The sequence below is a fragment of the Podarcis cretensis genome, assembly GCF_951804945.1.
Source record: "Podarcis cretensis genome assembly, chromosome: 10".
In the NCBI taxonomy this organism is placed as follows: Eukaryota; Metazoa; Chordata; class Lepidosauria; order Squamata; family Lacertidae; genus Podarcis; species Podarcis cretensis.
Genome location: NC_137179.1, coordinates 46,410,230 through 46,482,318, shown reverse-complemented (window position 1 = coordinate 46,482,318; position 72,089 = coordinate 46,410,230). Strand labels below are relative to the sequence as shown.

General features: G+C 43.6%; 1 long non-coding RNA gene across 1 annotated transcript; it reads left to right on the top strand.

Annotated features, from left to right (window-relative positions):
• The first annotated feature begins 15,304 nt into the window (after positions 1-15,304).
• LOC307226040 lies at positions 15,305-56,663 on the top strand. Its single transcript, XR_013843283.1, has 4 exons — positions 15,305-15,339; positions 43,311-43,388; positions 48,361-48,489; positions 55,562-56,663. It is a non-coding gene; the product is annotated as an uncharacterized lncRNA (long non-coding RNA).
• The last annotated feature ends 15,426 nt before the right edge of the window (positions 56,664-72,089 follow it).

The window sequence follows — 72,089 nt, the reverse complement described above, 5'->3', positions numbered from 1 at the left end:
TCAATATCCTGATATCTCCTGGACTAAAATTATGAAATTGCTTTAAAAAATAAATAAATGGGAAGAATGAGATACTTTTAGGAAATTTAATAAGCAACCATGGTGCTTTGGCACAGTCATTAATTAAAACAGGTGACTGTTTTGTTTCAGTTTGGTTTGTAGAGAGATGTTAAACCAGTTTTGGACTTGACAAGCAACCAGCTGAAGAAATCAGGAAGTCTCCACTAGAGGAAGGAAATGGATGTGGGAGAAGGACCACTTGAGCTTGTCACTCAACTGTGCTCAAATAAACCATGGTTTGTGGGAACAGCCCCACTGCATATGAACTGGACCGTTGAGCTTGGTTTTGACATTGGTATTTGCCTCTCTAGATGACAAAGTGAGTGTCTATTTTTTAAAATCTTTAAGGCTATATTTGCAGGAGGCAACAACATATTTTCAAATTCAACATCAGGGAGAAGCTTACAGATCTGCTTGATCACATAAAATGCTGGATGTGCATACAGTACTTCTTTGAGTGTGGTCTGAAGGCACACAAGGCTGAAGCTGAGCAAATCTGGGTCTAGTCAACGCCTCGGTGGGTGGCTGCTTGGTCACTGTGTGACCATCGCCTTGCGTTCCATGACAGAAGATGGGTGGGATATAAAGACACAGGGATAAAATTGTTGGATGTTTCAAAGCAAGTAAGTTACCAAAAAGATGTGTGTCAAATCCTGTCAGCAGCTGTGCTGCTGGTGAAACTCAGTAATAATCTGTGAGCAATAGAAACTATAGGAAATACAAGTAGCAAATCCCCAGGGTGATGAATACATACATTTGAATCCGTTGTATTTGATGGATCAGAAACAAAAGAACTCTGAGAGGTAACACTGATTTTTCACGGCTGCATTGACACAGCATCAATGCGTATTCTAAAATATACAAGTTGAGTAAATGATACTTTTGCCTTTAAAGAAAGAAACTTCTAACTGGGCAAAGGAAATGAAGAAGGTCTAGGTTGAAAAACTACTTTAAAATAATCTTTTAAGAATGGACATGACAATGGGCTGGTCAATATGTGAAACCCTTCCCACCTCCTTTATAATGCGTCCTGTCGTTCTTGCTTTTAAAGACACCTTCTACAAGTGATGACCAATGTGATGGTGTCATGACATGGGATAAGTTATGGGGGTTACAAGTTTGTTTTTGTTTGTTTTGTTGGTGGGGGAAGCAGTATTCAACACAAGGGACCCCTTTTTGGCCATGGCCTCATGTCAATTGAAAATGTGTAGATTCACCCTGATAAGACTTGGGTTTTTTTTTTTTAACAGTGGGATTTTTCCCCTTATGCAAAACATGGTTAACCATATCTTGAAAAGTTTATTTTCCTCACTTATTGGAGGTGGAAGCACATGGAAGAAATTAACTATATCCGCCACTATCTGATCCTTTAATTAAAATTTCAAAAAAACCAGCTCTACTTCTAATGCCTCATCTTCATGTATGATATATACAAACAATGTCTTTCAGTTTCCCGCACAGGAAGCAAGACAGGCAGCACATTTCTGTTCCTATAAAGAAATGTATATTGCTGGAATGAAAGAGATCTGAAGTAAGCACTTTGGTCTGGAGGCCAGATAAAGCACTTATCGCATAGGGGCCAGAGCTTCCAAAAATAATCTCCCTGGCTGTCTACTGAAAATATTTCACCGAGAATGTAGTTCAGCGGAAAGCTGATAAATCCTTTTAACACATGCAGTTCATTTTGCTTTGCACATTATGCAAGGTTCAGATCATCCATACAATACAGGTTTTTTGATAGAGTCAAGATAAAATATTAATTTAGATTTCCATGTGCAACAGTCATGACTGTCAATGATTTGATCATTTTTATATCAGCATCTTCCATATAACTACTGCTTGGCTTCTCTTATACATTCCACTATCTATGAATTTGAAAATTGACCTAGTGCCACATAAGAATACAGATATTTGTACTTTCTCAGCTACAGTCCCTCTGTAGCACTAGTGCCTAAGCTGTGGCTTCTCAGATGTTATTGGACTACAACTATCCACAATGACAACCAGGGGCCAGGGAAGATGGGAGTTGTAGTCTAGCACCATCAGAAGTGCCACAAGTTTCCCACCCCATCTGAAAGCTGAACTCTGCACTGGGATTCTATGCTCTTTCCCCCCCTAAAAAAATGTTTAAGGGTACTCTCATTTTGACTCAAGAAAATCACCATTTTATAGTTCAAATCGGCAAAAATAAACACAGTAAATGGACAAAAGTACAAAGATTCACAAAATATTTAGGGGTATGCATACCCCTGCATCCCCCCAGAAAAAAAACATTGCTCCTAAGACTCAAACTGAAATGGGATTACTTTAGCTTAATGAAAGTAAGGGATTTCAAAAGACTACAATGGTTCTTGTCTTTAAACAGATCTCTCACATCTTTCTGACCGTATAGATAATGAGAACCAACTTCAGTTTGAAGCCTTTCTCACTTGCTCAAGTTGTAATGAATGGTTTAATTTACAAAGGTTCTCAAATTGATCCCATTAAATGTGTGTGCCGTTTGAGAGATCAATGCTAAATAGCTAGCCTTCCCTTTGTAATAATTTCACTAAACCAAAAAGTCCCTTGTTAAATGAACCCTTCGCCCTCACGGGGGATGTAAATGCAGTGCTGTTTTAACTGTCAAGGAAAATTGGAATAATAGGAAAATTATCTGGGAAACAGCAAGTTCAGCCATGATGTGCCTCTGTGCAACTCTCTTGCAAGGCACCTGCCATTTCTGAAATAGCTCATTAATATGGGTCAGCTTCTCTCTTTCTTATGCATGTTTATTTCAAATGATGTACTGTATTTTAGATACCCAAAACAATTAATAATGATTATAATTATAATCATATTTTTTATATTTAGTTACTGGTTTAAATGGACATGGGTGGCGCTGTGGGCTAAACCACAGAGCCTAGGACTTGCCGCGACGGGGTGAGCTCCCGTTGCTCGGTCCCTGCTCCTGCCAACCTAGCAGTTCAAAAGCATGTCAAAGTGCAAGTAGATAAATAGTTACCGCTCTGGCGGGAAGGTAAACTGTGTTTCCGTGAACTGCTCTGGTTCGCCAGAGTCATGCTGGCCACATGACCCGGAAGCTTCACGCCGGCTCCCTCGGCCAATAAAGCGAGAGGAGCACCGCAACCGCAGAGTCGGTCACGGCTGGACCTAATGGTCAGGTGTCCCTTTACCTTTACCTTTACTGGTTTAAATAGCTGATTATAGATTCTGGACATGGCTGGCATCTTTCTGGTAATCCAGCAATATGCAATTTTGCAGCCTAGCCATCAATGCCAAGTTTACTGAGAGTTGTCTCTGCGAATTGGTAGGATCTAGCTCCTTATGTATTATTTATTTATTTATCATGTATTAATTCATACAATTTCTACACCGCTTGATTAAAAACACCTCAAAGCAATTTCCAAAACAGAATAATAAAGAGAGAGAAAATGTGAGAAGGGGGAACACACTAAAGAATACACATATATGTACTTTCTCAGCTACAGTGCCTCTGTAGAGAGGAAGAAAACAACATGAACTGAGGATGCAAGTCAAACATGTTCTCAGAATGACAATTTAAGCACTGGCTTAAGGCTTATATCAGAATTCTGAAAGCTATGAATAGGCCAGTTTTATACATATTTCCCCTTCGCAAAATGTTTGAATACAGATCTCTCTAAGGCAATGTATTTGGTACCAAGACTGAATCATTATTTTAGTTTTAAGAAAACAGCCCATACACAACAATGATTCCAGAGTTGGCAGAGAGGGTACTTTCCTCAACAGAGTTCTGTTGCTTGGTGCAGAAACAGCAGTGACATGGGAAAGTCGGGCTCCATATAGCCTGTAGGAATTATTTTTGTTCAGCAAGAGCAGGCACAGCTGCAAATCTGAAAGCCTGCAGAGAAAGTGTTCTTAATGATTCAGCTGCTCCACCAACGTTAAAAATATCAAAGTCACACATTTCAAGAGATGCCCACATCCAAAATGGGTTCTAGATTAGTCTAAAGAAGGGTTGTCTAGTTTCATGATGTATGCAATCACTAAATGCAGGACTATGTGATAGCTCATGAAAATGGGGGTGATGAGGAATATGGATGGCTAGACTCAAGGACTGAGCTGAAGTCATGAATAATTGGAAATTATTGATGTCCCCTCTCTCCACCACTCCCTGCTCTAAGAATAGATGTGGGTAGACAGCATAATTAATCTTATCTGACTTTTCAGTTTCTCATCTGGCTTTTTGACTCAGGTTTGACCTCTATTAAGTGAGTTTGGGCATTTCAATGTAGATATTAAGGTGGCAGAAACATACCCTCCAACATTCCTCAGATGAAAACAGGGACATTATCAGCTGCACAGACACCTCTGCCCCAGGCATCCCCTCTCCCAGCTGCACTGGGACTCCCCTTCACCCAAATGCACAAAATGGGGAGACTAATCCGATTTTAAAAGTTGCCTGTGATTCAGCTCAGGGGAGAGAGTGATGCCCTTTTCCTGCCCACATAAGAAAAAAGGCAGGAAGTGGCTTTGGAGGGTGGCATTTTTGCTCTAAAGGACCCCTCCCCAAATCTCCTTCCTCTAGGAATCTAGTCTTTCATTTTAGTCATAGAATGAGCCAAGCTGCAGGATTTGATCTCTGCATCTCCCTCAGAGCAGGAGCCAAAGTGGAAATGACTGCTATGCACAGGCAGTGATGACTCAGTGCCATTTCAGGTTCTCAAATGAAGCTGGCAATGAAAGGTGAGGCAGCAATGCAAATGTCAGAGCTGCCTCTAGGTCCCAGCTCACAGAGGACCAACGCTAGGCTGTCGTAATGTACAAAAGTCTTTAGTGAAGTTCAATTTCCATTTCAAAGCCGCAGCGCGCAGCCCTACATCTTAAACCCTAGATCGGCGAAGTCCCGTCTGAGTCTCCTCCCCTCTGACACCAGTTTAAGATCCTAGCCCTGCTCCACCTTTTCCGCTGCTCTCTCCTCTTCTGGGTCCTCCTGCCCGCTGGAGCATTGCCCTTTCTGGACTCTTCCGACGCTGAGTCGCTTAGCTCCTCCCCCTGCCTCCTGCGGGCTTTAGGACCCGGTTCCCAATCCTCATTCTCTGCTGTCCCGCGCTCCTGTACATTTGAACTTGCCTCTCGCGCCAACCCAGTGACCTTTCTCCTAACCGTTACACTACTTCGGTCACTGCTTCCCTCTTCCGGGATACTGGCCGGATCTGACCTCCCCTCCGTTGTCCGACTTTCTGATGGAGGCGTGGTCAGCCCTGCCTCATCTTCTCTCCCTGGTGGGGAATGCACTGGCCCCGATCCTTGGGACTCTTCCCCCCCACTCTGCTCTGGTGGGGAAGCTGGTCCTGATTTCCAACTACTGCTCTGGGAGTCCCTGCTGCCCCCTTGCTCCTGGGGCGTTCCCCTTAGTGATGTTGAATTTGCAGTGTCCCAAGCACAGCGGAATGATGAGGAGTACGTGCCACATACTCTATATTATTTTATTTACACTTCAAAGCTGGTAGATTACAGAAAAACATCTTGCCTCTGCCGGAGCAGAGAAAGCATCCTCTCTCCTCTAAAGCACGAAGAGAACACTGCGAGAACAGTGAAAAACAGGAAACCAGTGTACGTCACATCCAGTCTCCTTTCCCGTGAGAAACTCCAACAGCAACTCTGACTGGAATGTAAACATTGTCTTGTGACAAGCATTTCGCTGCACAGTGAAGAGAGCAGAAACCAACATCCTCCCCCTTTCTGTGAACATCACTGGGCAGCGTGTTCGTACAATATCAGTACAAACCCAACTTCTGCACATAGGTACAGTGTTGATCCCTTGATACAATCTTGGACAATACATCAGCAGGAATTTCATTACCTGGCATATAGGACACCGTTACGAGTCCCTTCTGAATACGTTCCCTAGCATGTTGCACCTTCAATTGCAAGTGCTTCGTGCTTTGCTTACAACCTTCAGAATTCAGCAAAGCCAAACATGCTTTGTTGTCCTGGTAAACCTGGATTGGACATTTGACAGGAATTTTCATGTCTTTGCACAATTGTAACAACCATTCACAATCTTTGAGTGAATAAGACAGTGCATTCAGTTCAGCTTCACAAGTACTTAAGCTAACTGTTGTTTGCTTCTTGCATGACCAATCAAATAGACCCTGATTGTACATATAGCAAACTCCAGACGTGCTTTTCCTGTCTGTAGTGTCACTTCCAAAACTTGCATCTGCAAATATCTCAAGACCACCAGACTTCTGATTGTTAAATCTCAGTCTGTAATGCATAGTGCCTTTCAAATACCGCGCTATGCGTTTCAGAGCTTTCCAATCCTTAACAGTAGGATTGTTGACTTGTCTGCTTAGCAAATTACAGCTAACAGCAATGTCTGGTCTTGAACATCTGGCAATGAAGTTTAGCTTGCCTAGCACACTTCTGTACTGTGTAGTGTCAGAAAATGCTTCTTCAGTGTCATCTACCTGATAACCTGTTGTCATCGGTGTGTCTACAGGGTTAGCATCCATCAGGTTGAGTTTGCTTAACACATCAGCAATTTTCCGTGATTGGTGTACTAGAATGTTACCATCTTGATCTCTCTCTATTTCAAGAGATAGGTAGTTGTTTACCTCACCAAGATCTTTCATGTCAAAGTGTTCTTTCAGTTGAGCTAGGGCGTTATTGTACATTGTGACATCATCCCAAAAGAATAAAAGATCATCAACATAAAACAAGCAATACAATTTCTTTTGCCCCTCCTCTTTGATAAATACACATGGATCAGCTTTCCCTTGCTGAAAACCTAGAGAAAACAATACCTCAGTGAGTTTTGTGTGCCAACACCGTGCACTTTGTTTGAGACCATAAAGGGACTTTTTCAGAGCACAAACAAATCCCTGTTTTACCTGTACGCCATCAGGTGGAAGCATATAAAGAGATTCACCTAGAGATCCGTACAGAAAAGCTGTATTCACATCGTGGTGACTAATGTGTAAATTCTCCTCTGCAGCTAGTTTGAGCATAAGCCTAATGCTCTCATACCTCACTGTGGGTGAGTAGGTCTCGTGATAGTCTTCACCTGGTACCTGTGCAAAACCTCTGGCTACCAATCTGGCTTTGTGTCTGACTATCTTGCCATTTTGATCAGTCTTCGCTTTGAAGACCCATTTGCTTCCAAGCAGTTTCATTCCTGGAACTACTGGAACAAGGTCCCATGTTTTGTTCCTTTCTAAGGAATCAAGCTCAGCCTTCATGGCATTTAACCATGGCTCAGCTTCCTTTGAATCCAAATCCTGGATTTCTTGGAAACTTGAAGGTTCAAATACCTTCTTGGAGCTTTTAACAGCTGTCACTGCTATCTTAGCAAACTCATCAGCAAATCTCTTTGGAGGTCTGCCTTTTGTTGCTCTCTGTGACCTGCGAATTAGCCGTAGGTCTTCAACACTCTCCTCTTCCTTCTTAGGAGAAAAGTGACCTATTGTGAACAATGGTTCCTCCAATTCTTGATCAGAGCTTTCAGAGGGTCGCATAGAGGCTTTCGCACTCTTGAAATCCTCTGAATCACCTGATTCAGTTTCAGACTCAGAATCAGAACCTTCATCAGTGGGTGTGGGTTGCTGTGGTTGCTTTTGACTATCCTCAGTCTCATCACTGTCATCAGGATAACATTGGAAAATTCCCACATTCTCCCCCCACTTGGCATTGTACTCAACACTTCTTGTGAGCTTAATTGTCTTAGAGTCAGTCATCATTATTCTGTAAGACCCTTTCTGATAACCTAGAAAGATACCATGCAAACCACGCTTGTCTAACTTGGAGTTTTGTGGTGAGTGAACCCACATGTCAGAACCAAAAATTTTCATGTGTTTGATGTATGGCTTTTTGCCAAACATCTTCTCATAGGGGGTACAACCAATTGCTGAAGATAACCTGCGATTATAACTGTAAACAAAACACGAGAGAGATTCGGCCCAATAACTCTCTGGAAGATTGGCATCATGTAGCAAGGTTTTTAACCCTTGAAGCAATGTTTGATTTGCCCTCTCGCAAAGTCCATTCTGCCATGGCGAGCGAGGACTAGACAAATCGTGTTGAATTCCTTTCTCAGACAGAAAAGCTTCAAACTGCTGAGAAGTGAATTCCCCCCCGCGATCAGTGAAAAGAATTTTTATCTTCTTGCCATGCACATTTTCCAACCAAGCACAGAATTCCTTGAACCTTGGAAAAGCCTCTGATTTCTGCTTGAGATTGTACACGTAAATATACCTGGAAAATGCATCAATGAGAACCATGAAGTACCTGTTTCCACCCAAAGAGGGCGCTAGTGGTCCAACCAAATCAGCATGAACAATTTGGTATGGTTCTGTAGCTTGCCTACTAGACACCTTACCTTTCGCAGCCATTTTCACCTTGTTTGCTGCGCATGCCTTGCACTTCATGTGGTACCTGCAGGGTTTAATAGTCATACCTTCAACCAAGGCAGGCATTTTAGATACTGCCTCAAAATTCAAATGACCAAATTTTCGATGAAAATCATGAATACATTCTGCATGCAAACTTTTGTTAGAACCTGCAATGCAACAAGTTTCATCCTGCACATCATCATCAAAATACAAAACATACAAACGATCAACATATTCAGCATGCAATAGATAATCATTTTTCTTTGTGATGATGCACTTTTTGTTCTTAAAGGAAACGTCAATTTTCTGCTCATTCAGCTGTCCAATGCTGAGCAGATTATGTTTGGCATCTGGTACGTAAAGCACATCTTTTATCGATAAGTCCAAACTGTGAAGAACAACAGTTCCGTAGCCTTTACTGGGGATTGTGTGGTCATCCGCCTGGTGAATTGCACCTTCCTGCGGTGTAAAAGACACGAACAGTCGCTTATCATTGCACATGTGGTGCGTTGCAGCCGAATCAACAACGAAAAAAGATCTAGACGTCTTCTGGACCTTTGCAACCTCTGGAGTGAAGCGTGAGACCATTGCCTTGTGCTGCGTTGTCCTGGACACCGGACCTTTGCCTTTGCTCTGGCCTTTTCCACGCGATGAGCTTCCGCTGCGCTGCTCTGTCTTGGCCCTGGGATATTTGCATTCCCTCTTCATATGGCCTAGACGTCCACACGAGTAGCATTTCACTGCCTTCAAAGCTTTGGCGCCATCTGGTGGTTCCACTGCACTCTGGGATGACGTCTGTGAAGACTCCCCCTTACCCATGCAGCTATCACCCTGGCGGTCTGCTTCATTCTGAATCATGGCAGTATCACAGGCTACTCTGAGCTGAGCATGTGGCTGATTGGCATCAGATTCCCCACGTGCATCAGCCAGCCTTCTGCAGCTAGCCATCATGACTCTGGCATTAGCCTTCTGCGTCATCTCTGCTGCTTTAAATCAAGCTGCTTTATACAAGCTGTGTCTGTGCTGCTTCAAGCCTCATTCCAAAGGCAAGTTCAAAAGTGCTTTCTCTCTGCTGCCTTAAATCAAGCTGCGTCACTGTTTTCTGCAGCTGCTTTATTCCAAAAGCACTTTTAAAAGTTACTTTCGGTTTCCCCCAGCATAGGAGCTTGTTCCTTTGAGCCTTTGCCTGTGCCCGGCAAAATGGCCATAAAAGTTCAGAGTCCAGCCATAAAGCCATTAATTAGGAGCTGGCAGGCTGCCCGGAGCATGAGCAACATACCTCTCATCAATCATCCTGACGCGCAGAGATATCGTCCGATCCGTCCCTCTGCATTCCTTTGCATTCTTTGCCGGCACTCCAAAGTCCATCCGTCACTTTGACTGCGTTGTTCTGGGCCGATAACCAGGAATGTTGAATTTGCAGTGTCCCAAGCACAGCGGAATGATGAGGAGTACGTGCCACATACTCTATATTATTTTATTTACACTTCAAAGCTGGTAGATTACATCTTGCCTCTGCCGGAGCAGAGAAAGCATCCTCTCTCCTCTAAAGCATGAAGAGAACACTGCGAGAACAGTGAAAAACAGGAAACCAGTGTACGTCACATCCAGTCTCCTTTCCCGTGAGAAACTCCAACAGCAACTCTGACTGGAATGTAAACATTGTCTTGTGACAAGCATTTTGCTGCACAGGGAAGAGAGCAGAAACCAACAGGGAACCCCCTACCCCTGGCCACTGGCGCCCCCTTTTGTGAATCTTCCGATTCGCTGGAGAGGCTCATGGAATCCCTCGGTCCACTGTCCTCTTCTCCTACACTCCCCTCGGATTCTTCCCCTTCGCTCTCCATCTCCTCTCTTCCCTGTGCCTCTGCTCCTGAGCCCCTGACAGCAAAGAAGAAGAATGTGCTGGTCCCGTGGGTCAACCGAGAGGTGAGGTCCGAGTCCAGGGTCAAAGCTGCAATATGAAGGCAGTCCAGAAAAGGTGAAGCTGGGTGCAGGGCAGGGAGTCAGGTGAGGTCAGGAGCGCAGGCCGGAGCACAGGACAGGGTTCAGGCAGGAACTGGCAACCTACAAAGTTGCTCCTGCAACTTGGGACTGGGGGGGTGGGTGGCTTTTATCTGCCCCGAGGCATAGGGTGGCCCCGGTCCACAGGTGACTCACCTCTCCTGGCCTGGAGGTAAGCACTCCTCCTGCGAGAACTTAGTTCCCTCCGCCTCCCTGCCCTGAGCCTCTGCAGCTCCAGAAATATCTGCCCGTGACAGATGGATCTATGTGGCTGTGAGGGTTACTTACTCTAAACCACCACCCTTTGCCACACATGCACCTGTGCACGTGCACACACATGTCATAGTACTTTTGAGATGAGTTTGCATGAGGGTGAAAGCTTGGGGTGCATGAACATTACAATATGCCGACCATTATTATATATATTTTTAGAAGACACGTGGGACCTGCAACAAAAAGCTCTGATGGTGAAAGAGGCAAAGCAATATGAAAAACAATGTGGAGAGTTTGCCTAGGCAAGCATTAATGGGACATCGGCAGAAGCGAATTTTAGAGGGAAGGATTTTGAGCTTCCTTGAGAAATAACGCAGCATAAGCTGACCTGACACTGAACTTGTGAAGAACTAATGAGATTGTCTTGCACCTGTTACCTGCACATTCCAATTTTCCCTTTTCTGAAATATGTTCACATTCTCCCCCATCCTATTAGACTAGTCCTGACCATTAAGACAGATGACTTATATTTCATTGTCAAGATAGGTGCAAAGTATGTTGAGAAGGCACTGAAACGCTGTACTAACATGTAGCTGAACACATAACAGACTGTGCATGAATGAATGATTGATTGGCACACATGGTTCTGAATTTGAGGTAGCTGCTCATAAAAAGAATTGTAAGTAGGGCAATCTCTGCCCATTTTCCTATATGGAAGGCGAACCAGCCACTATGTTTTCTTCATATGTTATCAACTGCATATGTTGCACTCTGGATGCTTCCAGATACATATTTCTTGTGGAATTGATGCTATACAGGCTTTCTTTCTTTCTTTCTTTCTTTCTTTCTTTCTTTCTTTCTTTCTTTCTTTCTTAGGATCTAACTGATGCTGTCAGCATCCAAATGCTAGTCTGTATTTCCCCCGTTTAACCAGAAGCTACCCATTTCACGCAAAATCTCCTAAGTCATAAACCAAACAAACCTGATGCCAACTTTCTGCTTGTCCTATCTGAACGACCCTTTTTGTATTATTCAGCCTCTGGCTGGTAGGTCCTTCAGTATAGTGCATCTATACTGTGCAGGATATTGAATGAGGAATGGGCTGCTTGTGCTATTTTCATGCTAAAATTAGCTAATGGAGACGTATCCTGAGAAAGCACAAGGAAATGTGTTTGGGATGCTAGATTAATGCTGCAATTCTAACCCCACCACCACCAGCCGGCAGGGCTTTGTTGAGTGGTGGCGTTTGGGATGGTAAGGTGATCAAGCCTGGTTCCTGCACCACCTCCAGGCTGGCACAGCAGTCAGGTCCAGATCAGCCCCAAGAGTGACCAGCAATGGTTGTCAGACCAGCTCAGGAGCCAGCAGATTCTGGGTTGGCTTAGTCCACCTACTCCTCACCCTCAGAATGCCCTGTTTTGGATTTTCCACTCAGCTCCGCTGGTCGGGATACTGCTAGCAGGACTCCTGCCTGCCCATACATTTTTGTGTTTTTATTTTGTAAACCACCTTGTGACCCTCAAATGACAGGTGGTATAGAAATTTAACACATAATAATACTAATTTTCTAAAGTCATTCCATTTATTGCTCTGTCTGAAGGCAGAGCTACAATTTCATCTTTAACAGGCTCTGTTAAGGATTCTGTTCATCATTCTTGGAAGAGATAAAGAATGTTCCATCTAGCAATAGTCTTTCCAAGTTCTTTATAAATCACAGGGAAAATAAGAATTGCTCAGTGCAGCTACTCCTTTCTGATCTGGAAGAAAAGTAGCCATCATGTGCCCATGTGTCATATAAACAATTCCTAAGGCTGCAAACCTCTTTTGGTAAAAAATGGACAAAGGACATAAAGTCAAATTGGAAAAAAGCATGAATAAGCTCTTGACTTAAGGAACAATATAAAGCCTGAACTTTAGTAAGTGAAGGAACGTGACTATAAGCCTTCATTATCTTGTATTGTTTATTGATTGTACACAAGGATGGCTGTTGCTGACTAGAGGTCAGATGAGGGCACAGACTGTATGCACTCAAATGAGGTCTGAGACTACTGAGTGGAACTGCCAGCAGCAGGGCTAGTCTGTGGTTTTCACATGTTATTTAAAGCAAAAATTTGCATTCACAGACCTGCTGTCAGCTGAGTAAAGGATCCACAAGAACATATTGCAAACCAAGCATCCAATCAGCTTAAGAGTAAAATGCATTGTCTTGGGCAAACCCAGTATTTTCATCCGTGCACCCAAAGTGCACATAGAAAAATGAGTGACTTCAATGATTTAGTGCATGTACAGTGACTGGCCTTTTGTAGTTTCCAGCTGGTCACCCTGGTTGCCTGGACAGTGCTTGCTCTTCAATTCATCACTTAGTACCAAAATCTGAGTACTGTTTTGGAAAGATAGGAACCGATTTCAGACAGAAACTGATTTCAGATAGAAAATACCAATGCTGGAAAATACAGCAACTGATTCATTATGACCTATTTGAGGCTTGCCTAAACTTCTAAGGAAGTTCAAGTAGGTGAATCGATAGTGACATGACTATTGCTAAGCATGAAGCTTCATGACTGAACAAAGATCTTAATTGGAGTCTCCCTTAATTAAATCCTGCACCCAAGTCACAGCACCAAGGCTGTTTTTCAGCCGGAACTCAGTTCTGGCACCTCTCAGGTGGGTGCCATCACCATTATAAAAGTACAAGGGAGGCGTTCATGGTGAGTTCCAGCACCTATTTTTCTAGAAAAAATAGCACTGCACAGCACTGTATGGTTTCTGAGCAAGGGCCACTTCACACATTACATTAGGTGTATATCGTTGTTACAGTCTAAAATGGATTGCTGTAGATGATAGGCAGAGACTGCATTTCCATGTCAAGGTATCTACCACAACCATTAGTATAGGAGCATAGCAAAAAGAACTGTGCACTTCGTGATGGCAGGACGTCACAACACAAGGAACCGTCTCCTAATTTTATGACTTATCATGGGGCTGGAGGGTTTGGTAGTTATCTTAGGTAGCTGATTTCCAGCCTAAGTCCAGGGGAGAAGTTTGATTCAATTTGCATGTGAAGGTGAACTTTTCAAAATAATAATACAGCCACCCTTCAAAATTCACACCTGACTAAACTTCACAGTGCAGGTTTCCAGCCAAATTACGTGCACAAAGATACATATACTACAGTAAAGTATGCATCAAACGCATATATTAGTGAAAAAAACAAAACAAAACATTAACGTGCATTATATTATATAGTGCAAAATGTATGCAAGCATGTATATGAGGAGAAATGTGATGAATTCTTATGAGGACTTATAACAGATACGGAAATACAGACAACTGAATACAGGGAACTGGTGCTTAAGCTTTTATTCTGTTTTGTACTGTTTTGTACACAAGATCAATTCTCCTGCAAAGAAAAAGCACCTTGGGGGTGGAGGTGGGGGGTTTACCAGAAAAAAATATGTTTGGGGGAAGTATTAAATACAGGCCTGGGCTGATTGTGGCTTCCTGCTGGTTGTACATGTATGTCTGTTGCAGTGTAATGTATGAAATAGCTCTTATTTTAGCCTTGTTTCCTTCCTGAGATTTGCCAACACTTATAGTTGTGTGTGTGTGTGTAATTTTTTTCCCCAGCATTGTGTTTACTAGTGAGAGCCATCGCCTCAAGCAAAAAATGAACAGATTTGACAGCAGCTGTGTGGAGAACACAGCTCGCAGTTCCATGATGGGGGAGGATCTGTAGCTAGATAAACAGTCCTAGAAATCCAGTCACCCACAGTGGAAGCAAATATGAAATGTCAGCAGGAAAATATGAACAATGAGCAGTTTTTAGATGCTGGTGGTTGAAGCTGTTGTGCCTTGCACCATTATGAGTGAGACACATGAAAACTGAACCATGAATCTTCTGTTGAGCGTTGGCTTTTGGGAATATCTGTCGAGAAGCCTGGGGACTGTTTGTCCTATTCAGATAATTTGATTCCAGGAGGGGTGAAAGGTAGGCAATGAGTTCTCCGGCTTTCAGATTTGCTAATGCCAGTAGGCAGGAACTACCTTATTTTTAAGACTGCAGAACTGAAGCTGACATGTTCATCTCAAAGGAAGACATCAGCAGTCCAATGATTTAATATTTAACCTTACCTCTGGCAGGTTGGCTCTGCTGTAGATTCCCCTGCCTTAGCTAGTTAACAAGATGTACCTTCAGGGTGTAATGGAAAAACACAGGAAACCACCTCTTGTGAAATGAAAAGAGGCGTGTGTGTGTGTTTGTATGCTTCCAGGTAAAGCAACACCCCCAGGGGCGAAACTAGGCTTTATTTCACCCAGGTCAAATATCCAGTTTGGCACCACACCGCTTCCAATTTGTGTAGACACACACAGGCTGGGAGCCTCAATGCGCCCCTCTGGAGGCTTTATCTGGGGCAAAAAAACCCAAATAGCCCCCTTCCCCCCACAGCTATGGCACTGAGCATCCCCATCATGATTTTAATGCCACTCTTTATGCTGTTCAGGGCAGTTTGCTTACCTAGGCTTGATTGTGCACCTTGGAAAGCATTTGGGATAAGGAGGGTTACATGAGGTTAACTTTATGTTGACTCAGGAGATTATCACACAATTCGCAGTAGGGTCAGAAAATTCAAAGGACTTGAGAATCAGTCCCCTGTTAGTGCTGATTGGTGCCTGGGTTTTACAGAGAGTAAGTAATTAAGTCTTTAATTTAGATTCATAGCCTTCTGCATCCAAGAGGTTTAGATAATAATTTGAAGCATAAAGTCTCAGCCAGACAGACGTTACTCTGACCTGTGGCCTACAGAAAGACAGGCAATCATCATGACTCCAGCATAAGCCGCCCAGAATGGTGGGGCAATCCAGCCAGATGGGTAGGGTACAAATAATAATAATAATAATAATAATAATAATAATAATATTTTCAGCTGCCATGTTCATGTGAATTTTTCACATGGTTTTTGTTGAATATATATATTGTGTTGTAAACCACTTTGGTTTTTCTTATGACTTTATTTATATTTATATCTACCTGATTTCCATGAAAAGGTGAACTGTGCAGCTGTTGTTGAACTCCATTCCCCATCAGCCTCTGCCAGCATGGTCAGGGATGATACAAGATGGAGTCCAACAATATCTGGAGAGCTACAGGCAACACAAGGAAAAATGATGGACCATAGAGTTTACATTTATCTTGGAAACAACACAAGCAGTCATTCAGCAACTGAGATCAGGTTCTAAATAGATGCAGTATTTCATGGCCTTAGTGTCATTTGTTAAAATCAAGCTGTGGAAAAGATGAGTCTAATTTGAATGGATACAATGCCTTGGGGACAATAGGTTTCTTTCTCTTATGGGTTCTCTTCTAGGTCCATTGCAAGCTGTTTAACAGTGCAATGGAGCATAATGATGCTAATTTGATGGCATAATTTTGTAATGTTCTGACACAGTGCCAGGTGTGCCTGCCACACACGACCACCCAGATGCTTTTTAAAAAAGAAAGAAAAAGAAAGGAATGTATATTTCATTTTCATAAACAAAGGTATTTTCATAAATACCACATTCAGCTGCTTCTCATAGTTCTGAATCCCTGCTGTACAATCCAGCATTTTGGACACCTTCACTTATCTTGACAATTTACTGCTCCCAAAGAGAGAGAAAAAGATTACTGCCCCTCTCAGTATTTTTATTCTTTTATCCTTGACTCTGACTACCAAATAATTGGCTCTTGCTTTCACTTAAGCTTCATTTTGTTGTAGCTTAGATGATGCCTCACGGCTGAAATCGTCTTTCTAATCTTCCTGTCATTTTCTGGACCAGTCATCAACAAATTGCCCGCTTTCATTTGCAGAGAGCATCTTCAGAAACTCCCTATCTACATTGTTCACCACCACCACCACCTTTTGCTAGATCTGGCAGCAGAGTGATGTATAAAAAGATGTCACTGGGGAGGCACTCAGCTTTGAAATGCTGAAGCTAAGGCTGATTAGCTTGGCTCTTCAGGGTTGCTAGTCCTTTCTAATCATTTTAACAGCTGTCTTGCAGAATTGGTAGGTGCTTTAATGTCCCTGGATGTCATATTTAAGACAAACACCCATCTTCAAAGCTCCCAATCTGACAATAACACCCCCAAGGGTTAGCACTCAACAATGTGACATTATGGAGCTTTGTGCACCATAGCATACGGCGTGTTATGGCAAACAGCCTGCGTTCAATTTGCCGGATGTTTTTATTTGTTGTGTTTCGACTTTTGATTTTCCCGCTCTGATTTTCCCACTCTTCATAACCTCAGTGCTATGCAATGATGAAAATTAAAATACAACTACAATTCAGTAAATTAAGAATCTCCATGCAAATATACATAGGATCATGGAGTTTCTAGGACAAGCACTAGTGCCAAGAAGATAGATAGATGATAGATAGATAGATAGATAGATAGATAGATAGATAGATAGATATAGATATAGATAGATGATATAGATAGATGATAGATAGATGATGATGATTGATAGATAGATAGATAGATAGATAGATGATATAGATAGATGATAGATAGATAGATGATAGATAGATAGATAGATAGATAGATGATATAGATAGATGATAGATGATAGATAGATAGATAGATAGATGATAGATAGATAGATAGATATAGATAGATATAGATAGATAGATAGATAGATAGATAGATAGATAGATGCCACAATATCTCTAACATTAGTTGAGACCAACTTAAGTCCTATTGCTTTCAATGGGCAATAATCATGGGTAACTTTAGCTGGACTGGCTACAGATATACAATACAGGCATACATCCCACATCAATCACCTCTTGTAGGAATATATGTTGTTGTTGTTGTTTAGTCGTTTAGTCGTGTCCAACTCTTCATGACCTCATGGACCAGAGCACGCCAGGCACTCATATGCCTGTTGTCTTTGTCCATGGAGTTTTCTTGGCAGGGATACTGGAGTGGCTTGCCAGTTCCTGCTCCAGGTGGATCATGTTTGGTCAAAACTCTCCACTATGACCTGTGCATCTTGGGTGGCCCTGCACAGCATAGCTCATAGCTTCTCTGAGTTATTCAAGCCCCTTTGCCATGGCAAGGTGATCCATGAAGGGGGTAGGAACATATATTCTGATGCAAATAATGAGCTTCCCGGCTCGCAGAATGTTCACCATTCTTCAGCAGAGGTCAAAAGTAGTGTTGTGCCCTTTGTTGGCACCCAGGGCTCATGCACACCAGGTGGGACCAGGGGATGGGAGCAGCAGGTGAACAAAACCCACCGCACCAGCCCAACCATTGTGGATAGGTCCCACCCCCTTCACTCCCCCACTCACCACTTTTGTTATTAGAGACTTCATGAGAGGGAAAAGGCAAGAAACTTTCTTAGGGGTATTCAAGTGACCTGGATCTTGTTTTAATAAAAACAGGAAGTGATGGCATATTGAAGGGGGATAAGGGTGGGGGGGCAATAGATCTAAGAAATGCGTTCACGGATCTGAACTTCCTGCAACATGCTGAAACGCTGTATTGAAAGGAAGGCCCTTGGGAATTCAGGACTTTGCATGATGTGAGAAACTCTGATGGCTTTAGAGTTTTCATTGTGATCCTAGTATTTTGGGGGCAGTTGGAGGTATGGAACAGGGGTCTCCTAACAACTCTCAGCTCCCTTTACACACTATAGTTTCCAGGATTCTTTGGTGAAAGTTGTGACTGTTTAAAGTAGCATGATGATGCTTTAAATTTATAATGCAGACAAGGCTTCAGATGTAAATGTGCGCGAGCACGCATTTATGAATTATAAATAGTTTTCTTTTTAAGACCTGTGTGAGATTCTCGTGTGTGAGATTCTGAAAACCATTACTACTCCAGTTGCACAGTACTGAGGTAAATGGGGAAATGGTCTGATGTGGTATATGGCAGCTTTCCTTATGTTCTGTGTATAGACAATATTGCCTGATGCTTTTATTAAATCCCAGAGTAAAATGTATGGAGACACTGTAAACTCATCAAGCTGTCTTATAACAAGGGTCATTCTTCCCCTTGGTCCCACATTCAGTACATAAGTTAATGAATAGCTGTTGCCAAGCCAAAACAAACATTGTCCTTCCCAGATACTGACTTAGGAACCACTGTTTGTATTTCTTAACATTCCTGGCTAAGTTGCTTCTGTGGCATTGATGCAAGTAGTCCTGTAATACTTCTGAGAGAAACCTCATTTGAAAATATTCATATTTTTAAATACATTGTTCAAAACATTCCCAAAGGATTTATTATTTGTTTGTTTATTCACACGTGCGCACACACAGCTCAATTACAAGCTTCCCTAAGCGGTGTACAAGTAACTCCAAACAATGAAAATAAAAATCAGTTAAAGCATATCTTAAAATGAAAGTCTTCTAGCAGATTTTGTTGTTGTTTCAATTATATGGCTAATTTGTTGGGTTGTATAAGCACAGAACACACAGGAGCATTATATGTACTGGAAAGAAAATAAGCACAGATACCAAAAATGGAGACTAGACTGATAAATAGAGTAATACACACTGAGAGCCAGTTATGCAGAACAGCTAAAGAATGGAGGCTGTAATCTTGCTCATTAAAATCAATCATATTGGCTTCAACGGAAGGGGGATTACACCCTGTGTCCATCAAGGAGTGGAAACTAGTAATTTTCATCTAATTCAACTGAGGCTCCACCATTAATAAACCTGTATCAGCCTTCTCCCCCTTTGTTTCATGTCCAATTCCAAGCATATATAATACTTTCCCACCCTAAGAAAGACCAAAGGGATAAAACAGTTGTTACTTTAGGTTTCATCTTCCTTTCTTATTCAAGGGGGATAAATTTTGTGCATTTAAAAATTAAAACAAAGGTAAATGTTTCTTTTGGCCAGGAAACAGCTATCTGTTAACTTACGCATTGACTAAGCCATTTATGAGCAAGTTGCTTGAAGGGAAACAGATTAAACCCTGAATTTCTCTGTCTGTTTGAAGTAAGCTGCCTTTGTCAGCAGTCTAAAAAATATTAATTATAGCCCCAGCTTGGCCAGTTGTTAGCAGTTATGTTCAAGATGGTGCACAACAGTTATGCCTATCCTGTTCATTGATACATTTTCAACCTTCTAAGATGGCTTTTCCAAAGGATGAACAATTTGTTCAAAAGACCATGAACTGCATGTGGATTTTTTAAAAAATTAAAAAAGTGCTGCTCCAAATAGATGAATAATCAGGAGCTTGTTTTCACTCAGATGTCCTCTGGTAAACTGTAGGCACAATTTTTGGATTTGTAAATAATTATTTGACCAACAGATGGCATACCTAGAGGGAGGCACTGAGACGCAATCTGTGTGAGTAAGCTGTCTTACAGTGATAATTAGCAAGGTAAATTACTAAGTGTTACCACTTATGGCCACAGTAATTTGTTCCTATCAAACTACTTATGGTAGGTCTAGTTGCTGCCCAAACTAACCTCAACTCTCTCTCCTGCAACCATATATATTGGGCCCATGCCCTTATATATTGGGCCCTTGCTGACGCCATTATGTGTCAACCTCTTGCTTTCACAACACACATGACCACTGAGGGAACAATCAAGAATGAAGACAGAAAAATACAGAGGCTGAAATTCAGTTAAAAATAAAAACTTGAGAGGGGACAAAGCATAGCGATAATAATAAATAAATAGCCTAGTGCAATAGTAATGATACATAGTGTGTACATTTCAGATGTTGTGTAAAGTGCAAGGTAGAAAGATTTGTGGTTGCAGCCTTAATATGCATCTGTGAATCAGTTGGAGGAGCACGATGTTCATGAATATCTATGATATCTATGACAGCCTGAATATCTATGACAGGGGGTGGGCAACCTTTCTTTTCTGTACAGGGACTTTCCCTCAAGGGGAAACTTGTGGAGACCATGATATTGGTAGTGAGTGGGGTTAGATCCAATGGTGTGTGGGACCACCAACTTCTCTCTCTCTCTCTCTCTCTCTCTCTCTCTCTCTCTCTCTCTCTCATCCTCCTTTTCATCTCTCTTTCTGCCATTCCTCTGCTTCCCCCCCCTCTCTCTCTGCTGCCTCATCACTCTCCCCAGTTTCTCCCCTTCTTCACCCACATTTAATTATGCTGAGGTCTAGGGCATCTCATCCCTGCCCACCCCTTAGTCTATGTGAAAATAAGGACCTTCTTCAAAAGCTATCCACCTGTGAAATTGGAAAATATTTTAAACAGTACATAACCATGCCTAATACTCAACAAAACTAAGTACAATATTATGTTTCACGCCCATGTTTTAAAACTGAAATGTGAAACAGCATAAACATCTAAACTTTGTTCATATTACTCATACCCCTCAACTGTCCCACTTTAAATAGGACACCCCAGGGAATTACAGAAGTCATCCAAGCCTCTGACTGGATCTGGGGATGTCCTCCTGTTTTGGCTCCCACGAGAGTGCAGCCCTGAAAGATGCACATCCCAATTTTCCTCTGTGGCTTGTTGGAAGATATGATTACTTAGATGTTGCTAAACTACAGCATTGGCCATGCTTGGTGAAGCTAATAGGCAGTGTAGTTCAGCAAGATATGGCAGGCCAAAGCTTCAATTCAGAGGTAAAGGAAATATCTGTGAGCTGCTAGGGTGAAAGAAATACCCCTCAGGTTATTTATAAAATGGGTTTTCACTTTCCAGGAATAGTTTGGAGCCATATAGAATTAGATGTTATGGAACAGCTTTCACTAAGGATTAGAGTTTATCGAGTGAAATTTGTTTCTGTGTAGGAAGTGACTCAAATCAGGAATCTATATGTTCAAGCAGAGCCCATGCACATCCCATTCTGTATGAAATGAAATGCTTCCTTCTTTCCTTGTTCAAAAGCAAATGGAAATACTACTTTAATGGGTTGTAATGGCTTCCCGCCGTGCTCCTTTCATAGACTTCAAAAGCGGGGGAGACAGCAGAAGCAGAGAAAAGATGTCAGTAGGGGAGAGGTGTGTGGGATCATTGCTGTAAAAGTCAAACAGATACAAGCAAATTCCCCTCAAAAGCAATTTTCCTTACAGATTTCTCTTGCTGTCTCAGAAAGATGTGAAGGGTTGGGCGGGGAGGGGGGCATTTGATCATTGCTCCTGACCCGTGCGAAGTCACATGGCACCTTGACATCGTCCCACAATGGTTCCCTGGGTGTTGACATTACAGAAGGGAAGTCGCAGCTGGAACCAGCATGGGGTGATACCACCCAAGGTGCAATGCTGAGTCGCTTTGCTTTCTTCCCAGCAATGTTAAGCCTACTTTTTGCAAAGCTTCCTGTGTGTCTTGTTTTGTATTGAATCACCAACAGAACATGTCACCCAGATGTTCCATCAAGAGACTCCAGGCTGGCACCTCAGAACTGGTAAAGGGCTCACCCTCATGCGCTTGTCCAGCCCTTATTCCATTTCACCTGGGCCATAAGTTAGAAATTCAGTGCTTGTCAATGCCCTCCCTCCTGTTTATGCTTGCATAATGTACATGTTGCAGGGTGAGACAACCCAGAGACAACCTGGTAATGATGATGATGATGATGATGATGATGATGATGGTGATTTTATATGCCGCTCATCTGATTGGGTTTCCCCAGCCACTCTGAGCAGCTTGCAACAAATTAAAACACGATACACCATCAAACATTAAAAGCTTCGCTGAACAGGGCTGCCTTCAGGTGTCTTCTAAAAGCCAGATAGTTGTTTATTTCTTTGATATCTGGTGGGAGGGTGTTCCACAGGACAGGCACCACTACTGAGAAGGCCTCCTGCCTGGATCCCTGTAATCTCACTTCTCGCAGTGAGGGAACCGCCAGAAGGCCCTCAGAGCTGGACCTCAGTTTCCAGGCTGAATGAATGGAATCATAGGAGCCAACTCCTAGGGGCCGTGGAGCTTTGGCTCCCACAATAAAATATTTAAAAAAGGGAAACGTTGGCAGCTATGGCCCAGATTTTTCCAGACGTATCTGGAATATTGCAGTCAGCAGCAGTGTCCGGGCGGAAATTGGGGAGATGTCCGGGGGGGGGATCTTTTCTGTCCGGATTTTCGCTGTTTGAAATATGGCAACCCTAATTGCAGATCACCATACGGCATCAGATCTGCAGCTGACCTGTGGACTTGACTCAGCTGTAATTGCAGCCATCTGGGACTTCCACAGTCCAACCAGTTCATACGTTTGTGAGAAAATGCAGCTTCCTGCAGGAAGATGAGCTGGTGGCCCAACAAAATCAGGTTAATGCAGCCACAGAGGCTGAGAGCCGTTTGTTACAGCTGCTGCTGTGCTTCCCGTGGAGTGGTTAATCTGGAAGCTGGGGGGGGAGGGGTGATACAGAGCAGCAAACCCACTTCGCCTGCTAGGGTAATCACCCGGCACCTGATTGGCTGCCGCTCTCTACCATATTAGGAGTGTGCGAAGCATAGATTAGGAGCCCAGTCCAGGCAGCAGCAACTCTCCTGCCAATCTGATCTATATTTAGCAACAACACACAGGGAATAGCAGTTATAATGTGGGCAGGGCTGGCCAGGAAGCAAGAAATGCATGAAAATATCCCAGACGTGAGATAATGCAAGCCAGAAAGGCAATAAATTTGTATCGTTTACGGCAAATTCTTCCCAAGGGTTTTCATTTTCATTACATATAACACAGAATATCTTTCAGCTTCGATAACAAGCAAGAAAGAATGAAAGATGTTTTTGAAATGGAGAGTACTGATTATAAGCACTTTGGCAAAGTTTTCCATGTGGATTTCTCAAGGATATAGAAGCTTATGATGCTTTCCCATCTAATCACTTTAGACTCTGGAAAGGAAATACCCTTTCCATTATTATTATTATTATTAGTATTATCATTATTAATTTTTTGGAGTGGTTTTTTCTGTCAACAAAGCTTCCTGCCCTTTTCAGGCATTGTATCTAGGGCAGAGGCAGGGGGTCGTGGAAGACAGACTCACTCATCACCCCACTCGGACCTTCCTGCATGGACTGGGAAGGTCTGAAGGGGGCCATTGAAAACATGTTCAGTTGAACAGGTTTGCAATCACCCCCAAGACCAGCAATCCTGCACAATCAGGATACCTGATTGTAAGTACATCCAGCCACATGGAACCAACCCCGTTTGTGGCCTTCCTGGTCAATGCAGAAAAGCTGAGGTAGACGAGGCAAGGCTACCTCACACAGTCTCGCACTCACTCCATGGACACAAAGTTCACACAACATTTAAAGCACATAACACAGACCCCGTCCAAATCCTGGGAGCTGTAGTTTATTAAGAGTGTCGGGAACTGTAGTTCTGTGAGGTGTCATCCTAGTTGCAGTTGGGTCAAGCTATGGGGCGGAGCCAATTCATATTCCCTTTCCTTCAATCAGTTTCCCTTGCAGCGATGCCAGGATTTAAGCTTTCCAGTCAGGCTTCTAGCATTGTGCGTGGGTGTATTTGTGTGAGGGCCCTTCCGAGCTGCCCTAGCCACCTGCCTGAATCTAAGAGAAAAAGGGAGGTGGGGTGCATTTATTTGACCTGCACCAGAACCAGGAGAAACCACCAAACCAGCTAGGAAGACAGCTTGCCATAGCTTTTAGCACCTCCATGGGCAGTGAATGTGGCTGTTGTCAAACTGGCATTTGTTCAGGGCTGCCCCAAGTCACGTGGCAACTTACTGTAACAACTTCATGGTGAGTCCCAGCACCTATTTTTCTTGGGGGAAAGCACTGTTTACACATAACTGTTAATGCATTTCTCTTCACATACAAGCACTAGAAAGCAGTATTGCCAAAATGAAACAGCAATAAATTTTAGATGACACAGTCTTATATTCAAGCATTCTACATTTTCTTATATTGATGCCAAAAGGTCAAAGAATATGCAAAGATGTCTGTACACAACCCAGAGGTACACACATGCTGCACAGGGATTCTTGTGGAGCTTGTGTGTGTGTGTTTCACCCAGTTTTTTTTCCAGCTAGTCTGTTTTGTAGGTTAAAAGATTGTTCCAAGGTCAGCTACAAATAGCATCTGGGATTCCCTTGTCTTCTACTCATTCACAACCACAAACCACATAAGCTGCTGTGAAAATGATTCCCTCTGATCTTTTACATCCAGGTGGATAGACTTGAGATGAGACATTTTTTCTAAAGCATTGTTGTTGTTCAAAGCATCCCATTGGGACAAGGCCAGAGAATATTCCAGGCGTGGTGTGAGAGGTGTAGAGACTGGTTTCTCCCTTGAAATGAATGCATACTATCTGCATCCACATGAACTCTTTTTGTGAGATGTCGCAAGTGTAACCAAGGAAAAGGATTGGCGATGGCATATTATAGCAAGTTCCCTGAAAAGCATTTGGAATCTTCAGCTGCTGCAAAATGCAGGATTTCTACCTGGAACCAAATATTTAGAGCATGTAACTCCAGAGTTATATGGTCTGCACTGGATTGCTGTGCATTTTCTGAGCACAGTTCAAGGTGCTTGTTCTCATCTATACAGCCTTAAACAGATTAGGACTTGGATTAGGGATGCAGGTGGTGCTGTGGGTTAAACCACAGAGCCTAGGACTTGCCGATCAGAAGGTCGGTGGTTCGAATCCCCGCAACGGGGTGAGCTCCTGTTGTTCGGTCCCTGCTCCTGCCAACCTAGCTTTTTGAAAGCACGGTGGGAAGGTAAACGGAGTTTCCGTGTGCTGCTCTGGTTCGCCAGAAGTGGCTTAGTCATGCTGGCCACATGACCCGGAAGCTGTCTGCGGACAAATGCCAGCTCCCTCGGCCTATAGAGCGGGATGAACACACAACCCCAGAGTCGGTCACGACTGGACCTAATGGTCATCTTTATTATTACATCTTTATTATTAACCCATCCAACAGAAATCAGTGCAACATTGCTTGGCATTTGAACCTTCACAGGAGCAATGCAGCAGGTCGCTTGGCACTGCTGAACCCTCACCATGCTGAGCTCCTCACTGCCTTGCCCCTCTCCCTCTTTGAAACTAGCAGCAACATGTGGAATTGGGAAGCCAGGGCAGAAATGCAGCCCCAACGCTAAAAGCCCCAACCGCACTGCTCCACGCTGCTGCTCCCAAGTAGAAATGGTGAATCTGCCCATTCAGGTCTTTGAGCTACAGTATATAAATAGTCAGCTCCCGATTTGTCTATGCAGTTGTCACATAAGGGCACACATGTATGTATTTCAAGACAGATGCAGTCAAAATATAGCTGACATTATTAGGTTCCCCAAAGGTTTCAAAATTTGGGGCAACAAAGGGTGGTTGTAACCATGTCTCCTCTTATGCAAAAGTCTTCTGCACCACGATACACTGTAGATTAACGTGGCTATTTTTAGTCAGTTGAAATAAATTGACACAGATTTGGAAACTGAAAGTATGTTTCTCCAGCACATTTAGATACTATTGATTTCAATGGGAAAGAGTGGAGACCCTGCTGTGAACATGGAACCCAGCCCAACCACAGAATTCAAGTGCAGAAGCTTGCATGACTTTCTCATGCTGGGTCAGAGCTATTGTCATTTAGGCTGTCGTCGTGCTGTGCTATATCTGCATGCAGGAAAGAATTAGAGGCATCTCTTAAAGTCTCAAGGACCGCTTAGGAATTTATAACCAACTTGCCTGTTCAGCAGCTCATCCATCTCTACCACTGAACGGGTTGACTAAATTCAGTAAGAAAGAGGGGGTTGGGTGCTTCATAGCCAGGACAAAACAGGTTGGTGGAGGTGAGTAGTTAAAGAAAGGAGTGACCAAGGTAACAGCAAGGCTGAGCTAAAACCTCATAGGGAGCCTAGGAACAGGAGAGGCTGTGGTTCTGGGGGTTGCTTGGGCACCTTCCTACCCAGATGGTGGCAAGTGTCATTGGAAAGGCATAACAGTGGCTGATGGTGGTAGGTGAGGTTAAGAGCAACCCAAGCCTCTCTGGGACCTACTCTACTTTCTTTAGAGCAGGGTTGGAGAACTTCAACCCAGGGGCCAGATGCAACCCTCCTGGCCTTTATGTAGTCCTCGGATCCCTTCCTGGCCACACCTCCTCACCAGCTCTACCTTGCAGTCTCCTTGAGTGTTTTTGCCTGGCTGGAATGTGTCCTTGAACTCTGTTAATGCATCTTGCTTGCCTGGATGGAAAACAGAGAGGGATGTGCGAGTGTGCATAGACACTAGCTCACCGTACATAGGGGAAAGTTACACTGATTGCTCAGCTCACTGTTGCCTCTGACCCCATCCATCGCTGACATGTGGCACCTTGAAGGTTGCCCGGAAGTTAATGTAGTCCTTGGTCTAAAAAAAGAGAGATTCCCTACCCTTGCTTTAGATGTCTAACCCATAGGCAGGCTATAATTGTGGCCTTGGGCGTCTAGTTGCCTTTTAATTCATGTATCATCTGCCTCTTGAGATGTTCTCTTGACATCTGATGATTCTGTTATGTTGTTGGTTTTTTTGTTTCCTGGATTTTGCAGGGGAAATTCTTTGTGCTAACAGTTATTCATATTTGGTTAATGGACAATCATGTTGGAGTTAATAATCTCCTAAAAGCTGCTGTGTTTCATGCAGCTTGGAAGGAGGCAATTACCTAAATAAAAACATTTTTTCCATCAGGCAATCAGTGTTACAACAAGTATCATACACATGCTCTCCCTTCGCTGTCTGTCACACTCTTCATTGGTTCAATTATAGCACATTTCCCTGTGTTCCCTTAGCAACACCAAACGAGAGGATGCCTGAAAGCATTTTGGTCTGGTTCATGGGATGTGGCCTATTAGACTATTTTTATGGGCTCTGAATACCACTCAGAATAGAGATTCAAAGCTTGGGGCTTGTACAGAAAATGCTCTCTCTTTTGGAGTGCTGGAAGCAACTTCTCCCTCTAGCATTAATGTTCTCACTGGCTTTGATTCTGCAGTGGTAGCATTTTCAACTGCACCAATTTGTTTATTTGTGTATTTAAAACCCACACTTTTATTTAAAAAGAAATTCAATGTGAAGTACAACACAGGAAAATAAAATCAGCATAAAAGCAACATTAAAAACATCAATAAATATTGGTTAAAAAGTCCTGTCTAAGCAGTATAATTTTCAGAAGACAGCAGACCCTCCAAGTGTCCCTATTTTCCAGGGACAGTCCCGGTTTTACAGAAGCCGTCCCAGTTTCTGATTTGATCCTGGAATGTCCTGCTTCTCCTTAGGATGTCCCTATTTTCATCTGAGAAATGTTGGCGGCTTTGGAGTTATGTGACTCCTGAACCAAGGAGATACAATCTTTAGAACACACCTGAAGGCAGCCCTGTATAGGAAGCCACCCAGAGTTGCTGGGGCAACCCAGTGAGATGGGTGGAGTATAAATAATAAAAGTATTATTATTATTATTATTATTATTATTATTATTATTATATAGGATGTCCCTATTTTCATCAGAGAAATGTTGGAAGGTATGAGTCATCTGATTGAAGTGAGAGATGGTTCTTACTGAACATCTACTGTTGGAGAGTTCCTCAGGGCTGGGCCTGCCACATTAATGACCTGTCCCTGGTGCTGGCCAGCTGAACTCAGGAAAGCACAGAACTACCATAAAGTGCCCCATCAGAGGACCTGCATATAATGAATAGGGCATCTGGTTCTCTGGCTTTCACCTCCCTTGTGAGGGGGTGGCTGCATGCAATCCTAGAAGGCTCTGTGGCCAACAAAGGCCTCATGCTGTCTGGGCAATGGGAAGGTAGGGCCTCACTGGATGTTTAAAGATGGCTGTCCTTTGGTGAATCATCTAAGGACTTACACTCCTGTCCAACACGTGATCAGCGTGAGTTGAGCTAGCCACCTTGGGGGGGAGGCAGGTCGGTATTGTTTCATAAACACATTCATGGTCTGGAGGCACATGTGGATATTTCCATTTGCTTTTGTGTTTTCTCCCAACTTTACACGGCTCTGAGGAGGCACTGTGTTAGAGATGGGGAGCCCTTTGGTCAAGTCTTCAGGAAGATTTTTGAGCCCAAGGACCCCATTTCCTCAGAGACAACATTCTGGGAACCGCAAGCTAGAGACAAAATTGGGGGACCAACAGATAAGACTCTTGCCTTTGTACTGTAAGCTACATTCCAGGCACACAAAAGCTAGAGGTTTACACACACACACACACACACACACACACACACACACCCCTCCATCCAGGCAAGGAAGAGACATTATCACAGTTCAAGAAGATATTCCAGCCAGGCAAAATAACCCTCAATTAGCATGTGGGGCAGGGCCAGCAAGAGGCGTGGTCTGGGGAGAGAGGGGTGTGGCCTGTAGGGTCCAACAACATCTGGAGGGTCCCCAATGACTCAGAGGGGGGCAGGGCTGGCTCAAGACCCTTTGCTGCCTGAGGCGAAGCAGCAAATAGAGGCGCTCGCCACAAGTCAAGGTGGATGGTACCCAAGGCCAGCCAAGTTATTTTGGCACCAGAGGCAGAAAATCTCACAAGTTTCTCCCCCTGCCAATAGTGAAAATACAACAATGACAATTTAAATAACTATATGCTGCCCTTTCATGACAAGGAAAAAACCCCCTGCCTGAGGCAACTGCCTCACTCTGCCTAACAGTAGGTCCGGCACTGGGAAACTTGTTGTTTTTCTGCGGGCCAGCCTTTTTGTTTCCTTCTTAGTTTTCCCATTTAAATCTCCCTTAGAGATAGATACACGGACAGATAGACAGATCAAGGTTATATTGAGTGCTGAGGTCTGGGCAGCAGTGTTTAAATTTGATCCAGGTCAAAGGTGCTGCCAAATATAGATCAATTCTGACAGTCTATTGACTACGAACAAGAGTGGCCAGCTGTTGTCAGCACTGAAGCCATCCGGAATATGTCTGTTGCTTGATGCAGCTTGCGTTTCCCCACCGCTCTGCACAAGTAAGTGACAGCTGTAGACAAATCTGTGGATGGGCTGAATGCGCCTTTCTCCATTTCCAAAAACAGAACTGGCCTTCACTTGTACCATCTGAGAGCCACATTGATTTAGATGCAGAATGCTACGGCCAAAAAACTTTTTTTGGTCCCAGACAGTGCATAATGAGATACAAGATTAGACTTGATACCCTATACATTTTAATTGCCTCTTTGCACTGCAGCACATGTTGCAAATATATTTAGGTTGCAACCCTACACCTACTTACCTGGCAGAAAGCGCCATTGACTTTGGTGGGACTTACTTTTGAGTTGACAGGCATAGAATTGTATGCTAAGTTGCTTCTTCCCCATCCTGGCCAACTGATGGGTAAAAGCTGGCTTTTATAATGGGGGTAAGGAAGAAGCAACACTTACCTTTTGGGATATGAGGTAAGTTGTCCCTTATTAGGATATTACTTGGTAGCGCTAATGTTAATACATATCAGTTTTAATATACCACTCTCGCAGCCGCTGTAGTTCACATTTTAATGAACAATTAAACACACTGTTTTCCTCCAAAATGTTCTCTTTGGCTCTATTGAAACTCACATCCCTGAAAAACAGAAAGAGTCCTACGGTTTCTTATGATCAACAAACTGGAATTTCTGTTCATTGAATAGGTTCCTGCCACCTAATCTGATCCTAGTTCATTTTTTGTTTTTCCTTCTCCAATTGTTTTCAAATAACAAATATTGCGGTTGAAATAATGTTGAGTGTAACAGAGTAATCCATATTTATAGAATTCATGTGCCTTTGTTTACAAACAGAAAATGAATTTGGGAGTTCCCAGTGGATTTCAGGGACCTCTTGTACTTGACATTTTGTGTCAAGGGTTATTTAGTGATATCAGTTATTTAGTTATTGTTGATTTAGTTTGCTGCATGGCTTCTGATTCATTCTGAACTTGCAAGAGTGTTGAAGACCCAAGACTTGTTGAAGAATGTGAAGCAGGATCCGTTTCTCTGCATTGCTGATGAACGGAGCGGGGAGGGGAGCCTGTGATGTAAATACAGAGTAACCTAATTATTATGTGGCCATTGCCCTGAAACATATAATTATTGGAACAGCAGCAAAAAGGAAGTAGAAGGGGAAACTCTAAGACTGGGATGAGGACATTGCTGGGCTTTGTCCTACAGTTTCTATAATTCCTTACCACTGGGCCATGCTAGCTTGGACTGATGGAAGTTATGGCCCAACACCTTCAGGGGACTCAGCTACATAGGTACAGAAAATGCTTTATATGCATTGTAACACTGTAACACTAGATGGCGCTGCGGAGTCCCATTTTTTGCCAACTGGATTTCCCTTTATGAAGTTTACAATGCATTTAACTGAATCGTTTTTTTTGATGTGTCTAGATCCAGCCAGGGTCTTTTAACGGCACTTTAAAGACTTATTGTACTATAAGCTTCCATAAGGTACAGTCCAAAGTAGGCTTGAAGTGGACTCTAGTTCACAAAAGCTTGTGCAACAACAACTCTGCATAGGAGGCGCACGAGGGAGGGTGGTGGCACCATCCAAGCTTTAAGGCATGTTGTGGGAGCTTCTTTTTGGCAGAGCTTCCCCAACCTCACCTCGCCCAACCTCCACGCTAGCAAACACAGTCCTACCACCAAGAGGAAGCCACTTCTGTTCCACCCTCTCTCACCTGCCACTGCTGGTTAGCCGGCCCAGTGACTTAGGTGTCATTGATTTCTGTGGGAACTGTGTTCAACAATTAAGCCTAGATCCAACATTTTAAGGTGCCACAAGACTCTGTTGTTTTTCTACAAATGTTTCACTCAACTTTCATGCTCATGATGCTTTGCGCCACCACTCACTTTAATCACCTATGGCACTAAAAGTTCTTTGTCAGAATTAATGGATGGAAAGGAGGATTTTGGATTTTGGCAAACACAGGGTGGAACCCTTCTGTATATTACTGAAATGCCCCTTGCTAATAAAGGTAAAAGGTAAAGGACCCCTGGACAGTTAAGTCCAGTCAAAGGCGACTATGGGGTTGCTGCGCTCATCTCGCTTTCAGGTCAAGGGAGCTGGCGTTTGTCCACAGACAGCTTTCCAGGTCATGTGGCCAGCATGACTGAACTGCTTCTGCCACAACGGGCCACCATGATGGAAGCCAGAGCGCACGGAAACGCTGCTTACCTTCATGGTACCTATTTATCTACTTGCACTGGTATGCTTTCAAACTGCTAGGTTGGCAGGAGCTGGGACAGAACAACGGGCTCTCACCCCGTCGCAGGGATTCAAACCGCCGACCTTCTGATTGGCAAGCCGAAGAGGCTCAGTGGTTTAGACCACAGCACTATCCGCATCCCTTGTAATAAAGATGCTTGGTACCCTCCATGTAGTAACCCATATGTGGTTTTCCCCTAAACCCTCTCAGCATGTTGAAGTGGCCACACACTTTACAAGTATTTCTATCCTCCACCGCAGATCTCCTTTGCTATTCCTGTGAGCTGCAATTAATAAGTCGGAAACCAGAGCTCTTTCAAACTGTCCGTAGCCCTTCTCCTTCCTTGGATAGGCTATATTAGAGCAGTACAGTACCAGGAAACAGGGAGTGGTTCAAGGCCTGAATTCTATTTTTAAAGCTTAAACTTCTTCCAGATACTATAAAAGAACCAAGGGCACCATTAGATGTGTCTCAAGAAGCTCTTCTTGAAATTATTACATATATTTCAGTCTGGGGTCAGGACCTTGAGTAGCTGGTATTCTCACGAAAAGGTCAGTCCCCAGAATGGATTAGTCCCTGAATGCAATATTGCTACAAATGTCTAGCAATATTAATGAGAAGCTGGAATGCTATTGTCTACCTTTGCTTATTCTGCAAAGGGTGCTTTCCAGAAGTAGCGGGGGAGGTAGAGTAGGCAAGGAATAGTTGTGGTTTGTTACTGATTTTGATTCTGCAACTCAAGTGCTTTGTTGGATTGTCTTACTGATTGTAGGCAGTAGCAAGCAGATGATTTGAGCATATTATTGTTTTAAAGAATAATTCATTTTTCCCTACATGGCTCCCTCTATAGTCAGTGCTGGATTTATGTATAGCCTAAGAAGGCTGAAGCCTAGGGCCTCTAAATCTAGGGGGACTCGCCAGCCCTCCCGCTCCCCAGTGGGCAGTCTCCCCTCTCCCAAAATTGCAAACCCAAGTCTTCATGTGAGGGTAGGGCAACTCAGGCTTCTAAATATAGGGGGCCTCACCAGCCTGCCCTCTCCCCAGCACTGCAGTCTCCCCTCTCCCAAAATTGTAAACCCAAGACTTCATGCAAGGGCAAATCAGGCCCAGCAGCTATGAGACTCAGGGCTAGCCAGTGGGGCCCAATTTGAAGCAAGCTTGGGCTTCACTCAATTTTGTTTATAACACTCTTCCATTTTCTTCTAGTTGTGAGGGTGGGGGATGGGGAGGGGCCTCACAAGTGGAGTAGCCTAGGGCCTTTCTTCATCTAAATCCGGCCCTGGCAGCATGTCCCTGTCCTTGTTTATATTGTTAACATCCATCTGTCTTGAGAGACAATGGAGTGTGCCTCCAGGGGTGAAGTCAAGCCACTGCACTTGGCAGTGCTGAAGTGATCTCCCCAGAGTGCAAGCCTGGGCAGTGTGTATGGAGGTCCTGGGATGCCCAGGCGACAGGACCCCACCCTTGGCCTCGCTAATGCGGTCCAAAGGAAAGCAGAGCAATCCAGCTTGGCTGCAGGAGTTGCCAGAAGGAGGCAAACAAGGCACCATGGTTGTCTTAGGGGACCCACTCCAGATTTGTGTAAGGTTTATGCCTTAGCCTTTTCTTCTTCCAAAGATATCCCACTGTACATATATGCCTGTAAATATATGCCTGTAAATATATGGCATTTTGCAGCACATTCAATATGGGTACACACTAAAGTAAGAACAAAGTATGAAGCAGTCAAGAGTTCTGCGTAACTCAGAACTGAAATGAGCTTGCAAGCTGTCATACTAACAGCTGCTGGTGCAATAAAAAAAATATCCCCTTACCAATTCTATGCTCTTTATTTTCGGGGGCCAACAGTGGTATCAAACAACTGTTTGCTAAACCTCCTATCAAGTCACAGCTGTTTGATCTATTGGAAGCTCGTAATGAAAGATCCTATTACCTGAATTGATTATATGCTGTCATACTCTAATATAGACTTGGTTGTTTGTATGTAAACTCAGATTCAATTTAGCAGACTAAATTCAAGGCAAAGTCTATGAAAGCTGAACAGAAGTTAGTCCGGTAAAAGATATCACCTTACCATCTCTGGCTGTGATTTTGAAAACACCCTGCTAGAATAAATTGCATTGCATTCAACAGCTTTCAGTCCTTCTCTCCCCCCCCTCCTTTCTCTTCGCACCCACAAAAACACACAGACTAACAACAACACAACATTATGCATGGTCATGTGAAACTACAAGCATCTATTTTTAAGGCAATATTTCAAAGTCAACCCAAAAGGATATGGAATTTTATGCACTCAGAATGAGGTTCCACTGTATCCAATAGAACTTATGGTACTCCAAAGCAAGTTTGCATGGATAGGATTGCATCGTCAATTCACAGAACTCTGGGCTGGAGCCAATACAGCTGGCCCTGGCCTGCTGCTCAGTGGGGGCGAGGGAAGACCCCCGCCCTCCAGCTGAGGGAGCCCCGATATCCCTGTGTGATTGTGACAGGCATATCAGGGCTTTCTGAGGCACAGTGCTAAAACAGACCATAAAACTTGTGATATTACCATGCAAAAAAAATAGTTGGGAGGGAGAGGGATGGCGCGGTGGACCCCCTGGGTGCGTTCTGCAGACCCCCAGGGGTCCCCGGACCCCTAATTGGGAACCACCAATCTAAACAAATAACCTTCTACATCTTATGTGCTTACATAAGATAAAGATGAGATAAAGATTACTGCTGCTTCCTCTCGTGATCCTTTACAAGCATGGGGTTTGGGGTGCACTACACACCACGAGTCTTCAAAGGAAGGGGCAGCCTCACTTGTATTCCTCTTCCTTGTACTGAGCAGGAAGAACCAGGCAAAGCTTATTTACACAGAATCGCCCCTTCCTAACAAGGCATTCTGTACTGAGCTATATCAATATTTCAAATGCTGTTATATACCACCTAATCAAAAGCATTAAAGTGCTGCTGATCTGTTAAGAACTATTCAAGTAGTTATCCGTGAGAAAAGTTGCGATCTGTCTCAATAACCATTCCTATTTTGTCAGTGAAGTGTTAGAATATTTGGCATTTTCCTATTGTTAGTAAGTGTCGTTTTCATTCTTTGCCTTACGGCTTTGTTTAGCCTTAACAGAGAATTCTCTAAAATGCATTTCATCTTTCTAATTTCTATAGTAAGTTCAAAGGGAAAACATTTCTGCAAGTCAAACAGAATATACCATCTTGGAAAAGTTCAGCCCAGTTTCTTTATTTTCAGCAATTTTGTCTGAGGAAACTCCTCCTCTAAAAAAAAAACTTTCCAAGAAACAAAAGCAATGTAACATTTTCCCATGCTGAGGGCTAAGAGGTATGGAACTCCTGAAATAATAATTAGGAATTAAGATGAATTAATCTAAAGATTCACTAGACAGGAAGAACACATTCTCTAAGCAGGTCTACTTAGAAGTAAATGTCATTGACTTCAGTTAGGCTTATTCCCATGGTAAATGATTGCAGCCTGAATCTAAATGCATTGAGTCCATGGATTATTAAATCATTATAGTATTTTCTAATGCTTTCCAGTGACATTGTGAGAGTTTCTGTGGCCATACTTTCCCATTATAGAACTGGCAGGTGTGCCAACTTGAATAAAATATTGGGGGGGGGAGGTAAGCCCTGCCCTGCATAATCAATCACAACACCATCTGAATCTCAATGCCCATCAACTTTGTGGGGGACAGCGCCCTCAAATATTTTATTGGTGGGCTGAAAGGACCTCAACCTCTAGCTCTTGGCTCCTATGACTGGCATACATACAGAATACGTGAGAATCTGGAGTTAATGCATAGCCTCTTCTAGGAAACCAGATGTTAAATTGTGAAAGCATATTTCCATGACATAATTGTTTCGAATTCCCTTTTTCCTCAGTGAAAAAGAAGCAGAAGAAGGTGCAACTCTTCTTAGTGTGTTTAGAGTTAGTCGTCAGAGTCTTTGGAAAGCACAAAGGCCAGGGATGGGGAACTTGTGGTCCTCCAGATGTTGCTGGACTCCAACTCCCACCAGCCTTTGCCCTGTCCTCCCAATTCATTGTCAGGGCTGATGGGAGATGTAGTCTAGCAACACATGTAGGGTCACAGTTTCCCTACCCCTGCTTCAGGCCCACTTCTGCAGGCACTCAGTCATCATGTCCAGCAGCTTCTTCCCCCTTTCCACCCGCTATCAAGCATTTCAGAAAGAAAGAGGCAGGAAAGAGAGAGATAAATTGGCTTCTGACAGCTGGTTTATGCTCCGGGGAGCAGCGATCAATGAATATTTCTTCCCTTACTGAGCCTGAGAGATGCCTGGCCAGGGTGTGCGTAAATCATTAATTGCGGCTTCCGTTGGGCTCAGCATTTTCTTGAATGCTCCTGCTAGGAGACATATTTATATGGCAACTTCTTTAGATTCCTAGAAGGAACTGGAAGGATATTGGTGATGTTTATAAGCGAAGTTAAAAGGTGGTGATTTATCTGTAGAAACACTTTGATAATTAAGCACACTTTTTTGCACAGTTGCGTGGCTCATATCTTTCTTATTTGTTGCTTTTTGCACCAGGTGTCTCAAAGCAACTTACATATTAAAAAAAATAGAAATAAGAAAAAGCATTAAAAACAAATATAAATCAAGTGCTCATCCAAATTTATAGGACCAGATTCAGCTAAATAGCTCCCACTACTGCAATAAGTTCTGCTAGTACGACTGGACTTTCCCCTACTTCCTTCCCCTGTGAGCTCACCATGTCCCCCCCACATGTCTGTGGGATCAGGAGATTCCCCCCTCCCCAAACAGCCTGCAGTGGGGAGAGGAAGGATCATTCTCTCTGGAAAGCTAAAATGCTTGTGCTGGTACTTAATTCGTTCCGGAGGTCCGTACTTAACCTGAAACTGTTCTTAACCTGAAGCACCACTTTAGCTAATGGGGCCTCCTGCTGCCGCCGTGCCGCCGGAGCCCGATTTCTGTTCTCATCCTGAAGCAAAGTTCTTAACCTGAAGCACTATTTCTAGGTTAGCGGAGTGTGTAACCTGAAGCGTATGTAACCTGAAGCATATGTAACCCGAGGTACCACTGTATAATGATTCTAATAGCAGAACATTCAATTGCACCCATATTATTTATACTCAGTCTGTTGGTGAAATCCATGGCACCCTTTTATACTATAGGTCAGGGGTTGGCAAACTGTGTCCCTCCAGGTTGATGGACTCTGACTCCCATCAGGCTCAGCCAGCATTGTCTGGGTTGATGAGAACTGCCCATCACTGCCGTAGGTTACTTTTCTTTTTTCTTTTACTTTGGCTGTGATCTTGTGAAAACGCTCAACAGAAATGAATTGGGCTTACGTTCAAAGAAATCAGCTTTGGAACGAATGCCAGCAAATTGTGTCAATAGGATACGTGCTGCTGTCCATTAAAGGAAGATCTGTAACGCAACTGCAGTCCATTTTATTTACTTTGGAATAAACTGAAGTGTGCCCAATATGTGATAAACGATTATCTGCGAAAGTGCTATATCAAGTTGCAAAAGAAGAACCCTGCCTAAAAGAACAGCTTTGTTGCGCTTGGATGTTCTGTTTGGTGGAAGCTCTCCATGCCTGTTCTACTAAACCAAAAAACATCTAGAGGTTAATAGTGTGCTGCTAAATAGTGCACTGCTAAATATCTGCCCAGCAGGTGTCTGCAGACATCAGTGATGGGAACTGCTTCTAAAGATGCCTTGGAATTCACAGGGTTAGCTGGCGCTGTGAAATAAATGCCCTGCCTCCCAGGAATGCTGTGAAAGTGAAACTTAACTTGAATACTTAGGTTCACGGCCCTTGCTTGGATCAGCTCTTAGGAAGGCCCTTACACCAGGCAAACATTCATAGTGGAAATAGGAAACATGCCTGTAGATTTCTGATTGGATGAAGGCTTTATTTGGTTGTGCTGTGCAGAGGGAGTTGGTTTTTGCTCAATAGCTGCAATGGAAAAGGAGTACTTTTTTCAACACTTCTTACCATTAACTGCTAGTCATATACTCCTGGTTCCTTTCCTGATTTCCTGTGTTTGATGGGGCTTGCTATTTCTGCACTTTCCAGAGGAGTCAGCATGGCCTGCTAAATCAAACTGAGATTGCAGTTAGATACCTAACGCCTCAGTCTCTGTTTTCTTTGGTTTGAATGAAGATTGTAGTGCTTCGAATGTGTGTGTGTGTAACCCCTATGAATTATGCAGTCCCAATAAATTATTCACTTGCATCATTTCTCTGGTTTGCTGTTGGCTTGGCATAGCTCCCAACCACCACTGTAGAATTATCTGGTCTTCTTCTTCCTGGGAATCGTTACATGGACAATCCCAGCTAACTAGGGATCCCAGAATGAACTAGATGATGTCATGAATCTATGTTACCAATCAGACTTGGGCGTGTGAAAAAATTTGCTCCAGATACATGGAGCCAATTCAGAGTGGGGGCATTGTATTATTACCTGAGCAGTAGCCAGGACTCTAGTACAGAGGGATAGAGCCAGCGAGATCAGGAACACAAGCAGCACAAGACACAGATATTCCAGGACTAGACACAGAGCCTTAGCTGCAGCCAGTCAGCCAGGACCTGCCTCAAACTGTTAGGGGGCTCTTTGCCCTTTGGGAATGGGGTGGAGCCTGGGAAGGATAGTTTAGCCCAGGGGGAAGTACCTCCTTTCAGCTCAGCCCTAATGTGCAGAACTTGGAGGGAGCAGGAGCTGGAATTCCTAATATATAATCTGTACTCATGTTATATACTGTAAGTTATGTTAGGAACTGCCTTGCAAAACTATTTTAAATTTGTGTGAAATAATAAAAGCCACCAGCTTATACAGATTGGCATCTTCTTGTTCCTTAAGCCTACAGGGATGACTTAAAACAGATTTATAAAACCCATGAATGTAGCGGGATTGTACACATTCAGCAGATTCCTTTTAATGCAAGGTGCTTTCATCTTCTACTTTTGAAAGCTGGAGGGTAAACTAAGAATAACTGGTTCCCCTTCTTTGTTTTATAATTCAGGATCCTTTGATAACCCACTCCTTGCTAGCATCACTTTAAAGTGAATGTATGGCTGCTATCTTCTGCCACCTTTGTAAAAAAATCAGCATATATGCTGAGCTCATAATATTGTAATGAGCATTTATGAATCAGTGTAATTGGCTAGCTTACTGACACACACTCCGCCACCTCTGGTAAATATTGCAACGATGTAGTTCCGTCACCCCACACTGTATGTAATATTCTTAGCAAGTAATATATACAAAAAATGCATATATGAAGGCAAAGTGTACGAAAAATGCTTATATTGTTAAAAATTGCATTAAAAAGTGCATTATATTGAGGAAAGTAGAAATATTAGGGAAAATACGTTTATATTAGGAAAAAAATTGCACTAAAATGTTGATGACTTTGCTTGAGGGGAAAAAACATAAACTGATATGAAAAGATAAAGAGAAAGAGAAAAATGAGAAAGAGAAGCCAGAATTAACAGATTTGGCCATCTTTGGAGGTGATACAGTGGTAGTGTCATTCTGGAGATAATAAGTGAAGTTTCCAATAAATAAACCATTTTTTGCCCATTGTAGGAATGTAGCAAGCTCTCTGATGCTGACTGGCTGCGGCTCTCTACAGTTTCAGGTATGGGACCTTCCCGCTCCCACCTGCAAAAACTGCAGGTGGAACCTGGAATCTTCTAACGCACAGCAGATGCTACACCACAAAACTATTATCCTTCTCCCAAACATCAGAGAAGGCAAGTATTACTACTGTGACCCACACGTCAGGCCCACACAAAGATGTTAAAATATATTTAAACTGACTGTTGGGCTGCCGTCGGTTGCTAGGCAACAAGTGCTTTGTTTATAAGTCCCCGAAAGATAACAAGTCTTGCAAATTCTGTAAGTGCCAGACTTTGGAAATGGCTCCGTCAATCTAAGCAGGGCTCCTCCGCCAGTACAAATATATTTCTGATGTGACCCTCAGTTCTGGCACTCCCACTTAATGGCTACAGCTGACTTATGTGGGACTCTGCCTCTTCTTAGGTAGTCAGTCAATTGCTTTCAAGAGAATTGAGTGGGATTTGCAAGAGATGTTGCTTCTCAGGGTGTACGTGCATTATCAATTTTGTGCTGCTGTTTGCCTTTGCTCAGACATGATGGGCAGGCTTTGTAAAACATGCATGCAACCAAAGAAGGGCAACAGTACACAACAGGAATACTGACGTATTTAATTCTCGGGGTGAGGGGAAGCAGTGCCCATTTCCAGTTGGACTTCCACGGCTTCCAATTGGCTGCAGGAGCTTCCTGCAGCCAAACGGAAGCTGCGCCAGGGTTTGTGAATGTTTTGGAAGTCGAACGAACTTCCAGAACGGATTCCGTTTGACTTCCGAGGTACGACATCCGGCCTGCCCAGGCCTCCGGGCCGGCCCATCTTCAAGCTTCCAAGAGGTCCAAAGTTTAACCTCAGAGGATGCTGAGCCATGGTTAAATGCCATGAAGGCTGAACTTGATTCCTTAGAGAGGAACAAGACATGGGAACTAGTTCCAGGCCTGCCCAGGCCATAAAAGGTTTACAAAGTTCAGTTATTGCAAAAGTTTTTCAGTATTAATTTTATGCATTTTTTAAAATCACCATGGTATTTAACAATAATGTCTTATGTCCTTTAGAGGAGAAATTGTAAATTGTAGAATTTTAAATTCCCCTCATCATCCTTGTCTTCACCCTATTTTGTTTATAACACTCTTCCATTTTCTTCAAGTTGTGAGGGTGGGGGAGGGGGAGGGGCCTCACAAGTGGAGTAGCCCAGGGCCTCTCTTCATCTAAATCCGACCCTGAGGATGCCAGATTACTCCTTGGTCCCCATTTTGTTTTTTAAACCGAATTTGAAAATGCAGTTTTGTTTAAGAAGAAGAATGTGTATATATGAATGAATAAAAAATATTCAAAGTATAAGCCCAGATGCAAAACCTTGCACTCACACAGAGATTTGTTTGTTTATTTAGATTTTAGCACAAATTCCAGGTTCTGGGAAGGCTCTGGAATAAGTTTCTAAAACAGGGCATATTACAGCAGCAGGCTGCTAGAATTCCTATTTATTGGAAAGCAAAGGACTTGCAAATATTCTACATGAGAAAGGAAATCTGGTAACTGATTTGCCTTTTGGGAACTAGCTGTCATGACTGTATGCTATAAAGCAATGTAAAAGATGCACAGAGAAAAATATATCAGCACCGAACATGTGTTTAAAATTGACTCTTCATTTAAATGTGTCTGGAGATTAACTACTCTCAGTGTAGTGGAAAATCATCTCCACTTTCAGATACTTTAATGAGGGAATTTGCTCGCATAGTCGATCAGGCAAAAATTTAAATTCACATGCAGTCTTGGAATGCCCAACATATCCTAGTAAGAGATTTGATCGTAAGACCTCTCTTTTTCAAACTGAGATGCATGATAGGCAGGTATCCTCTGGTTTATTCCCACTGAATAGCTTGAAGACAGCTTAATTGAACTCATTAGCAAACCTAGTTTCTAATTTTATGCTTTATGCTGCAATAAAAAATCATTGCAAAGACTGGGTGAAATTCTGTCTGCAGAATGGCATTTGATTCATTAGAAGCATATGCTAATGTTAGAGAAATGAAGGTGATTTTTTATTATTATCCTCTATCTCCTCGGCAGCCCCCTGGTGCCATGCTCCTTACTTTTCTGGAGGTTCCTCCAGTCTTCTGGAACTGATTTCCAGGGGATGCAGGGGAAAGGGGAACTGGTGAAAACTGCCTCTCCTTCCCTTACATTTGTGGGCACTAGGGATGGTGTTGAATTTTGAGCTTGCACTCAAGCTGAGCCCTGTTCAAGAGCTTTGTGAGCCAATCAGGTTTCATGTGAGTAATAGCAATATTTAGAGATACAAATCTCTTCAGTCATGAAACAATAAGGACCCGAAATAAGCTTATCAAACCAGGCCATTACAACTGTGCATTTGTACAACTGTGTGTTCCCTTCAACTGTGCTTAATTGAGGACATGACTGTAGTCATTAACTGTAATGGTTACATTTCTAATCTTGTCTCCAACCTTGACTGTGTGTAGAGTGGGGAGTAATGTTTATACAGTGGTACCTTGGGTTAAGTACTTAATTCGCTCTGGAGGTTCGTTCTTAACCTGAAACTGTTCTTAACCTGAAGCACCAGTTTAGCTAATGGGGCCTCCTGCTGCTGCTGCACCACCACCATACGATTTCTGTTCTCATCCTGAAGCAAATTTCTTAACCCAAGGTACTATTTCTGGGTTAGTGGAGTCTGTAACCTGAAGCGTATGTAACCTGAAGTGTATGTAACCCGAGGTACCACTGTATTAGGACATGTTGAATTTTTCAACTTTCAAATTCCAAAAAGGATGAGTGCTAAAAATTTGTAACATGACTTGGGAATTCAAAAGATATTTTAGTTAAATTAATATAATTTAGTTTTCTTTGGTAAGTAAAATTTGTGTAAAAATGCATAGAAATCATTTAAAATGATTGCTAAGTACTTGTAGTTATGGAGACATTTTCAGAAGATGAAATTAAAATTCTTGGATTTTCTGAAAGCAGTTTATGTATTTATTCATTAAACATAGACTTATCAAGCCAAACATTGTCTGATAACAAGAATAATAGCAAATTTTGAATTCCCCACACCCTAAAACATATTTTTAAGACCCCTCACTGAATAAATTTTCAAAAAGTAAGTTTTACTGCCGAAAATGACATGCCCTGTTATTGTATTCCAAGGTACATTATCTCAAACCTTTGGTGCAACCTGCAAATCACTGGTGCCGTTTGACCCTATTCATTGAGAAGGGAGTTATATAGGCACACTGAATATCCTATGTTGGAATGAATGGAGATCACACAGCAGCAGTCCATAACTCCCTTTTATGCCCTACTATTTATTAAATGGGATGCGGGTGGCACTGTGGGTTAAACCACAGAGCATAGGACTTGCCGATCAGAAGGTCGGCAGTTTGAATCCCCATGACGAGGTGAGCTCCCGTTGCTCCGTCCCCACTCCTGCCAACCTAGCAGTTTGAAAGTACATCAGAGTGCAAATAGATAAATAGGTACCGCTCCGGCGGGAAGGTAAACGGCGTTTCCGTGTGCTGGTCTGGTTTGCCAGAAGTGACTTAGTCATGCTGGCCACATGACCCGGAAGCTGTACGCCGGCTCCCTTGGCCAATAAAACGACTGGACCTAATGGTCAGGGGTCCCTTTACCTTTACCTATTTATTCAATAAAAAGAACTACAGTGGTACCTCGGGTTAAGTACTTAATTCGTTCCGGAGGTGCGTTCTTAACCTGAAACTGTTCGTAACCTGAAGCACCACTTTAGCTAATGGGGCCTGCTGCTGCTGCTGCTGCACCGCCGCCACACGATTTTTGTTCTCATCCTGAAGCAAAGTTCTTAACCTGAGGTACTATTTCTGGGTTAGCGGAGTCTATAACCTGGAGCGTATGTAACCTGAAGTGTATGTAACCCGGGGTACCACTGTATTAACTTTCTTTTTGGCAGAGTTCCAATGAACAGTGATTCCTCCTGTGAGCAGCCTTAGATGCCAAAAGATGATTTGAAATTACTGAACCAACTCATGTAAGCCATGCACCCGGGGCATCCCAAGGTAATAGCAGCCATTCAGAAAGGATCAGATCTTGAAATAATATTCCTCAAGTGTGTGTGTGTGTGCGTGTGTGTGTGTGTGTGTGTGTGTACATGTGCCAAAGACTTGTGGTGTACCGTAATTGCTCCTCTGAGTTTAATAAACGCTTTCACTTCAGTAAATATACCAGAGATTTAAAAATTTCACAAGCTGCTTCAGGGTTACCATTACATCTTGCGCACTGTGATGATGTGCTGCAGAGCCAAATGTAGCACACTCTGCATCAACAAAGAATCTTGTGGCATTTTAAAGACAAATGTATTTTAGTCTGCATTTGAGCTTTTGTAGGCAAGGGAGCCCACTTCATCCGATTCACAAAGTGAGGCCGAAAGGTCAAGCAATGCAAAAAGGCACCAGTACGCAGGACTACGGCAAGCACAAAAGTGAATTCAGAGACCAATCAAATGGATGCGCTGTCCAGTCTGCTTAGGAGCAACCCATTGCCCACTACTGGTGATAAATAGATGTAGCCAGATCAATAGCACAGAGAGGAGCAATTAGGTTCTGCAGCCAGCTAGTCATTCCTGAGATAAGTAGAGGCCAAATTCCACAGGGTCAAATTTGCTAATTAATCCCAATCCAGTGACTTCACCCTGGAGTCTTCCTTTGACACTTCTCTGTTGGTGCCTTGTGTGCCTTTAAGGTCTGCTACAGAATATTCTGAGGGACTGAGGGCCAAGCTAGATGGTAATATATCTGTACCCTTAAGCACAGGCTTGTTTTTTCAAATTCAAATTGTCAGTGTGGATGGGGCTGGCCCAAGGCATTTTTTCTGCCTGAGGTGAAGGTCTAGATGGTGCCCCCACCTGCATTCCAGACACAGAAACCTGTTGGACTGGCAGTTGAATCTTATGTCAACACTGGCAATGTGTTTGTGTCCTCCATGCACCTGAGGGTAGCCAGCTTGTTGTGGGAGTCCAAGACAGGTCACATGGTACATAAGCGCATAAGAGCAAAACTTCGTCCTCTAACAGAAGGGAGCACTCAGGAGACGTAGCTGTCATTGCTGACCCCCAGCGTCTGCTGCCCAAGGTGGTTGTCTCACTTTGCTGGTTGTTATGTACTGAGTTGAATAGGATCCAAAATGCAGCAGTCTGATTGGTCCTAGAACAATAGGATTCAGAATGCAGCAGTCTGATTGGTCCTAGAACAATAGGATTCAGAATGCAGCAGTCTAATTGGTCCTAGAACAATGCAGCACTATGATTGGTCCGCAGGAGCCACCCAATCCAGCTCCAGGTGGAAGTGAATCCACAACCTGAGTGGCCTATAGGAGAATCCCGGAATTAGCCAATCATGTGCAGCCCATTGTGTAAATAATGTATATAAGCAGACATTCTGGGGGAACTTCCATTCCTCTTCACCACTATGAGCTGAATAAAGAGCATGAAATCCACTCTTGACTCCAAGTATATTTCACTGGTCCTGAGTGCAGAGGGTCTGACTCGGGGAAGTAGAGGGGCATTAACTTTTTGCACTCTGTATGGTCTCAATTTTTATAGGGATTCCTCCCTGACATTGACATTTGCACAGGGATGGGAACACTCACTTGCATTGCAATCTCTGTTGTTGTCATGCCCCGCTCCCAATCCAAATCAAAATCATAGCAGGGGAGAAAGGACTGAAGCCCTCTGCCCCTCATGCTAGGGACACAATCAAGATCAGGCCACCCTGCTAGCAATTTGGATTGTTGTTGTTTTGAAAAACAGCAACCCTGCCTCAAAGGGCACAGGCGTTGTCTAGTTTGTTCCCAAAGTGCTATCCCCTGGGCTTTGGCATGCTACCCCAGCCATCCCTAACTGGTGCCTAACTCCAGGTGTTTTGGAATCCAACTCCCATCAGCCCCAGCCAGCATGCAGAAAGCTGGCAAAAGCTGACCTAAGTTTTTAGTGGTAATGCTGAGTATAGCGTCTTCAGAAGAGCTATTGCTCAAAGTTTATATGTGCTGTTTCTATGTAACAGAAGTTTCTATGCAATTTGTTATCAAGCAGCCATGCTCCCATAGGTGGGATTAGACACATTCTGGATAATTTTTACGCCCCAGAACTTGCAGTAACTGGGAAATAATACGCTTACAAACAAATCAAACGAGGCAAGTAAAAATGATGTCAGCAGCTGTAATTTCTAATAGCTGCCATTTCTTTCTCACACACGTTTTTAAAACATCAAAATTCTCCGGATCGCACAAGACATTTCACAAGAGCCATTAACCGAATCCAAAATGTAGCCGAGCAGCCTGTGTTTTAAGCCCGTCCTCCTGTGTGCTGCAAGTATTGCCTGTCCGCTGGAATAGAGACCTGTCAGTTGAGATGAGAACAGCTGCATCATAAATCACATGGCACAGCCTTAGCAGGGACCGGTGTTAACAGGCCTCTGTCACAGAACAAGCCTTTCTTGCCTTGAGAATAATCTTCTCGGTGTAGCTTTGATGTTCATTTTGAGAAAATACTTGGCTTTACATTACGGCTTCTCTGACAGTTGATTGCCTGGCAGCTATGACGAGTCTTGCTGAGGGCTCTGCTGCCACCATGAGAGTTTCAAGCCACTTATTTTGGCGGATCTGTTAAACTGCCCGGTGGACTGAATTTATCAGAGCTTGTGATGTGCTTGAGTTCAAGATACCTTTGCATCCATAGTTCCTGGCTAGACTCCAAAGACTGACTTTGGCGCACGCTAGGGCTGAGCATGATCTGCGGTATTTTTGGACTTCTCTTTCTTTAAACAGAGGATCCAATGCCATATCACAAACTGCTTCTGAAAGTCTCCTCAGGTTCAAAAGTGGTTTGCCATGTGGTAGCACTGGGAGGAGAGGGGAAGCAGCTGCTGGAGAAATGGAAGCCTAGAGCCTCCTTGGACATATGGAACAATTTGAGGACTACTCTGGATCCCAGTCAATCTAGTAGATGAAACTAAGACCCCCAGCTAAATATTACATTATTCAGACTCCTTCAGGATTTAGAGATGAGTGACTGACGAAATAAACTACGAAATGTTTCGGCAGTGCTGATTTACTCAATTGTTATTTCATTAAATGGAAGTTGGCACTGGGCTTATTTATTTATTTGACCCATTTTTGGCCCATTGTTCAGCCAAAAAAGCTCCCAGAGATCAACAATAGGGCTTTGTTTACCTCAGGTTTACAGTCCACAAGATTCAGAAGGTAATTGGACTGTGGGGGGAAGGGGAGGGAAAAACTAAGGCGAAGAGGAGGAGACAAATTGAGCTGGTCTCTTCACTAAGCCAGTGCAATGGTTCTGCTTATCTTCTCAACTCCTTTGCTGCAGTCTCGTGGAATGGCTGCTGCCACATGGCAACTGAGGGAAGACCTGTGTGGAGCTGGTTTCTCAGCTGAACCAACAGAATGGCCCTGCTTCCCATCTCTTCCTCTGGTGCAGCTTCATGGAATGGCTGCTTCCAGGTGACATTTAGGCTTTCCAAAAGGACCACCTGAGTCTCTCCTCAGTTGGTTCAAGTATGGCCTGCCTCTCCCATTGGTGAAGTCTTACCTGGGCCTACTAGAAAAAGTCCCAGCTTATTTTCCACCTAACAAATGGAGGGACTTTGGCCATCCCTAAGTATGTGGTGTTGTTGTTTTGTGTTGCTCCTGGAGCCTTGTAGATTATGTATTCAAGTTGGAGAACTTGGGGAGAGATTTATTGTCATATAAAACCTCCTGAGTTAGCGATGCAGGAGAAGTTTGATTCAGGTCACATCTAAATGCAAAACTATGTAAATAGAACTTCTTGAAACAATAGGCAAACCTAAACACAGCCATCCTTTGACATTCACGCTTTTAAGAATTTTGCTATGCAGTTGTCCAACCAAGTCATGTGCAAGCAAATGCATATACTGGGATAAAGCATGCATAAAAATGCACATATTAGTGACAATAATATACGAAAATGCATCACATTAGGGGAAATGGTTTTGCAAAAATATTTTGTGTAAATGGTAAATTAGGAGAAATTGCTATTGAATTTTCATGAGGACTTTCTTTTTTTAAAAAAAAATCACAAACTGATGTGGAAATGCAGAGAACAGAATTTAAGACTGTGTTGTGTTTTAATCCGCTTTTAGTCTATCATTGGTTTTAATTATTTTTGAATGTATTAAATAGTGTTTTTAACTGCTTTTACTGGTAATGATATTGTTTTATTCTTTTTTAAAACTGATCTAAGGTTTGTTCGTGGTTTTTTTTTACTTCTAAGCAGTATACAAATTTTATGAAATTGATAAATTATATTAATATGGGGGGAAATGAGACGCTGAGAGATTTGCCCACCTCTCACTCTGGTGATGTGCTTGCAACTGTTTTATTGTTGAACACAACCAAGTTGCATCTTTTCCTTTTAGTTCCCAGTTACACAGTCCTGTCAACCCACTTAAACTGAAGTTTCAGCTTCCAGTGGCAGCTGAACAGTATTTCTTGGGTTCATTGGGTAGGGCTTCATAATTCTACGTGATGTAATGAATTATGCAAAATGAGGAAGAAATTTGTGTTAAACTTGTATAATTTATTTTCACAGCAGAATCCTTTATTTATTTATTTGTGCAGAATACTGATTGACTTGGCGCAGCTTTCGTGTTGTATTTTTAATGCAAACTAAATGCTTCTCTGTCTATCCCTTTGCTCCTTAAACATTCTCTTTACTTCTGCTCTTAGATGGGATTATTTTGTGCACAGACGGTCTCTTGCTGCATCTGTGAAATTTCCCAAAACACATCCTGCCACTCTCCTTTCTTTAGCTAAATGACATTAGGCCTGCAAATGTGCTTACTGCTCTTCCACACAGGAATCTACTGCATGCCGATAAGATGGAAGACCAGGAGGACACTTTAAAAGCCTTAAGATGTTCTAAGCACTGAAAATAACTCATCAAAGCTTTGCCACTTATATATTAATAGGATTGGAAAAGTGCAGAGGAGGGTGAGCTGCAGACAGAAACCTGGATGCCTGCTTTTGGAAGGAAAAATACAAGCAACAGAAACCACTAAAAAATAAAATAAAACCCCATATGTTTCATAAGACAGAAGGTACACGTGATAAGTTACATGTGTCATTAATTTTTAAGTGATCTGAGGAGTGGGGTGGCATTGATTCATTTGTTTGCCATGAGCTCGGCAAAGGAAGGCCAGTCAGGGAGGGGGGAAAGTTGCAGCCAATTTTTTAGGATTTTATTTCACAGCAGCAACGTAGCGTTTAATTTTTATTGTTTTGACTGCAGCATGAACTGAGATGATGGATTAGACTAGGATGTGCTGGATATACTTTTGCATATACGAATACACAAGGGGGACCAAAACTCATCAATAATATAAACTGAGATTGAGGCATCAGGGGCAGAAAAATGCTTGAAGTGTACAGCTCTTCATGGCTTCCATGAGATACTTTGGGATCCTTATGGCAATGTGAACATTTCCATGAAATTACCTCCTGCTCCTATGTGACCTGCTCAGTTCAGACACAGGGCTGTAGCTCAGTGGCAGATCAGCTCCTTTGCAAGCAGACGGTCCCATGTTCAGATCCTGGCATCTTTGGGTCAGGCTGGGAGACACCCCTGTCCAAATCTTAACAGTAAATGAAGACCCTCCACCTGTTTTGAGACTACAGTTCCCATCATCCCTGACCGCTGGTTCTGCTAGCTAGGGATGATGGGAGTTGTAGTCTAAAAACAGCTGGAGACCCAAATTTGGGAAACCCTGGTGTAGACGATACTGAATTAGATGGTCTAAATTTGATGGACTCCATATAAGACAGCTTCCTGTGTTTGTTCATAAGATTTCTTCCCTTCCCTTCAGCTTACAGTTCTAGGGCAGCTTACAACAATATGGTGCCAAAAAACAGATAAACCAGTTAGAATTACAAAAAGAAGTAAAATCCTTCCAGCTAGAAAAGTGCAAATTCAGCAAAGAGGTAGGTCCCACAAAACAAAATACTTAACTGACAGTGGCCAGGGTAAAGGGTAAAAAGATATTTCCTAGGTCACCATTCCCTGCACTTCTGAGGGCTGTGGAACTACCAAGAGAGCACCCTTTGCCAATCTTAATACCTGAGAACATCAGGAGGGATGGAGACACTAACATGAGCACCTTGAATTGAACCTGGAAACCAAATGGAAACCTGCACAGTTGTTTTAAAACAGGGATTTTATGAACCTCAACCAGTCATATATATGCATATTCTCCAACATTTCTCCGATGAAAATAGGGATGCCCTATTCCACTATAATATTCATAATAATAATTTTTATATTCATATCCAGCCCATCTGACTGGGTTGCCCCAGCCACTCTGGGTGGCTTCCAACATATATACAAGCATACTAAAACATGAAACATTAAAAAAAATCCCCATACAGGACTGCCTTCAGATGGCTCAGGGGTTGAATGACTCCATAAAGGTAAAGGTAAAGGGACCCCTGACCATTAAGTCCAGTCGCGGACGACTCTGGGGTTGTGGCGCTCATCTCGCTTTACTGGCCGAGGGAGCCAGTGTTTGTCCGCTGACAGCTTCCAGGTCATGTGGCCAGCATGACTAAGCCACTTCTGGCAAACCAGAGCAGCGCACAGAAACACCGTTTACCTTCCCACCGGAGCAGTGCCTATTTATCTACTTGCACTTTGACGTGCTTTCGAACTGCTAGGTGGGCAGGAGCAGGGACCGAGCAACAGGAGCTCACCCTGTTGCGGGGATTCGAACCGCCAACCTTACGATCGGCAAGGCCTAGGTTCAGTGGTTTAGACCACCCGCGTCCCTCTTGAATGACTCCATACCTTCCAGCATTTCTCTGATGAAAATAGGGACATCCTAAGAAAAAGCAGAACATTCCAGGATAAATTAAGAAAATGGGACAGCTTCTGTAAATCCAGGGCTCTCTCCCTGGAAAATAGGGAGAATTGGAGGGTCTGTATATGGCTGCTCCAGTTTGGACCAGATGAAGTGTCTGTTGCAATTTCTTCACTTATCTAAATAGTTCTTTTCTTTTTGCTTTTTTGCAGCAAATTTGGAGCTTACTATCCACACCTTCAGTCAACTGTACATGGGAGAATAAGTGTGCTTTTCCCCATCCGCACCAATGACTGGATGTGACCAGTCTGAGACTAGTTCCATTGGTGGGCTCTGCAGATTTAGGGGAGCATGACCGCTTCAATTGAGCTGGGCATGAAGCCACGGGGTGCCATAACTATGCTGTAGAATGGAAGGGGAGAGGCGGGGGCCATCAAATTTTGGTGTCACACAGGAAGCCACTGAAATTTGAGACCCCAAGGTCCGCCACTGCTGCCAACCAGTAAATGGGCTCATTCCAAGACCCCATTGCATTTCTGTGTCTGCCTGAGCTGTGATGAACCTGGTTATTGTGATTAAAATTTATCTGCAGCTAATGATCACTGTCATGGGCAATATGTTGGAAGAATATCAGCATCTGTATGCATGACTGAGAATGAGAGAGCGGTTTCTCAGTCTTCTGTCGTGCCTGACAGAAAACATGATTAAAAACCTTCCACAGAGAAGGGGATTGACGCTCAAACAGTTTTCACACAAATGGAAATTTTGAGGATCCATTCCAGATCTGTCACAAATGCTGGATTTCTTTTTTCTTTTTCTTTTTAACAGGGTCATTCAGTTGATATCTATGAATGATTATTAAAAGCATTTTTGTTTTATCAAAGAGTTGCTGGTGTTGGGAGTTGCTAATATCAGTACAGTCTCCAGCCTACCTCCCCCCCCCCCCGATGTTGTTTCATTCTGGGGGTTTTCCTGTTTTATATTATTTTATCTCTCATAAGCCGCAGCGGGAGCTGTGTGACTGATGGAGCAGGTTAGAAATGTCAGGAATAAACAAATAATATGTCAAAATGACTTCAAGTTTGCATTTATTGCAAACTGGCAGGGCATAACGAATATATAATAAAATGGAGCTTAGACTGTAAGTAATGTTTCATCATCAACAGGATTTTAATTTAATCTCCTGTCATTTTGAGTCAGCTAACTAGCCTGTATATATCTGTGTTTGCGTGTGTATTCCTGAGAAAGCAGTGCTCAGAGACAAGTTTGCTGTTGCAAGCAGCGAGAAGGCAAAAGGGCAACACTGCCAAAGGCATGAAAGCTGAAAGTGACTATGTGGGGAAGTGGTTAATTCCAGCCTTGCCTTCAGGAAAGGATGAGTCCCAAAATATCACATTTTAACAAGCAATCTTTGGTAACTATATAAAGCTTCCAGGCACTTTGCCAAGGAGTTTGCTCGGAGGTCAAGTTGCAAGCATTGCATGCCTGATTCGACATATTTCTGCAGACAGAACAGCCACACACACACACACACACACACACACACACACACACACACACACACCTCAATGGCTAGAGGTTTTGACACATGCGTGGCCCACCCAATACTTAGGAAAGGGCCATAGCTCTATGGAGAACACATGCAAGCGGTCCCATCGTCAATCCTTGGCATTTCCAGGGAGGGCTGAGAGATATCCCGTCTGAAACCCTGGGGAGTTGCAACCAATTAGCATAGACAAGACTGAGCCAAATGGACCAGTGGTGTGAGGCAGCTTCCTATGTACCTTGCATGCTTATTCAGAAACAAGTCCTACTGAGTTCTTTGGAGTTAATCTCCAGATAAGTGCATATATGGCTCCAACTTTTAAGGGGCAGAAAGAGCAGGACTTATTACATCTCACGGCAAAATTGAATACTAGCTATCGATGCATTAAAAAAAGAGAGAACATATGCCATCAAGGTATAATTAGGCATTTACGCATTTCAATGTATCATTCTGTTTATTAACCATGGCTGTGCAGAAAACTAGTTTGAATCATTTTCTTTAAAAAATAAAACTGACTTTTTGCAATAGCATATCCTCCAACATTAGGGACGTGGGTGGTGCTGTTGTTCTAAACCACAGAGCCTAGATCAGAAGGTTGGCGGTTCGAATCCCCGCGACGGGGTGAGCTCCTGTTGCTCGGTCCCTGTTCCTGCCAACCTAGCAGTTCAAAAGCATGTCAAGTAAAAGTAGATAAATAGGTACCACTCCGATGGGAAGGTAAACGGCATTTCCGTGCGCTGCTCTGGTTCTCCAGAAGCAGCTTAGTCATGCTGGCCACATGACCCAGAAGCTGTACGCCGGCTCCCTTGGCCTATAGAGCGAGATGAGCGCCGCAACCCCAGTCTCGTTCATGGTCCGCCCTAATGGTCAGGGGTCCCTTTTTATCCTCCAACACTAATGTGACAAAAATAGGGATGTCAATAATAAGAATAAGAATAAGAATATCCCGCCCATCTGACTGGGTTGCCCCAGCCACTCTGGGCGGCTTCCAATGTATATAAAAAAATTATTAAATTGTGCAGGACTGCCTTCAGATGTCTTCTAAAGGTTGTATAGTTACTTGTCTCCTTGGCTTGGGGGTTACATAACTCCACACCCTCAAAAAATTATCCAATGAAAATAGCGGCGTTCTGAGGAAAAGCGGGACATATCAGGATCAAATCAGAAACCAGGACAGCTTCTTTCTGTAAATCCGGGAATGTCCCTGGAAAATAGATACAACTGGAGTAGGAGTTTCTCCATAAATGTGAGCATACTTGCTCAGACATTGAGTGCTGTTACTGCACCACAGAGATGCACTTGGCCATAATAAATTATACAGCTGGACTGGGAACACTTGTACCTTAACTAGGCCATGAAGCTTTTATCTGACTATTTAGCTGCCTGGGTGCAGTGAAACAGTGACCCTCATGTGGCCTTGGGAGATTCTGTATGGTTGCCTCCTTCTGCCAGTCTGCTGGAAATAATAGGCCATGCATAATAGTTCCGCAGACGTATGACATCCAGGAATTGACAGCCTGTTCTCTTTCTGCTCTGCTGCTGCATGAGTTCAAAGCAATAAAAGAAAATTAGCTGTAGTGAATACTCTTGTGTGAATGTTAAGGTGGAAACCGAATACTAGCTTAAGATCCACAGTTTTAATTCCTGTACTGTTGCATGTTGCTTGACAAAATGGTAAGTCCCCCTCATAAGGAATAGCTGGATATCAGCCACGAAACATGTGAACCATTTTTAGAATATGACATTGTACTAAAATAAAAAATAATTAGATGACAGCTGGCAGAATGGTGAAAGACTCTATGCAGCTAACAGTTCTGTAAATAAAAATGCTGAGTTGGGCCATTACTTCCCTTGCTAGCAAGGTTTTGGGAAAGGGGAGCTAGGGCCTTTTTAACAACAAATGTGCAACCATAAAAAATATTTTCACTGATATTGTGCAGGCAAGATGATGCTTTTGATACACAGCCTTCCTGTTTGAAGCAGCTGCCATTCAAGCAGAGAGCAAAGGCAGACGGAATGACCCCAAGTCATGAACAATGACTAGCAAAGAGTGGGCTGGAACAATTCAAACAGTCTGCAGCAAGAAGGTTATTAGCTGAGACTGTAATTTTATTGCTGTGTGGCGTCATTGCTTGCTTCCTGCTGCATGCATTTCTTCCCCTCTGTTCCAGGCAGATCACTTGTCTGGATAACTCAAAACTGAATTAAGCGCACCAACCCAAAGTCTGGTTGTATATTGGATAGGCAACCCATTATGTGCCAAATGCAGCAGGTCCAGTGGGCAATTGCCTTGCAATCTGCAGGTGAGAGCGATCACAGAGATGCTCAAGGTACTGTACTAGTGTTTGCACTGTGTCAGGAAAGAGCATCAGCCCTGGGTTACCCCTTCACCACACCCGTCTTCTTTTAAAAGGTATGTTCTACTGAGGCCCATTTTGCGGTCCTTCCAGCTCAACCGAAGAGACAGATGGAGACTCTGAAAATGCTCCTTCTATCAAGTTTGAGCAAAGCAGTGTTTCCAAAGCTGCTGGCAAGTGTGACATGCTCCCCCCCCCTCCAAGCCCATTAAAACAGAGAGACAACACACACACACACACACACACACACACACACACACACACGCACACGCACACACACACAGTGGTACCTCGGGTTAAGTACTTAATTCGTTCCGGAGGTCCGTTCTTAACCTGAAGCACCACTTTAGCTAATGGGGCCTCCTGCTGCTGCTGCGCCGCCGGAGCACAATTTCTGTTCTCATCCTGAAGCAAAGTTCTTAACCTGAAGCACTATTTCTGGGTTAGCGGAGTCTATAACCTGAAGTGAATGTAACCTGAAGTGTATGTAACCCCAGGTATCACTGTGTGTGTGTATATATATATATATATATATATATATATATATATCTCCAACCTTTCCTCTCAAGGAACTCCAATTGTACATGTATCGCTCCCAGTGCACAGTGCACCTTAGGCTGAGAGAGAGTTATAGGCTCAAAGTCAGCCAGTGAGGTTTACGGCTGAGTGTGAATTTGAACTTGCCACTCAATTAGGAGAGCACACCAAGTCATTCTTGGGTTGGATAACTAATGGAAGGGCCATAGCTTAGCAGCTGTCATAGACCATTTCTAGGTTCAATCCCTGATATCTCCATGAGAGCTTGGGATGTCCTCTCTCTGAAATCCTAAAGATCTAGTCAATAAGCACAATATTGAGTTAGAAGATGGACCAAAGCTTTGACTGAGAAACTTCCTGTGTCCTCCTGAGGTGGAAAGCAGGATACTTAACACGCCACCTGCACATGATACGTTTTGGAAATGAGGGGAGGAAATCACATGAGGACTCAGCACATCACAAGGTTAGTGTGCCACCCTTTCTCGAGCTGGTGTCCTCCAGATGTTTTGGATGTCAGGTCCCGTTATTCCTGACCATTGACCATGCTGACTGGGGCAGATGGGAGCTGAAGAAATTCAGCAGCATCCGGACCATGTCTCATATTTCCTAGATTGTGTAGACAAAGCAAAAATCACAACATGGGATATCTCCCCTATGCAGCGTTAATTCCATAGCTTCACTCAATTCAATTAGATGGAAAGCAAGGAGATGGGGAGTGGAGGAGAGACAGCATAGTCAGATGAAAACTAAATAAGAAAGAGATGAAATTAAGCTAAGTTAGATACATTTGTACAGTTAATATTTTAAGTGCTATTTGGATTTCTGTTTGTGGCCTCTTCGAAATATCAAAACTTCTTTTTTTCTTTTTCTCTTTTTACAGCTTCCAGAATGTAACATTATCAGGAAGGAATTCGGTGCCAGCAGTTTAGATTTGCCAGTTGCTAAAATATTTCTGGAAGTGCCACAGTCCAAGATAGAGTTACAGGGTAGTTAGGGATATGGCTTGCCCCTTCCAGGAAGATGGTAGCTTGGCTCAACTTGTTGCTCAAAGTCATAAAAGGCACCTGCGATGTTCCCAGTTAGATTCCACTTTTTGGAACTAAAGGCCTCCTTTGAAGTTCAGATCCACTGGTGGAGGGTATCACTCCCTCTTTTCCTGTTATTCAGAGATGATTGCCATCGCCCATGTAGCCAAAACACCACCACCCCAGGCACAAAACAACCCAGCTAAGACTGAGGGTGCTTTGTGTTTACAGGATGTTGAATGACTGCTTGGGGCAGGGGCTAAAAACCAGGTACGAGGAAGGATTGAATGGGGGGAAAGGTTGAGAGAAAAACAATCCCTTTGTCTGGATAGTTCATTTCCTGATTCACACGGAGGAGCTATTTTTAATGTTCCCAGGGGGGGAAAAGTCAAGGCTGTTTATAAAAATCAATGGAGAAATCTATTAATGTGTCTGGGATTGAGCACCATATGCACACCTTACACCTGCAAAAAATAAATAAATTCTGAAGAAGTCCAGTAAGTACCGAGTGTGCACTAGAACGCTAACACATTTTTCCAATCTTAAATTCGGTTCTCCACATTCCCACATCCTTCTCTTAGAATGCCAATGGGGCCTGGAATGTTTTAAACAGTTTATATAGTGCCCTTTATTGCAAGACCACAGGGCAGTTTATGACATAGAACATAATCAGCAGTATACATCCATACATAGCTTAATATCTATTGTTGTTGTTGTTGTTTAGTCGTGTCCGACTCTTCGTGACCCCATGGACCAGAGCACGCCAGGCACTCCTGTCTTCCACTGCCTCCCGCAGTTTGGTCAAACTCATGCTGGTAGCTTCGAGAACACTGTCCAACCATCTCATCCTCTGTCGTCCCCTTCTCCTTGTGCCCTCCATCTTTCCCAACATCAGGGTCTTTTCCAGGGAGTCTTCTCTTCTCATGAGGTGGCCAAAGTATTAGAGCCTCAGCTTCAGGATCTGACTTTCCAGTGAGCACTCAGGGCTGATTTCCTTAAGAATTGATAGGTTTGATCTTCTTGCAGTTCATGGGACTCTCAAGAGTCTCCTCCTGTATCAAGAGTCTCCTCCAGCATTAATATCTATACAATACCCAAAAAGTTAAATACAACTATAATCAGTGCTATTTTTTTCTAGAAAAAGAGTTTCTGGAACTCACCACGAACACCTCCATTGTTCTCTTGGAAAAGCAATGGCACCCACCTGAGAGATGCCAGAACTGAGTTCAGGCGAGTACCAGCTGAAAAAAAGCCCTGATAACCCTGGGTGCCCAGACCTTGTTGTTGGTTCCAAAGGGGCCCACACAACAGTTCAAGCTTCAGGGCCTAAAAAATGTAGGTCCTCCACTCTGCTAAGGTAGGCAAAATGCCACTATCCACCCCCAAAAGGGAAGTACCAGAATCAAGGTTTCCAGAAGCACAATAATCTTTATCATTGAAAAGGAGAAGAAGCAAAGCTGGGAGGAGCCCCCCAAAAAAAACCCCCAATGAGAACTGAGCATGCTCAGTGGCATTGGGTTGTTGTCTATGTTAGAGGCAGGGGAGGGGACATATTTTGTTGTGTATTTAAGGGATGTTGGAGGAATCTTCTCAAAATGGATATTCAGCTAGATTTCTTTCAGTACACCCATTCAACCCCAATCATCACATGGACTCTTGCTGTTAATGATTTTCAACTAAGTTCTCTACAATGTTTTGCATATTATATGAAAATGTATACGTAAATTGCTTTGCAATTTTTGTCATTTGCATATTCATTGATGTACAATTGCCACTGTCCCGACAGGTGCCTTATTGCTTTTCTTTTTTCCCTGAAGAGCTATTTATTGACTTTGTGTAAGTTGTTCGTTGCTAGAAGAAGACCATATGCATGGAGGCTGCAACCCTAACCATGCCTGTTCCAAGTTAACTCCCACTGAATTCAATGGGGCTTGCTCCCAGGCAAGTGGGGTTAGGATGCCTGGCTGAATCCGTTTCTTACTGTGAATTTTAAAAACCAATAAAATGCATTCCCCGTTGTTGTTCTTTTCATGTGGAAGGATTGTTCTTTTGCACAGAAATCATCTCGAGCTGTCATGTTTCAGCAGACACCTATACAGGACTATTTTCCGAATAAAACATATGTTTATGAAATAAAATGCAATTTTCAAAACGGACATGCATGCAGTTAAATGACAGGAGGAAGTCATCCAGTCCAAGACACAAAGGACAAAATATTGACAAGGAGCTGAGCTGTCACTTCCTGATTTTAGGGGGAGGCTGAGTGTGTGGTTAAAAGGCAAGATTTGAACCAATGACTTCTTGGTTCTCATTACACTTAAAGTCACTACACCAGATCTAAAATGAGAGAAACATTTGACAGGTCCCGGTTATGAGTCTGACCATTCCAAATCTAACAAACCAAGATATAAATAACAGGTGTCTTCATGTTATTCCTCCCCAGGAGAGGAGAGGCCCGCTGCTTTTACTCAAACGAAAGTCTATTTTTACAGTGAGCATCTCCACAAATAGACTTTAAGTCATTTAGTTTCCCAGAGAAGGGGAACTCTGGGAATTGCAGTTTCATGAGAAGGCTCTGGGGATATCTAAGAGAGAAGTCAATACACTTTTAGCAAACTACAATTCCAATAATTCTTTGGAAGAAGCCTAAAGTGGCATAAAACCTGTATAGCCTGATAACGTAGTTGGGGTCATAGGAGATAGTTAATTGTTCCGTGCTTGTTCACTATTGCAGCCAAGCAAAGGGTCAAGTTACAAAATGTTGATAATTAATATTCAGTCAGATAATTTACATTATCAGTTAATGAGGCATTCAGGGTGCCTCAATGTGTGCTAATTAAACACCTAATTGTAATTTGCAGATCAGCATTAATATATCAGCGATAAGCACACATTTCTCTAATTGGAAGAGGTCACATTACCAGTATATTGTGGAACAGTATGCAGTTACAAAGTGTGTACATTGATCCCTGCTTTACACCTCCATTTAATCACATCCAGATACATACTTGGCAAAAGCCATAGGCACAGTCAGTAAATAAAGTTTCGAAATGTTGCAGTTTTTGTAAAAGAAGAGTCTTAACAGCCACTAGCAAAATCTGTAGAAATTTTGTCTTTCTCTCATGGAGAATTCTTTCTTTCTCAAGAATTTATGACTTCTAGTCTTTCGTAAATTATGGCTATCCCCTTATGCCCTCTGTGCCCATGAGAGTTCTGAATTTAGGGCCACATGACACATGCCAGGAGAGATCAGTGGCCGAAGGTTTTTTTTCTTTTTAAGTAAATGCATAATTTGATTGCAAAAACAGCACCGAGTTAGGGACTTATCTAAGCTGTTCAATATGTGTTGTTTTTCGAGTCTGCTTTACTATTTCAAGCTGTGGAGGAAAAGAAACACAGGCATCTTCATCATGTCTTTATCTCTCTCCCACCCCTTGCAAAGCAGCAGAAGATTGGAATAAGGTGACTGTAAACGGAAGATGGTGGGGGAGGGGGTAGATTTCTCTGCACTGCTCCGTAATTATATTAGCAGCCCCTCTCCCCATGTCTGAATTTAAGAAACCAAAAAGATATACAATATTCTGAGAAATCAATCATGGTACACCCAGTATGACATGTAGTTTGGCACTTGCTTGTAAGCTCTTCTGGCCTGGAACCCACAATTTAACGCACTATATGAGCTGATAGGTAAAGGTAAAGGGACCCCTGACCATTAGGTCCAGTTGTGGCCGACTCTGGGGTTGCGGCGCTCATCTCGCTTTATTGGCCAAGGGAGCCGGCGTACAGCTTCCGGGTCATGTGGCCAGCATGACTAAGCTGCTTCTGGTGAACCAGAGCAGTACACGGAAACACCATTTACCTTCCCACCGGAGCGGTACCTATTTATCCAGTTGCACTTTGAAGTACTTTCGAACTGCTGGGTTGGCAGGAGCAGGGACTGAGCAACGGGAGCTCACCCCGTTGCGGGGATTCGAACCACTGACCTTCTGATCGGCAAGTCCTAGGCTCTGTGGTTTAACCCACAGCACCACCCGCGTTCCTTTATATGAGCTGATAGTGCAATATAATTACTAATTAAAATAAATAAATAAATTGAATCAACAGGTATCCTTCTCATTTGTTGTAGATGAATCACAGCCACCCGTCTTTTCCTAGAAATTATATTCCCCTGGAATAGACATTGCATGGAATACATGTACTGTACGTGCATCAGATTTCCACCTGTTCTGTAATGTGTGAACTGACTCTTTGACTGACTGTGAAGTCTCTTGAAAGGGAATGTGCCACTTCTGTTCAACGTCAAGCACACTTCGCCATAAGTTTTACATAGCAGTACTGGAAGATAAAGCCACAATAGTTCTTGCGCTGCACACACACACTCTCACACAAACACACACAGCTTCAGAATGAACTTATCTCATCTATCCAAGGATTTTAAAAAAGTAATTAATTTTTTTTTTGTTCTCCAAAGAAGAAATTTGATTGTAAAACTTATTATTATTATTATTACCTAATTATTTCCAGCTTCAAATTAAGTTCTCCTTTATTTGCATTTTCACGGATTTGAAATGACGTTGGCTGATTCATACATCTTTTGTTTCATAATCTAGGGTTGTATCTGCTATTTCTCAAGTAGCATTTATTATTTATGTTATGAGCTTTTATCCCAGTGATACAACTGTTTCCTTGCATTAATCACAATTGCTTTGCATCCCCCCCCCCCGGCTGTCACTGAACTGTCATCAGTCCTCAAATTAAATTGTCCAGTGACACCTAGTGACCAAGAATGGAATTCAAAACAGCACAGACAATATTCTCCAAAATTAAATTGACATGATGCAAAACAACTACACATCAGTGCTTTCTGGGATAAGCCCCCTTCTCCACAACAGGTCTTACTTTTGAGTAAAGGACTGTACTGTTTGTAGTGTGGCCATGTGTATTATACTTCACACAGAACGTTCCTCTATTTGAAGAGCTGTCACTGGATAGTCCTCTATTCCACCAGAGCAGAGGGGGAATTTTCAGGCCAAAAGCAACTTTCCAGGGACCACATGCCAATGATGGGTGTGGACAGAAGTGAACATGGGTGGACCAAGACAGGTGATTCCTACTTTTGAACAGTAATCTAATACAGTTGTACCTTGGATCCTGAACGCCTTAGTACTCGAACGTTTTAGCTCCCAATCACCACAAACCCGGAAGTGAGTGTTCCGGTTTGCGAAAGTTCTTTGGAACCCAAACGTCCAACGTGGCTTCTGTGGCTTCCCATTGGCTGCAGGAGCTTCCTGAAGCCAATCAGAAGCCACACTTTGGTTTCTGAACAATGTGGAAGTCGAACGGACTTCCAGAACAGATTCTATTCGACTTCCAAGGAAGGTACAACTGTAGTTCAACCATCAAATACTCTACCTCTCCATCCTCCATGCAGGCAAGCAAGAGGCATTATCTTAGCCAAGTCACGTTCTAGCTAGGAAAAAGCACTTGAGGGCTGTGTGGAGCAGGGCCAGTGAGAAATGTGGCCTTCAGATCAGGGGCTTAGACTGGGGAGAGTTCCAAGGGTCATAGAGAGAGGGGTGGAGGGCCACATTCACACACCCCAGGCCTGAGGTTCACCGCCCTCTTTTTGGAAAGCTGTTGGGTCCAAGTCTGGTTTTAAAACAAAGAAGCATAAGAAGGTTGAACAGGGACCTTCAAGTTGCCCATCAACAGATACCACCTGGAGAGGAGATGAGTGGACATACAAGTCAACTGGTCTCAGTCTTGCCCACTATGGTGATATGCACTATATTTCCACTTAAACTGCAGAAGTCATTTTTAAATTTGCTTCTGCGCATATAACTTTTATGCAAATTGGCACCTTCTTTTGTCCACTTTTGGTGATGCAATTATTCCTCTTGAGTGGCCAGCCTCATAAATGGCTACCCTAGCCCATTAGGCTTGCAATCTCAAACCCTACAATGAATTGCACAAAAGAGCAGTCAAAAATTGCCTGTGTCGCTCTAGGCCAGGAACCCTGATAGCTCTTGCGGGCATGCACACAGGAATTTGTTTACTTGTTTACTCATTTTTCAATATATCAAATTTGTGCGCGCGCACGCACACACACACACAGAGAGAGAGAGAGAGAGAGAGAGAGAGAGAGAGAGAGCAGGAGCAGTTCTGTGCAAAAGAGCTGCTTTTAAAAATAAAATACCACAAACAAACACTCAGCAAGCAGGGACACGACACTGTTCAGGGGGTGCATGACAGGGATCATTGGGGGGACACCTGGTTTGCACACCCCCAGATTGTGAGACTAGGGCACCGGGCCCCCTGCCCCCCCCACACTACGCCACTGTCAGCAACAACTGGTGGGAAAAAGCAGGTAGATTCCCTTCCTCTGGGCTGATGAAAACAAAATGAAGGTAGGGGGTGTGCAGACGCAAGGAGCTGTATCGGTGCCCTCCCATTGGCAGCCCAAAACAGTGGGGGAAAGGCCCAGGGAGTGCACACATGGGTGGGAAGGCTCCTAGCCACTCTGAACCAAAGAATATGCCTACACAAAACAAAACACAGCTCACACAATGTGCTTCAGCGCATCCACAGTTAGGTAACATGAGATGTCCTTATGATCTTAATGCTCTTATAACAGGATCCACAGTTAAAAGCAAGAGGACTGTGTATTTGGGGCAGTCTTCAAACTCCTTTCTCTTTCCAAGGTCAAATTCACGGCTAGGAGGCAAGGCAAAGTGAGGAGGCAGGGGTTTGAGAAAGTAGACTAAGAGGGCAATGGAGATGGATGCGGCTTGAGGAAAGGGGGAAAGGAAGCCAGAAGGGGCCTATGAGAGCATATTTAAGGCTGAATCTATTGACAACCACAGGGGACAACAAGGTCCAAGAAGCAGTGGTTGGGGTGTGTGACAGCGGCAGAGCAAGCCAATTGGGCGCCTGGGGCGGCATGTGTGCCTTGCATCCAGGGGCAGGGCCAGCCGCCTGTGGGGTGGGGCCAGCCGGGGCAGGACACTCCATGGGGGCCTCTTAGGAGTCTGCCTGCCCCCTCCCACTCAGCCACCCTACAGCTGAGGGGGAGGCAGCGGGTGGACCCAGTGGCGTAGCGTGGGTTGTCAGCACCCGGGGCAAGGCAAGTAATTTGCACCCCCTAACCCCTGGATTTGCGCCCCCTAACCCTAACCCCCAGATGTTGCGCCCGGTGCGGCCGGCCCCCCCTGCACCCCCCACGCTATGCCACTGGGTGGACCATTTGGGCAGAGCGGAGCCTGCGTGCATAAGCCACCGCATCTCTCCCAAGAAAGAGATGGCTTGGGCGCACTGCAGGCCCCACGGTGAGTGCTGCTTGGCATTTTTTCACACACACCCCTCGGTGGTGACACCCGGGGTGACTCGCCCCCACCGCACACCCCTTCCTCTGCCCCTGGGTGGTGATTAAACAAGGATTGCATCTTTCATATTAATTTTAACTAAGCAGACCGTTCTTTTCCTGCAGGCTTTGAATGGTCTAATGCTCAGCAGCAGCCACATCCATAGCACAGACTAGAATAAGACATGCATAAAAGAATGTCATAATTTTATTTCACCACCATGGGGCATTGTTTGCAAGCCAGTGAGGCCTCGAGAACCAGAAAGTTATCAGCAGTTTTGCACTAGTTGCAAATATTTTAAAAATATAAGTCATAACCACCAGTTAGTATCTACGGTATACAGTTCTTTAGAACTGCAAAGGACTCCGCGGTGATCTCATTGCAGTCCTGTCATTAGAACAACTGTATGTGAGGTGGGTTTGCCTTACTATCCTTAAAAAAAAGTAATCATGGTTTCGGGTGGCCATTCTGAAGCACAGACATTTTTGAGAAATTTCACAAATTGCTGCAAAAATCTTGTTGAAAATCAGCACCTTTAAAGGCAAGATCATCTTGGACAACAGCAAAAATGCAGACACTCGTAATCATGTATCCCTTGGGGGAATTTACAAACAGGATTTGACTTTCTTGTTATTTTTTCCATGACAAAAGTCAAATTCTGTGAAGACAAGCGAAAGATGTGTTGACTAAATAATGCCTATAGGCTGTTTTAGGTATGACTGGATAAGGTCTGTTTGTGGTAAATGAGTTAGCAGATGGTGAAGCCTCCAAGATTATGGGCTGTTCAATAACCTGTGCTGCATTGAAAAGGTGCCACTTTTGGAAATACCCATCTTTCCTCTTCTTCCCACAGCGATTTTCACTATTACCTGGAGGTGAATATACTGTATTTTTAAAGTTCTACAAGTCTGTGTAAAGTTTTACAAGTCAATGGAGTTTGGCTTGGTTTATCCTTCTCAAATTCCACAAGATAATTACAAAATGCAGCTATGGCATTGCAATGGCCTTTAAGAACTCAGAGCATTTATTAACTCTCATAACACTTTCTGAAGATGTTCAGAAAGGGGAAATAATATGGCCAAAAAACAAAAGCCAAAAAGGGTGATGTTACTCTTTTCTAGATAAGAAATGGCCAGGTAATTATTGTAGCAGTGCCAGCTCTAGGTTTTGGATGACCCTTGAGCAAGATACCCCCCCTGGACATCTTTCCCACAGTAGAAAAGGATAAGGAGGTTCATGGGATTATTAGCAACTGGCTTCCTGCTGGAGTGTGGGCCCCTGGCACATGCTTGATCGTGCTGATATTTGGTGCTTAGATGCCTCTGCTAATGGTTATAAAATTGGCAGACTTGCAGTTAAAATGCACAAAAGGGGTGGCTGCTGAAGGCCTAGCTTCGAAAATTCACGACTGGTTGCTATACAAGTACATTTTGACTTGTGGGTTGCCACACTGAAAAGGTTAGTAACCACTGACATACAGCACATAGTTTGTATGTCAGGGGTTCAATCTCTGGAATCTCCAGTTAAAAGAATCCGTTACCAAGTGATGTGGAAGTCTTTCTGAGATACTACAGAGCCACTGCCAGCAGAGTAGACCTAGGTGAACAAAGAATTGGCCTGCACAAGGCAGATTTCAATATACTACACTGAGACCTACTATAAGCAGCTATAAAGATACCATAGACACAGAACAGAAAGAATGGGTTAGTGTCTAAAATTTGGAAAGCGAGATTTAATTGTGGCATTTTCTCCCCAGACTATATTATGTATTATTTAAGAAACACTGTGCTGTATGTCGTTTCATAAACAGAAGTTATATAACATTTAACTGATAACCTTAAAGGCTGTTATCTCTCAAAACAAAGATCATGCGTGATTTCTGAAGCAACCAGACTGTCTTACAGTGGTTTTCGAAATGCAAATTAATTTCATACCAACAATATTGCAGTGACTGAACCGCAATCCACAATCTAATGAAACTGGGTCAGATTTAATGGCTTTTAAGCCAACCCAAACAGTGATGAGTCACTTCATAATAACTCTCTTCTATTTAAGCGTGAAATGTTGGCCATTATCTCAGATATATTGTGCTATGTTCTTGTGCAAATAAATCCTCCATTGTCTTCCAAAGATATTTGAATTCGGAAGTACAACTGGGAAATTTTAGGCTCTGGGCTTCATGGTCTTATGTGGGGATGCAGAGGCTCTTTAGATGGTAAATAACTTCAAAATATGGCAATCCAAAATATGCTGGGGCCCCTTCTGCTTATTCTACAGTGTGTGGCTCTGGATTGATGCCCTAAAGCCTTCTATAATGGGATTCGGCACTGAATTATTGAAATTCTGAGGAAGAAATGAAGGTAATTCTAGAGCCAATGAGATACCACTAGGAGTTCTTCTCTGGACCACTCAGACAATGTACTTCTTTGAATGTGTAGAAACCAAACCAATATATAAGCTAGGAACTGTCTCAAGGCACCACTGTAACACAATCCCATCTCCTCCACTGCGTTTAGTCATAACTGGCCAGATTTGCCACAGCCAAGAGGACCCACAGAAGAGGTCATGAGTTAGACCCAGATCTCCTATCCAGCCCAGCTTAATAGGTGCAGTGAGCTTAGCACTGCAAGGCTGAGCCTTACAGGGACAGAAGGTGAATCACGAGAGATGGGCTAGCAATGGCAGTTTGAGGGCTGTCTGTCTTTTCATGCCAGTGCTAGAATTAATATGACTACCAGTATTTAATTAAAGCTGAATACTGAAATTGTTGTTTAGTAGGTTTGAAATATTGGCCCCCAGTATTTTGAGAAGAGTTATCCAACTCTTCTTTCACAAATGCATCAGAAACATTCAGCTCCAAGATTGCAGAAAATGTAGCTGAATGTTTTCATATTTTGCTGTGTTGAGTAATCTGTGTACAGTATGTTGATTCTTTCCTATCGCCGCATTTCCTGCAATTTATTCTACATTTTTATTGCTACAAACACCATGATGCAATGTGAAATCTGCAAGGGCAATAACAATGAGTGAGTTCTTTAAAAAGAGGAGTCAAAACTCAAATACGGAACCGATATTTTCTGAAAATGTTGGAAGCCATACACCCCACCCCAAAATCTCAGATGTACAGTAGTAGACCAAGTTTACTCAGTAGTAAGGGACATGCTCTCTGGATGCGTTCAGAGGCACTCTCATTATGACATCTACCCCCAAAGAATGAGTCCTGATTTTCAGTGCAGATCCTGGGGCTGAGCCACCGTAGTCCCTAGCATAAAGTCAGCAATGCATTTCTGCAACGAGCAATCTTGCTCGATGGTTGACAACACTAAAGCGACAGATTCCGGAAGCAGAGGGTGATGGTTGGGTAGACAGTATGTCACAGCATAATGGCAAAAGCTGCATGGTGTCAGCGGGCAATGTGGTCGCAACATCTGACTAATTACAGTAACCATAAGAAGCAGACAGATAAAGCTTGGTTCTTTTTCCTTTGGAGGGCTGTTCCAGGAAACAGTGTGTTTCGACTCTGAGCCCTCACAAAGTGCTGTGGTGCAGGCTAGTATGGTGTTTTATTTCTTATGAAGAAGAATTGGGGAGGGAGCATCAAGCAGGCCCGTACAATGTGCAACCCACCACAGTGGACGCAGCCCACCAACCACATATCTCTACTCATTAGGGGCTCCTTCCTCCACCTGTTATTACTGCTGTAAGCTCCCGGCAGGCCACAAGGGTGGTGGGCTAAGCCCTGCTTGTGCTTGGATGGATGGACCTGCTTATGAAGGCCTAACACTGATGGTCATCATACTGCTTTAGCTATACAATGGCTTCCACTGCAAGAGCTCTTATGGGAAAGAAAGGAAAGCATTACATGTCAATCCAAATCTTTAAGAACATAAGAAGAGGCTGTTGGATCAGACCAGAGGCCCATCTAGTTCAGCATCCTGTTCCATAGCTGTCAACTTTCAGATTTGTGAATAAGGGGTCAGCAGCCTGGAAAATAAGGGATCAGCAGCCTCACCTGTCCCGGGGACAGTCTACAAGATATCTAACCATCCGGGATAGCAGGCAGGAAGCAGTGGGAACCGGCACTGGAATAAGGGAACTTCCCGCAAAAAAAGGGAAGGTTGACAGCTATGTCCTGTTCTCACAGTGGCCAACCTGATGCCACCTGGTTCTCAGAAGCACTGCTGCCTCCAGCCGTGGAAGCAGAGCATAGCGATCATGGCTAGTGGACAATGATAGCCCTCTCCTCCATGAATTTGTCTAATCCTGCTTTAAAGCCATGCAAGCTAGTAGCCATCACTGCCTCTTGGAGGAACAAGTTCCAGGCTTTGACTCTGCTGCATGAAGGAGAGCTTTCTTTTATCTGTCCTAAATCTTCAGCTTCGTTGGACGTCCACAAGTTCCAGTATTAGGAGAAAGGGAGAAAACCTTTTCTCTATCTGCTTTCCCCATGTCATGCCTGTTCTGCCCCCACAGGGGTCAGTTATTTAGCGGTAGCAAATCTGTGTAGTTGTACCTCGGAGGTTGAGCACCTTGTGAGTCGAACGTTTTGGCTTCCGAATGCCGCAAACCCGGAAGTGACTGTTCCGGTTTGTGAATGTTCTTTGGAACCCGAACGTCCGACGTGGGTTCTGCAGGTTCCGATTGGCTGCAGGAGCTTCCTGCAGCCAATCAGAAGCCACGCCTTGGTTTCTGAATGTTTTGGAAGCTGAACGGACTTCCGGAACGGATTCCATTCGACTTCCGAGGTACGACTGTATTGGTATTAGATAGAAGGAATAACAATGTTGACCCTTTAAGGAAAATAAATGCCTTTGCCCCTTTTTAGACCCCAAGGCAGGTTGGGATATGTAGGCACATTTTCTGTTGGCTCTGCCAGAGAATGGGAAAAGACCTCCCTTCTATTGGCTCTGATCAGAGCAGGAAGAAACATGCCTTCCTCCTTTGTAATCTAGTGGCAGTCTAGTTATGGCAAATCTAAGAAGAAAAGCAAACTCACTTCATCCTTATGGAGCTTCACAGAGAACTTCATAAAACACTTCTAACCACCTTCATTCGGAGCCATACATAGAACAGCCTATTGGAATGTGAGTAATATTTCCACATGCACCTTCAATAAATCTAGGTATGAGAGCTTTCGTTGAGTTTTGTTAATACTATCCAGAAAGAGAGAAAAATCTCCAGATGGAACAATAGGGAAGAATGAATTATGTGCTCTATTTCTCTAAAACAAGAATTTGCCTGTGTAAAGAAAAAGTGGCTTACATCTGTGCATGTGAAACCAGCCCTGCTGGTCTCCCAGAGCAATTTACAAATGCCAACAAGGTTCTTAACGTCTTAACCTGCCAGCTTGCTAACCCTGGAATTTTCGCTACCCTCTGCATTGAAGAAAAGTGTATCCTGCTTTTCCTAGCAACTCTCTGCAAACTTATGCAACTCTGCAACTCTCCTCACCCAGTAAGCCTTCTCCTTTGCAATTCCACTGAAGTGCTAATTCCCCATTGCAAAGCCCATGTACCTTCTCAAACAGTTAAACTGGAAGATCACAGGAATAAAACCCTAGAGTAAAAGCCACACCTCAAATCTAGTGTCTGCAGCTAAAAGCAGAGATTTAAAAAAGGCAAACTTCTTAAGGAAGACATTCCTATCCCTTCTGCCACAGCTAAGAGACTTTGGGCAGCAGTGCCACTGTTTGGCTCAAAACTGCTATTGCGGCTTTATGTTCTAAATTCACAAAGGCTTCTGCAGCAGCCATCCCACCCAACGTAGCATTTCAAGCAGGTGAACGACCAGAGGGACTCCAGTTTCCATGGGGCCATGCACGCTTTGGAGAAGCACATAAAGGAACAAGAAGCAGAGGCTGACAGGGCTGCTGATGAACCAGAGGTACATTCTCAAGACAGCAACCCAAGCTCCTCGAGGACCAACACCATCGCAAGTTCATCAGTAGTCACTTCAGGATGTCACTCCTCATGGCACAAACACTCTCCTTGTTCTCCCCACTCCTCACTAACAGGGAGCTCTCACACCCACTTTTCCGTTAGCAGGTCGTCTTATCCAGGGGTCAGCAAACTTTTTCAGTCCACTGTCCCTCAGACCTTGTGGGGGGCCGGACTATATTTTGAAGGGAAAAAATGAACGGATTCCTATGCCCCAGAAATAACCCAGAGATGCATTTTAAATAAAAGCACACATTCTTCTCATGTAAAAACATGCTGATTCGCGGACCGGATTTAGAAGGCGATTGGGCCTGATCCTGCCCCTGGGCCTTAGTTTGCCTACCCATGGTCTTATCAGTCCAGAGCCTCACATATGGCAGATGAAGTAACCCTCGCGAACGCTGAGGCAGCAGCTGCAGAAAGGTGTGCTGAGTTCACCAAGAGGGAAGAAATATTGAGGAGAGAAACTGCAGCACTTGAAGTTAGGCTTCATAGCTTGAAACAAGAGGCAGAAGCTGCGCAGGCTCTTGCCTGAGTGTTGGAGGAAGAGGTGATGGGCCCTACTCCAGGGATAGCCTCCTACTCCATGGGTTGGAGGACAAAGATTCACAACAATGAGTGCTTTCCAGTATACTCAACCCCAGCACACCGACGTACATACCAGCAGTAACTTCCATGCAATCAACATCGCCTGCAATTCCTGTGTCAGCAGCTGCAAATCACTTTCTGTTCCCAGATCCAGATCCAGCGATGGTTCAGATTGCAGAATCAGAGATTCCTACACAGCATCCCATGAAGGTGCCTGCCACAATGCCCACTACCAAACCTGAACAGGTTGAGCAGCTACCTGTACACCTCACACCCTCTTCAGTCCATACCTTCTGTCTGCAGACGACACCAGTTCATGACAGTGTGGCGGCTGGGACTGGACACCCCACAATGCCCACCTTCGTCTACCTTCCATCTTATCATCATAGCCCCGTGCCTTATAGGTTTCCCCTTTCTTACTCATGCTGCAGGGTGACATCACATTATTAATTATTATTTATTCAATCTCTTTGAATAAATTAACTCAGTGTTGTGATGAAGAGAGAATAGATGGGAAGCACCAACTGGTGTTGGATATCGAAATGTTTAAGCACACTCTTCTGCAATTCTACAGCAAAATTGTAAATCAGCTATGTTCCATGGTCGTTGTGGCCATACTAATCTCCACTTTATAACCAAATGTTAATTCATAATTAAGCACAATGTAGGGAGAAACAGAAACAGTAGCCTTTGCATTCTCAATAATGAAGTCATTGAAGGGCTCTGTGGAAATCCTTTTACAGCACTTTCCTACTCTTCCCAAAATCATTCATTTAAAACGGTGGCGGGGGGGGGGGAATCAGTCATAAACTATTCTGATTGCATGTTTAAATGGATATTGAAGGATAACTAAAACAATAAAGACACCTATGGCACCCAAAAGAATAACCAATTTATTATGGCATAAGCTTCGATAGTCTACAGTTCACTTCGTCAGATGCATGAAGTGTTATCCTGAGATGTAAACATGACCTGGGAAGAGGGAGGTTGTGAGGTCAGAAGGAAAGGAAATGCAGAAAAACACAAACAGCAGTTGATCGCACAGACATCCTGTCTTGGCTAGACCAATTTACAAGTGTGATTTTTAAAACGGACACTGTTTCGCCAATTATGCCCACAAGTAATGCCATTGAAGGGACGCAGGTGGCGCTGTGGGTTAAAGCCTCAGCGCCTAGGACTTGCCGATCGAAAGGTCGGCGGTTCGAATCCCTGCGGCGGGGTGCGCTCCCGCTGCTCGGTCCCAGCGCCTGCCAACCTAGCAGTTCGAAAGCACCTCCGGGTGCAAGTAGACAAATAGGGACCGCTTACCAGCGGGAAGGTAAACGGCGTTTCCGTGTGCGGCTCTGGCTCTGGCTCTGGCCAGAGCAGCGATGTCACGCTGGCCACGTGACCCGGAAGTGTCTCCGGACAGCGCTGGCCCCTGGCCTCTTAAGTGAGATGGGCGCACAACCCCAGAGTCTGTCAAGACTGGCCCGTACGGGCAGGGGTACCTTTACCTTTACTTTAATGCCATTGAACAGCTTCTCACTGCAGTCTCGCTCTGGAGTTCTTTTATACCCGTATGGCCACCTTAAGGTCAGTGACACAGGGTCTTGGATGGCTGGAATACCACCCTGCTCTCTTGTCCACATTGAAGTTTCTGATGTTAAGAAACTTCTGTTGTAGGAGCTAAACTGGATTTTTTCTTAGTATAACTGTATCAGAATAAGCCTGTTTGGGATACCTTCTTCTGTCCATGTTAGGGAAAGCCATTCCTCCCCTGGTTGCAGCAAGAGCAGAGAAAACAAGGTAGGGTCCATTTAATCAGTGTGTTCATTCATAATAGCGAGAGACAAAAGAATGCAGCAAGCCCTGACAGTGGCATTGTTCCTCCACCCTCCTCCCTAGCAACAGCACCTCCCTTTATGGTGGCCGCTCATGGCCAGTTGTCTCTGAGTCCTTTGTTCCTGCACTCTTAATGAACGACGAGTTCTGGAAGAAGGGGGTCAGAAATACTCTCCAGTGACAACGTGTCAGCTGGCTGCTCTGCTTCTGTCTCCCCTCCTCCTTCTGCTAACACTTTCCAACTCTTCTGTTTGCCTATCTTTGAGCTGTGATCTTCCTCAAACTCCTCAAACCCCTGTTGTAATTCAGTGCTGCATTCCTCTTCTCCTGCAGCATCAGGAGAAGGAGGGGGTGATCTCCACCATTCCTCCTCCATCTCGCCCTCTTGAGTCCAGTCCCTGACAGTTGTTTGCTTTCTCTTCCCCAAATGCATGGAGACTGAATGTACACCCTTCCCTTGCCCATTTGTGTGTTTTTCTGTAGAAATTTCACCCACTCAAAATGTACAGAGGGGGGAAAATGAGCTTCAGCAATATTCTCCACAGACTTTAAAGTGTGATAGTTCTCACTTCCGCAAGTGGGCTGATGTGTCAGCTCCCTTTCCCCTGCCACTGAAAGGCACCCAGATCTCCGCAGATCCCCGTGAAAAGAAGCTCTTTATACCTAGAAGAGTG